Consider the following 72,089-nt stretch of genomic DNA (forward strand, 5'->3'; position numbering starts at 1 on the left):
CCTTAATTTCCGAGTCATCCTTTTGTGCTTCTCTAATCTTATCTAGCAGTGTGGGTTGCACTTCCATGGTGGCTAGATATAATTCCGGTACTATTTCCAGTCTGAGGTCTTTGAACTGTTCGCACAACTCTGGTGGTAACTCTCCAGCTGTTAGTCCATTAATATAGCCCTTGCGGCTCAAAGCGTCGGCTACCACGTTAGCCTTGCCTGGATGGTATTGCAAATTCAGATCATAATCCTTTATCAGCTCTAACCATATTCTCTGCCTCAAGTTCAGCTCCTTCTGGGTGAATATATACTTCAGGCTCTTGTGATCAGTGAACAATTCACAATGCTTTCCCATGAGGTAGTGTCTCCAGGTCTTCAAAGCGTGCACTACTGATGCTAACTCCAAGTCATGAGTGGGATAGTTGCCTTCGTGGCTCTTTAGTTGCCGCGAAGCGTACGCTACAACCCTTCCATTCTGCATTAAGACTCCTCCCAATCCTTGACGTGAGGCATCACAGTATACTTGAAAATCCTCTTGCAGGTCAGGCAAAACAAGGATGGGTGCAGACACTAGTCTCTTCTTCAATTCTTGGAAGCTCTCTTCACAATTCTCGTTCTAGGTAAACTTGTTCTGTTTCTTCAAAAGCTCAGTCATGGGTTTGGCTATCTTGGAGAAGTTCTCAATGAATCTCCGATAATATCCAATAAGTCCAAAGAAACTGCGGAGTTCTCCGACATTCTTCGGGGCCTCCCATTCTGTAACTGCTGCAACCTTAGCTGGGTCAACAGCTACTCCGGCTCCTGACACTATGTGTCCAAGAAAGCTGACTTCTGATGACCAAAATTCACACTTGCTGAATTTGGCGTACAGCTGGTGCGTTCTCAACTTCTCTAAAATCATGCGCAGATGCTCCTCATGTTCCTCTTTGCTCTTGGAATAAATCAAGATGTCATCTATGAAAACCATGACAAACTTGTCCAAGAATTTCATGAACACCTTGTTCATCATGTTCATGAAGTATGCTGGGGCATTGGTCAAACCAAAACGCATCACGGTGTACTCATACAGTCCATACCTAGTGGTGAAAGCTGTTTTGGGAATGTCCATCTCTCGGATCTTCAACTGAAAATATCCTGATCGCAGATCGATCTTTGAGAACACACAGGCTCCTTTTAGTTGATCAAATAGATCATTGATAATGGGCAAGGGATATTTATTCTTTATCGTCACCTCGTTTAGTGAACGATAGTCAATGCACATCCGTTGACTCTTGTCCTTCTTTTGTACAAAAAGGACAGGTGCTCCCCATGGTGATGAACTGGGGCGGATGAAACCTTTCGCTAACTGTTCAGCTAGCTGCTTCTTCAATTCCTTTAATTCATCCACAGCCATCTTATACGGTCTCTTGGCTATGGGTCCACTTCCTGGCATCAACTCAATGAGAAATACGCCCGGGTATTCCTTCACTATTGGTACATCGTCCATGCTAACCCCCTTAAGAGCATTAACCTTAGGTTTCTTAAGCTCATGGGTTGACTTGTACCGGATGCGTCTCTTGTCTGGGGTTGAGAGTGTGACAGTCCTCTCGGCACAGTCTACTAATCCTTCATACTGTGTCAGCCAGTCCATTCCCAGGATTAGGTCCAGTCATCGGGAATCTATAACTATAAGGTTAGAGGGAAAAGTGTGTCTCCCAATACTTAGGGGTAGTTGGGGGCAGTGTCGGGTTGCTAGTATTGTTTCACCCGGTGAGTTCACTTTCATAGGCCTACTCATGGTTTCAGAGGGTAATTTGCCTCTTTCTACCATTATTCTTGAAATGAATGAATGCGATGCACCAGTGTCAAATAGAACTAGTACTTCAAAAGCATTAATGTAGAAGGTGCCAAGTATGATACCTGGTGCCTCGGTGATCTCTTCCACATCCACGTGATTCACGTGGCCCTTCTGGAATGGATTGGGCTTGTTCCCAGTGCCATCCTGGTTCTCCGGGCAGGTGGTGGCATAGTGTCCCATCTTGTGACACTTGTAGCACTCCACCTTGCTCATGTCCTTGTTGGCATTGTGATTCTGACCGCTGCCGTTCTGGCCATTGCCGTTATTCCTGCCATTTCCATTGCCATTGATGGGCCTTGGGTGAGCAAACTGATGCTGTTGCTGGTGCTGCTGATGGTGCCGGTTCACATTGCCACCACTGCGGTGTCCATGGTTTCCCTGGTGGTGGTGGTGACCATTACCTCCACTGCGGTGGCTGTTCTGGTTCCCGTTCCTGCTCAAAGAGGAACTGCCACTTCCATCATAGGAGGTGCGTTGTTTCTGGTGCGGGCTAGGGTGAGAACTACCTTGGTGAAGTCTTTTCTTGCGGCTCTCCATTTGAGTGAGCTTACTTTCCAAAATAATGGCCTTGTCGATCAAAGACTGGTAAGTGGGGGTGTAAGCAATAGCAAGTTGAACCGACAGCTCATCGTTCAAACCGTCCAAGAACTTCTCCCTGCGCTTGGCATCGGTGTTCACATCATCCGGTGCATAGCGGGACAGTTGGTTGAAAACCTCTATATATTCTGACACAGAGCGGCTTTCCTGTCGTAGCCTGTGAAACTCTTTCTTCTTCAGGCTGAGCACTCCCGCAGAGATGTGGGCGGTGCGGAAGGCTTTCTGGAACATGTCCCAAGTCACATTCTCGATGGGGGTGGTGATCTGAAAATTTTCCCACCAAGATGCTGCGGGTCCTTCTAACATATGTGCTGCAAACCGCACTTTCTCTTCCTCAGTGCAGTTGATGGTGACCAAATTCTTGTTGACTGAATGAAGCCAATCGTCAGCCATAATGGGCTCAGTGGAGCTGGAAAAGGTAGGCGGGCGTAACCGCAGAAATCTGGTCAGCATATCCACTTGAGGTGGGTGGTGCTGCTGGTTGTTGTGGTTCTGTTGGTTGTTGTTGTTGTTGTTGTTGGCCAGCTATTGTGTGATCATCTGGAAAAATTGGGTCTGAGCGGCCAATAACTGTTGCATGGTGGACACATTCGCTTCTGCGTCGGCATTGTTAGCCTCGGCGTTGTTGGTGGGGTTCCGGCGTCTCGGAGGCATCTGTTTAGGGTAGCATAGATGAGGAGACAGATAGAATAGAGCTAAGGATAACTAAACCCCCAAAACAAGATATTGACTCAAGCATATAGCAATCATACACTCAATCATTCATAAAAGGGCTTTAAAAAGGATAGCAAATCGCACTTGTTCATGATGGGGTACTGCCCATAAGAAAAGAGTACGAGGAAAAGCAATCGTCCTACATTGCCATATACATAGATTGTATGGTCAATGACTAACTCGCAAGACTAAATACGATAATGTGATAAAGTCTGGGAGGCAACACTAATCTAAGGAAGTGGGGCTGATGGTGCGGTCCCGTTTGCCTTCCTCTTGGAGCGGGTGTTGGTAGCAGGGGTGTCCATCTCGTGGACCTCCTGGGGCTCCTCCTCCTCAGTCGGTTCCTCCTCCTGAGGCTCCATGTCCTGATCCTGTGGTGGAGGCGGGACCTGGACAGGCGCCGGTGCTGCAACTGGTGCGGTTGCGGCTGCGATGAACGCCTGGAACTGCTCGCAGTAGTAGCGAGCCTGGTCCCTCTCATACTGCAGCTGCTCGATGGCGTCTCCCATGTTGAGGACAGTGTTCTCCAACATGGCCTTGTCCTCAAGCCACTGGGTCTTCTCTCCCATCAGATTACCAACCTGCTCCTCGGCTAGGTCGGCCCTGGTCATCTCGTGCTCGAGGCAAGACTCCAAGTCCACGGTGTTTATCTCCATGTTCCTCGAAGTGGGTCGTCACTGGGGTTGCATTCTCGTCGTTGGTCGTAGCCACTGCCGAGCATGCATGGTTCCGCCTTCCAAAGAGGAGGAAGGGGGAGTCCTCGGGGAACTCGTGCCGATAGTCCCGGCACACCTGTGCGAAAGCGCACTGCATGGCAAACTGAAGGTCCTGCTCGAAGGTGGGGTAGCTGCTGATGAAGGTGATGTCCGGCGTAGCTGGCGCAATCTCACGCCCGCGGATCTTCGCCTCGATCTCCCACCGTGGCTGCCATCCCTCGGGTGCGGCAGTCTCGACTCGGCCTCTGAACCTGGGTGGTGGCAGGTCGAGGAAAGCACACAGTGCCGCCAAAGGGGCATTGAACAGCTGGTCGTCGTCCGTGGAGGGGTAGTAGACGCGGGTGAACGACGTTACATTGCCGAAAGGTGTTGGGCTTCCCATCTATAGAAAACAAAGAAGGTAGATAAGGGAGTATCAGCGATATGATCAAATGGTCGAAATGTATGAAGAAAAGATAGTAAAGGTGGTAGAGTGGAAATCAAGTGATGAACATTAATATTAAGGGTGGAAATGTAAATATAAAATTGGATGCATACTAATATGTGAATAACATAGCAACATGATTATAGTGGTGGATGGTATAATAATAAAAGAAATAAATATGCATCTGTGGTATACTATAATAAACATGCATGTGGTATAAAACATGGTATTTGGTGTATATGTGGAATAAAACAATAAACATGTCATGCATATGTAGATATATGTCGCACCAGTGGCACCCGGGGTACCACCGCTGCGCGACGCGTGGGCCCCTCCCCAGGTTCCCGGGAAGGTCTCATCCCGGGGAGCGCCGGCGAGCTCCCCGGCAAGCTACCAGCCCGAAAGGGGCTAGCGGGTTTTCTGGGAATATTCCCGCTAAGGCACCTCCCGGGAAGCTGCTTCCCGGGAGGAGGTTCCTGGGTGCGCTGGTCCCGGGTGCTTCCCGGGCCGATTTTGCGGGGACTGGGGGTTCCCGGGCGCGTGCCCCCGCCTCGGGTCGTGGGGCCCACTGGACAGCGCCACACGGGCGCGTGACGGGCGCGGAACGCGCGGTCCTACCAAGGCAAGGGGTAAGGCACGCGGCTCAGTAAACGAGCCGACCGACGGGTAGTTACCCGTCCGATCCAAGGAACAGTGGTTGTCCAATCCTACCCTAGGGCCCTAGGCCCCTAGCAGCGGAGGTGGCACCCATGCATGCCACCAGCTCACCAGGGAGAGTTGCGTGCCTCCCCGTTGGACACTTGTAGCCCATGCACCGTGGCACGTGTGGCATCCCCTTGTGTATAAAAGGAGGACCCATGCCAACGGTCAAGGGGGTTAGAGGGTTGACGGGTCAGACAGTTGGAGAGGTTAGTCGGTTGGTGAGTTAGTTGGTTCGGACGAAGCTCACTCGATGGATGTTTACTGGCTCCAGTAGGCAGCCGGCGGAGAGTAGTGAGCAGTGCCTAGCCACTGAGAGAAAGCCCGGGAGTTTGCCTGGCAACCTGTAAACATTTGATCCGTAATCAATATCAGCTCAGACAGGCAGGACGTAGGGTTTTACACCTCCGGGTGGCCCGAACCTGGGTAAAAAACGTGCGTGCGTCTGTTCTTGGACCAGGGCGTACCCCTAGCACTTTGCCTCGCCAGCCCCGTAGGGCCTCATCGACAGTGCCGGCGATCATCTGGTCTCCACCCCAGACGCCCCTACCGAACCTAAAAGGGGGACGTGGCTGCACGCCCCTGGTGTCGGAGCACCGAGCGATGACAATATAAATGCCAAGATTTAGATGAATAGGGATAAGGAATAAAATGTCTATATATAGATCAGATAGAGTTAAGAAGTAGTCCTAAGGTCTGGTCTTTCGTTTGTCTTATCCTAATCCAAACTAGGGTCACGTTCCTACAGGCAACACATTGGTCTGATACCATCTGAAGCGATCCTCCCCCTTACTAGGGGTCGATCTCTGTGCTTACTGTGCTAGTCCCTGGATCGACTCACTAGCACACACAGTTTCATGATGAAATATACAGAAACAAAGGTCAAAAGTACTTTATTACATCGCATCATCCAGAATTTAGATAGTACTTACAACCTCGCATGACCTCTTGTCAGCATAAAACAAAAACTGTTTCAACATCATAAAACAATGTTTCAAATCTAGTGCAGCGGAAAAGGGTAGAACATAAGGGCCACACTACTCCAAGGTGAGAGCATGTTGGAATGTAAGCACATGACCCACGACAAAACGACGAACCTCACTCATCGTCGGATCCACCTGCATTGTTAATTGCAGCCACTACGTGGTCAATACATTTGAATGTATTGGCAAGTTCACCAGAGTTATAAAGGACCTACTAAGTACATGCATAATTTGGCTAGGAGGGGTTTGGCTATTTGCATAAAGCATCATTATTCAATCCAATCATTTTTAAACAAATAGTTTTGAATTCTATTGGACACGGGGTAGAAACACCCATGCTCCTATTAACCTATGCACATTGAGTAGAAACATCAATGCTCCTACCCAGTTCAAACCATTCATTTTATTAGGAAATTGGAATGAGTGAGACCTTCCTTACAGCCCCAATATCTAGTTGCTCATAATTGTCCGTAACCGGGGACACAGCTAACTACTTAGTTTGACACTCTCGAGAGATGGTACACTTTACCCACAAGAAATCGACGTGTTAATCCCTTGGTGTCCTCTAGATGGAGTAGCAACGGCATCGATTACAGGAATTTTCAGAACATATTCCCCCAAACCACCTGAGGGACGCGTTCCAACCTACACTGCTACATACCGATGTCACCTCGGATCCGGCTTCATATTTCTTACATCCATCCTGGCAGAGCCCATAATACCATGGGGTGTACTAGAAGCTACTAAACAGGAAACTAGTCCAGTCTCTGGTTACCCCGGGTGGCATCCCACATTGTGACGCAGGCGCTCCCCGAATCGCACGGGGAGACAACCATGGACGCTCCCGAATCACATGGAGAGACGACTCAGCGGGCCCCATAGAAATGGACCTAACGTCACGACATCCGAAAACTCAAAGCAGCCCACCCAGGACAATTCATTGAATTACTTGTTTTGCCATACACTAGGAAAATCGTATTGGTGGTGAAGTCATGACAAGGGTATCTTATACTACCAAGACAGATCTTAGCTAGCATAGATACAGTAATAATCCTAATAATGCAACTAATACAAACTAGTGCATAATAAAATAATGAGTAAATGATCAAAGTGAATTTGCCTTAATAGTAGTTGGTATTCAAACACTCTTCGCAATCACACAGTTCGCACTCCGAGAAAACTAAACAATAGAACAATGCATACATAAACACACCATACAAACAAAAAAATACGTATGCCATGATGCAATGCAAAACATGTGACAAGAGCTTAGTTTATTTTATTTGGGTGTTCTACTGAAGCGACCGCCCCTGTAAAAGGGTTCGATCTCTGTGCTTTAGTGCTAGTCCCTGGATCGACTCACTAGCACACACAGTTTCAAGATGTAATATCATAGAACAATGGTCTCAATATTACAACGTATCATCCAGAATATAAATGGGTACTTACAACTCGCATAACCTCACGGGTTAGCTGGAAATAAAGCAATTGTTTAGCAGCGGAAAACGGAAGATACAAGGGCGCATCAACACCACGGTGAGAGCGTGTTGGAATGTAAGCCCGTAACCCAAACATGCAGAACGTACGTCTTACTCGTCGTCGGAGCTTCCTGCATCATCAAACGATGCAGCCACTAGGGTCAATACATTGATTGTATTGGCAAGATTCACTAGGAGTTATACCAGAGCCTATCAAATATATGCATAATGTGGTAAAGTGGGGTTCAAGCTATTTGCATAAAAGCTTAGTTATTGAATCCTATCTTTTAATCAAATAGAATTTTATCACTATTGGACACGGGGTAGACACACCCATGCTCCTATTATCCTAGAGCACATTGATGTGGATTCACCAAGTGCCCCTACCCTGTTCAACCATCATTTTATTTAAGAAGTTAGAATGAGTGAGACTTTCCTTACAGCTCCACATCTAGTCGCTCAAATTGTCCGTTGCCGGGGACACGGCTAAGTACTTAGTTTTGACGCTCTCGAATGTACACATTCCCCACAAGAAACCGACGTGTTAATCCCTTGCTGTCCTCAGGGTAGAGTAGCAACGGCATCGATTACGAGATTTTCAGAGGTAATTCCCTAAACCACGAGAGAATCACGCTCCCCCTATACGGCTACCTCAGTACAATTCCTCAGGTCTAGGTTCATACAACTTACTCTCTGGTCCTAATGGATAGAGAACAAGTTTAAATAATTTTATAGCAAGCCAACATGCTCAAAACTATTTTGAAACACTTCATTTGAAATTTAAACCATATTCAACCATTCTGTAAATAGCTACTGTATAAGTTATTCAAAACTGAAATTAAACAGTGCCAAAATATTCTACACGTTGTGACGATTCCAGAATGGTGCGGAACACAATTTTTGGACAAACGGTTTGAAAGATATAAAGGTTTGAAGTTACAGGGGCTTTTCTGCAAAAGTGCCTTATCCAAAACGGCCGAATTAAAATAAAAAAAAAATAAAACCGAATCTCGCCACGTGGCGAAACCTGACTGGCCCGGTTCTAGGGTTCCGGCGGCGGCGGCGCACGGGCGCGCGGGCACGGCGCGGGCGCATGGGCAGGCGGGCGCGCGGGCGGCGCGGAGGCGGCGCAGGGCGGCGACCGGAGGTGGCGCGACGAGCGGGCGGCGGCCGGCGCTGAGGAAGACGGCGGCGCGGCGGGCGCGCGGAGCGCCAAATCGGAAACGGCTCGCGTCAATGCGTTCGGAACGGGGAGAGGAGAGAGGCTAGGGGAGTGGCGCGGGGAGAACCTCACCGGAACGGCGGCGAAACGCGAAGAACGGCGATGGCAGCAACGAACTCCGGCGAGCAATTACTTTCTAACCGGTGCGAAATTGGACGTGGGGTTTGGAGGAAGTGGAGGAGAAAAGCGAGGCCTTCGGGGTGACGCGCAAGGATTTGGAGAAAACGGCCCGAGCGCGGAGAAATCGGAGGTGGAGTCGTGGGCAGTTCGCGGGCGTGCGTGGCCGGATTTTTCGGACGGAGGTTGAAGATGACGCATGGGTGCCACCGGTCAGTGAGGGTGGCCGACCGGTTCGGGCCGGGCCGGTTCGGTTCGATCCGGTCCGGTCCGGTTTGACCGGTTCGGTCCGGTTTGACCGGTTTTTCCTTTTCTTTTATCTATTTTCTGTTTTTGAACCTCAAAATTGATTCGGAGCTCCAAATCACTCCAAATAAAATGCAACAAAATTTGTAAAATCATATTTTCATATGATCTAACTTTTCGAGCAAAAACTTTCTCAAAATAAAATATTTAAAAATACATTTGCCTATAAAATGGCTTTTAGGGCCCTTAGGTTATCAAAACAAATTATTTTTCAAAATACTTTCAAAAGCCAATTATGGGATAGCTCTATATATGCATTAAATCCCTTTTTACCACGATACCCTATTGGGTTAAAAATGCAAATACTCAAGAGCAAGATCAAAGCCCAAAATCAAATAAAAGCATTTTTGCAAAAAGGGTTTTCTGGGCAAACTTTAGGGTTTTGAAGTGATCAAATGCAAGGGTGACATGATGCTTATGATATGCAATGCATATGGAAAATTTTGAAAATTGGGATGTTACATCTACTGATCCTAAGCACAAATAATTTAAGCACATGCAATTAGGGTTTTAAACTAGTAACAAAGGTTAGGGTTTAAACCCTAAAATGAGGTTTTATTTGCATCTGCAAAATAGTTGAATTCAAAATATTTATTTCTCTATCCCATTGGACAGAGGACAATAAAACAAAATTTTGGGCACTGGTTTCATTCAAAAAGGACTCCTAAATAATTAGTTATGATTTAAAAGGCATTAAACCCTATTCTGTAATTTGAATGTGATTCAAAAATCCAAAAAGGTGTGGTTCATTAAATTTGGCCAACAGATTTAAAGTTATGATCATTTGAAGTTACAGGGGCTTTTCTGCAAAAGTGCCTTTTAATTATTCCGGGGAATTAAAAATTACATTATCTTTTTATTTACGCAGTGACACGTGATGGCTCCTCATTGGTGCGTACCGGTTCGTTTAAGTGAATAAGAACGATCTAATCTACACTGTTGATCAAAGATCGGACGGACGAGGGGCTAGGGTTTTACCGGGCGGCGGCGGCGGTCACCGGAGACGGAGGGGATGGCGGCGTGGGCACAGGCGTGGGGCGGTCGGACGCCTCGCCTAGGACGAAACGAGCTCGGCGGCGCGGGCGGCGGACTCCGGCGAGGTTCGGCGTCGACGTGGGCGGCGCTGCAGTGCATGAAAATGACGATGGAGCGCGTCACGGGGTGTGCAAGAGAGAGAGGAAAAGAATGGGGAAAGCGGCTTTGAGGTTTACTCACGGAGCTCGTCGGCGTGACGTGAAGACGGCGACGGTGCGGGCGCGGCTCCGGCGAAGAATCGGGGCGGCCTGGCGGCGCGATTGGCTGGGGAAGCAAGGGGGAAGAAGAGAGGAGGGCATGGGCTATTGATGGACGCGCTCGGGCTCGAGGATTAAGGGACGGAGCGAGGGGAATCCGGCGGTGAGCGCGCGGCGGCGAAGAAGGAAGGCGCGCGGCGGACGCGGGGCTTTCCTTCCGGGGAAGAAGCCCCTGACAGGTGGGCCCCACCTGTCAGCGGGTGCGGGCGCGGCACGGGGCGCTGCTGGGTGGGGCGGCGCGCGCCCGTGCGTGACGAATGGGCCGGTTCGGCCCAAAGTGGCCGGGCCGGTCCGTTTCTCCCTTTTTTTTCTTTTAGCCTTTTCTTTTTCTGCTTTCCTCATTTCTTTGGTATCTTTTGAGTTTGAACTCCAAATTGGTCCAAATAAAATCTAGAAAATTTGTAAAATCATGTCCTACCGTGATACAACTTTTGGAAGTAGTTTCTCTTCAAAATAAAATATATAAAAATAGATTTGCCCTATAAATGCCTTTAGGACCATATATCTATTTAATTAAAATACTTTTTTTCAACTCCAAATAATTATCCAAAAATTATGGGATAGCTTATATATGCATTAAACCCCTTTTATGCATAAACCCTATTGGTTTTGAAAATTCCAAAGCTCAAATGGGTGTAAACCAAATCTTTTAAAGCCTTTTGAGATTCAAAATTTGAATTCAAGTATGCAATTGTGGCATGATGTTCATGGATGCAATGCCCATGTAAAAGTTTGAAATTTTGGGATGTTACACTTGCATTGCTGTCGGCCAGTAGAAGCCGGCTCGAAAAGCCTTTGCCGCGGTAGCACGGCTTCTCGCATGGTGACCGCATGTGCCCTGATGTATGTCGATCAAAATCTCCCGTCCTTCCTCGGGTGGAATGCACCGTTGCAGGACGCCGGAGACGCTTCGTTTGTAGAGCTCTCCTTCCATGACGGTAAAAGGTTTAGACCGTCTAGCAATTCGACGTGCTTCTGCGATGTCTGCAGGTAGTTCTTGTCATATCATGTATGCAAGAAAAGGTTGCATCCATGCCGGCTCGACCATGAGCACCTCATCGGGTTCTTCTTCACCGGTTGCGACTGCAGGGTCGTCCGATGAGTTAGGGTCGAGAGGTTTTTGCTCACCGTCGATTAGTGTTGACTTCTTGGGACTCAAAGTATTCTTTTCTTTGATGGATCTCTGATGGATGATCTCTAGGAATACTCCGGACAGGATTGGGGAACGAGTCGAGCTGATGTTGGCCAGACTGTCCGCTTCGTCATTGTTGTTTCGGCCAATGTGACGCAGCTCGCATCCGTCAAGCTGGCTTTCCAGTACATTGTAGAGATTGCGATAAGCAATCATGGAATCGGAGATGGCGTCACATGACTTCATCGTTTGCTGAACGACGAGGTATGAGTCACCGTATATTATGAGCCTCGTGGCCCTGTAGGCTTTGGCCATGCGCATGACATGCAAGAGGGCCTCGTACTCTACTTCATTGATTGAAAGGTTTTGAAAATGCATCTGAAGCACATAGCGAAGTCTATCACCTTTGGGTGAGATAACCACGACACCCGCGCCCGCACCTTCATGTCGCTTCGAACCATCGAAATACATCGTCCATAAGGTTGACATGTCGGGCGAGCCAGAGTTTGAGCCTCTGTCCACTCGAATTGAAGTGAGATCGAGATAGGCAATCAGAGGGGGGGTGAATGATTGCGCGGAAGCAATTTAAAACTTTTCCCGAAAGTTCAAACCCTAAATCACCTTTCTGTCCGTGATAGTAAAACAGCCGTAACTTTTGATTGGATGAACCAAATGTTGGGAATATGCCCTAGAGGCAATCATGTATGATGTAATTCCCAATGTATTCATAAATATTATTAAGTTGTCCTTGTTTGAACATCTGATATGTATCATTGAATATGTGATTTGATTGTGGAACTATGTATTCATGTTGTTCATACTAAATTGTCCTTAGTCATTGAGGTTGTGCTGGACACATAACCTAGACTAATGTGAAAGTTGGCTGATGACTCGGTTCCACTTGTCATGGGCATGGTGATGTCATTCCAGCTTACACGGACTCGGCTAAAGAGTTTAGCGAGTCGGACTGACCCATATTGAGATGCAACGAGTAGGTCGTCATTTGCATGTCTCAATCAATGTAATCCTTAGACCTGAGGTTATCGCACAATCCGAGTTGTGGATCACCAACTTAGGTTCTGTCAAACGTTGTTCCGTAACAGGGCAGTTATAAAGGCAGAGTTCGGGTTGGCTGAGAATCAAGCTGTGTGATGTGGATAACCAAGATGGGATTTTGCCCCTCCGACTGGAAAGATATTCTCTGGGCCCTCTCGAGTGATATGATTTGGGAAGCATGGCCATGCGCGACTTGGTTAACTGTTAACCGGGTCGATCGACTAAGAGTTAGTCGGATGAATCGTATATCACAGATCGAGAAGAGAGTTGAACTATTAAAGGGATGACGATTAATCGCCTATAGTTCGACAAGGTATATCGTGAGGCAAAAGGGACTAAGACGTATGTCACATTGGAAGGTACGTCGTCATGACTCGATGGTACTTGGGAGTCGGCACGTTCTGCTAGGAGCCGCTACCGATTGATCGATTGTGAGTCGGACTCCAATCGTGTCCAAGTTGCCATGAGCCTGCGGGGTCACACACTTAAGAGCGGGAGCAAGTATTTAGTCGGGTTGGACCCGAACTGGAATTGGGCTGACAATGCGAGTTGGACTCGCAGGGTGGATGGGCCACAAGGCTTGGAGCCCACTTCCACTCGGTATATAAGCAGGGGCGTGGGATGCCTAAGGTACACGGTTTTTCCACTCTCATGCGTTGAGAACCCTAGCCCGATTCAGTTCAACCGTCGCACCGGACCTAGCAGTCCGCCGCCGGAGCTCCTCCTCGCACGTGTGGATACCGGCAGAGGTGCTGTACGTTCAGCACTTCGACGATCGCGGGATTGGATCGGCTGGATCGGATCGAGGGACTGCACTGCATCAAGGCGCCGCATCGATAATCCGCAACTGCGCGTCTAGTGGTAATCCTCGTGGCCTTCTACCTCGGCTAGATCTTGGGAGTTCGCGTAGGAAAAGTTTTTTGTTTATCTCTACGCGTCCCTTCACCAAAAAATACGTATGAGTATGCAAAAGAAAGGTATTGAAATTATCTAACCAGCTCAAGAAGAATCAGCTCAATCGGACGTACCAATCAAAAGATATGATCAAATCAGTAACAGCTAACAGAAAGTTACGAGAATTAATCTATAATCGATTTCGAGGAATAACAAGAAAGATGAAGTAATCGCAATCTTCACTTGATCTCGTGATAAACCTGCAGCAAAGTATTATGAACTCGTGATGAACCTGCACCAAAGTGTTAGAAAGATCTAGCACGAAGAATCCACGAAGATCCGAGAAGAACAGAGATGACACCGTCAACGAATCTCTTTATTGCAACGATGTCGATCGATTACAAAAGATGCAACCATGCATCCAAGAACGCTCCCAAGAATTGATCTAGATCCAAAGCTCTGAGTTCCCTCACGTCCTTGCTAAAACCCTAGCTAGGATGCTCTCTATTTATAAGGGAAAATTCGCAACCCTAAACCGAGTCCGAATCCAACACGAACTCCTCTGTCCCGGTCGGTATTTTTCCCGTGGGGCCCGCATACGACCTTGGATTGAGATGACTCCAAAAGCAAAGTTATTCGTCTCGACGACGCGCACAACTTTCATGTGGCCACTTTTCCATCCGACGCCATCTTGATGATGCTACTGTTTAATTTTTAAACAGCTCTCATCCAGCCACGACTGGACCTACATATTTTCACGTCGATGCCACTCCATGCCATCAACTCTTCTTGTGATGTCTTCAAAACTCGACCATCACATATCGAATATCTCCAATACCGTACATACCCGGTATAAACAACGTACGGCAAACCAGTGCCTTCCCGGATCATCGTAGCCTTCAGTTCCGTTGTTCCTTCGCACAAACGTTCCGCATGACCTTGATCCTCGACCTCAGCTTCCTCCAAGCTTCGTCCCTCCATCCCGTCATCGACCACGTTCCTCTAGCTCCGACAACACCTGAAAGCGAACACACAAATAACCAGTACGAGCACAAGTCCACGACTTGACTCAGGGTAAGTTTCACACAACTCACGCCATGTTTTCACATAAGAAACTAATGGCTCAGCACACCACTAGCAAAGCACTAAGTCCAAACAAGATACATGTCATCACATAAATATCCATATTATCCAAAGTATCCACATCAATGTTTCATCTAAAACACTTGGCAATGTTACACATCACCTATGATTGAACATTGGCAACATCTCGTTAATAACATTAGACATTGAACATTGATTGGCATACACATTCACTTAACTCTCAGATTTTCAAAGTTTTGAAAAGAAAATGAAAAACATCAAAAAGTTGGAGAAAAACAATAAAGGTAAAATATTGTATGTATATGTGTTGAAATCTCTCCCCCTTTGACAATGAATTTCATCAAAATCACACAAAAATATTTCCCCCGCTTCAAAAAAAAAATTCTTTAAACCAAAAGCAATTTTTTTTCATATTTCATTTTTCTTTGTTGTAATGAGCATTATGAAACATCATGAACATGATAATTGTGCATCCAAGTCATGTAAAAAGTAGTTGTACTCGACATGTATATAAGTATGATGTAATCTACACATGACTAACAATCAAGTATTGTTACGATTTATTGCAAGACATGGTCTCCCCTTGTCAACTATATCAATACTTGAATACAAAATAGCTTGCAGCACATTACATTAAACATAGCACTTTATAAAAGCATAATATTTATTTTCATTGAATTTATATGCCAAGTCAATTCAACCTTGCCAAGCCTATATTTAAAACACCATGCCAAGCCTATGTCCAGAGTGCAATGATTAACAATCAGAAGCTTAAGGCAATGGTAAGCAATCAGAAGCTTAAGACAAAGGTTTCAATAAACACAGCAACCTCCAAGTTCATACCAAAGTGCAATGGTAAGCAATCTCGTGAAGATGTAGTGCGACATTGGCATATTTATTTAGTAAAAATTGCTTGACACCACGTGTCTTTGTATATTGTAACCTTGATACCATTATATTTTCATCATTGCTCGTAATTAAGTATCCAAGACCAGAATAGCTAACAAAGTTTAACCATGACAAGATTTAGTTCAAGTTATCATTCGTATTAGAATTCATGTGATAGACTACTTCATACGAGCATACATATAAAATGACAATGTCCTCAAAACATAAACGTGGTTGCAAAAATGTCATTTCAGGATGGAATACAATGCTCATTACTTTTTCAATTTTTTTATTTATTAAAGATAAAAGAATGAAAAAGAAGCAACTGAAAAGATATTTTACATATCGTGCACGAAGAACAAACTCCCCCTCAAACCATCCCGTATGGTTTGATTACTCCAAGTTCACCTCGAAGAAAAGCAAACCAAGAAGAATCCAATGGTTTAGTAAAAATGTCTGCCAATTGACGTTTGGTATCTATAAAGTTGAGCACAACATTTTTTTTTCCAACATGATCTCTAAGAAAATGATATCTTATATCTATGTGCTTAGTTCTAGAATGTTGCATCGGGTTTTTAGCAATACATATAGCACTAGTGTTATCACAATAAAGTGGTACACTTTCTAAAATAACCCCATAATCTTTCATTGTAGCTATTATCCATAAAATCTGTAAGCAACAGCAAGCAGCGGCTACATATTCACTTTCAGCAATAGACTGTGCAACAAAACTTTGTTTCTTAGAAGACCAAAGTACTAAAGAATCACCCAAAAATAAGCATGTACCAGATGTACTCTTTCTATCAATTCTACAACCTCCAAAATCAGCATCCGAAAATGCACGCAATATAATACTAGAGGAAGCAGAAAGCCAAATGCCAAAAGATTGGGTGCCATGTAGATACCTGAAAATCCTCTTGACAGCTTGTAAATGTGATGTTCGTGGGGAAGCTTGAAACCGTGCACACAAGCATACAGAAAATTGTATATCCGGTCTAGAGGCAGCAAGATAAAGAAGTGAACCAATCATACTCCTGTACATCTTTTGGTCAACAGGTTCACCATCCTCATCAAGATCAAGCGACGTCGTAGATCCCATTGGTGTCATAATATGCTTGCAGTTTTCCATCCCAAAACGTCGTAGCAGATCCTTCGTATACTTACTTTGATGTACAAAGGTGCCCTCCTTTGTTTGCTTGATTTGCAGCCCCAAAAAGTAAGTAAGTTCGCCCATCATGCTCATCTCAAATTCCCTGCTCATAGTTTCTGAAAATTCTGACACCAAAGCATGAGAGGCACACCCAAAGATAATATCATCAACATAAACTTGTACGAAGAGTTGATCATTGCCATGCTTGAGTAAAAATAAGGTTTTATCAACATTTCCCATGGTAAACCCCTTTTCAAGTAAAAAAAAATTTAACCTATCATACCATGCACGTGGGGCTTGTCTTAAACCATACAAAGCCTTTGAGAGTTTATAAACATGGTTTGGGAAATTTGGATTCTCAAAACCCGGTGGTTGCTTAACATAAACCTCCTCATCAATGAAGCCATTGAGAAAAGCACTTTTAACATCCATTTGATAAAGCTTGAAACCTTTAGATGCACCAAATGCCAATAAAATTCTTATAGCTTCTAATCTAGCAACAGGGGCAAAAGTTTCATCAAAATCAAGACTCTCAATTTGAGTAAAACCTTGAGCAACCAACCTAGCCTTGTTGCGAACAATAACACCATCCTCACTTTGTTTGTTTTTAAAAACCCAAGTGTACCAATAAGGGTATGACCTGTGTGACTCTCTCAGTCATGCTTCCAATAATCTGTTCAGGAGGGTGCCTCTTTTGAATGTGTCGGGGTGCTGAAATATTTGACTTAGCAGCTTGCTCAACCCGAGCTTGAGTAGTCGAGGTAGTCTCCTGAGGGTGATCAACTATAGCAGCAGTAGTAGTAGGTGTAGGAACAGCTACAGATGGTGCATGGACAGCAGGGGGCACGCCATCCTCCTCATCATCTTCATCATCTAAAAATATTCCCTCCCCCTGGACATATGTTCCTGCATTAGAAACAAGAGGACTAGAGCCAGAACTAGCCTCATCAAAAGTCACTTCACTGGTTTCCATTAGTCGGTTAGTCTCGTAAACATAAACACGGTAACCACGTGAATGAGCAGGATATCCAAGAAACATGCCATCATATGATCTAGACTCAAACTTATCTAGATTGCCAGATTTAAGAACAAAACATTTGCATCCAAAAACTCTTAGGTGAGATATAACAGGTTTACGTCCAAATCGTAGTTCATATGGTGTTTTACCAATTTTGGATCTCAAGAACACACGATTTGAAACATAACAAGCAGTAGATATAGCTTCAGCCCAAAACTTACTAGGAGTAGAAAGTTCATCAAGCATAGTACGGGCCATCTCAACTAGAGTTCGATTCTTACGCTCCACTACACCATTTTGTTGTGGTACATAAGGTGCAGAAAATTGATGTTCAATGACAAGTTCATCGCAAAACTGATTAAAATATGAATTCTTAAATTCAGTTCCATTATCACTCCTGATAGTTTTCAAAGATCCTGGGTGCTCAACACTTAATCTATTCACAAGACTCTTAAAATGACTAAAACCCTCATCCTTAGATGCCATAAAATAAACCCAAGAATATCTTGAATAATCATCAACAATCACCAGAACATACCACTTACCACCAAAAGATTGTACTATTGATGGACCAACTGTATCAAGGTGTAGAAGCTGTCCTGGAGCATCAGTCATGACACCAGTAATGCGTGCATGAGAACCTGCAACCATCTTACCATGTCTACAAGGAGAGCATACGACATGTTTTTCTCCCTTAAGTTTAGGCAAACCATTTAAGACATTCATACCACTAATGCGAGTAAGATGATCAAAACCAATATGCCCAAGTCTACGATGCCAAAATAATAAATCTGTAGATGTGTTGGTAACTAGACACCTAAATTTTGCATTTGAAGCAGCATGAAAATCAGCCTTAAAAACTTTCCCAAAGCGTGATATATCAAAAACAAGATCACCCGAAGCATCTAAAACTTTGCAAGCACTCTTCTTGAAAGATACTTCAAGATCCTCATCAATCATTTGTGAAACCGACAATAAGTTGTATTTTAGATTTTCAACCAAAGCAACATCTTTGAACACAAAATTGTCGGTTACCTTTACTGTACCTTTCCCAACAACAGTAGAGGTAGAAGCATCTCCATAGGTTACACTTTCAGCCCGAGATGCACGTTTGAGGAAGGAGAACCAATTTTTATCACCGGTCATGTGACAAGAACAACCGGAGTCCACTAGCCATATGTTCTCCTTCCACACGCGAAGTGCCTACAAACAAACACATGCCGAGATCTCAGTACTGGGTTAGATAAAAAGCTTTTAGGTATCCAGTACTGAGATACACGACGAGTAGGCAGAGCACGAGTTTCTTTATACATTGGGACAGATTGTACATGCCTCGTGCAAGTGGAAACGGAAGGTAAAACATTCACCCTAGGCACATAGCGGGGAGTAGTAGTTTTATCATGAGCATAATGTGCCTTGAAGGAATTAGATCTAACTTGTTTTCTTTCCTTTTTCATTACTCTAGCTAGTCTAAAACAAGAACCTACAGCATGTCCAGGTTTATTACAATAAGTGCAAGTGTACCTACTTCCAGGTTTAGCATCTGATGTATGACCTACATTTGCACTTGTTGAAGTATCATTAGACATGATGCCAGCTGATCTAAAAATCACATTGGTTGGCTTGTCAGTTGTTTCAAAAATTCCATTGCCTATTGACTTAACTATAGTGGGTGGATTAGCAATAAAATGAGCATATGCATTAAAACCAAGTCCGGTCTTGTTCTTACTCACTTTAGACTTATCTAAGATCATATTCAGATTTTTGTGCTCACTAGAAAATTTCTGCAAAGATGCTTGTAAATAATTAACTTGGTGAGACAGGGCAATACAATTATCACAAGCACTATCCATGATTTGTTTTTCACTTTTACAATTAGCGCAAAAAGAAACCTCATGGATGTGTAAAGCATTTTCAACATGAGAAACCGTAGCATTTGCATCTTTCAACTTCAATTCAAGAATATGACATTTATTACAAGAAATTGAATCTGTCAAATCAGAAGTATCCATGCTAGCATCATTAATTTGTTTACGTTTACGCACAATAGGTTTCTCATTGTTTTCTAATGCAACTCTAAGCTTATTGAAGCTATCCCCCTTCACCAAGGGTTCGATCTCTGCGCTTACTGTGCTAGTCCCTGGATCGACTCACTAGCACACACAGTTTCATGATGAAATATATAGAAACAAAGGTCAAAGTACTTTATTACATCGCATCATCCAGAATTTAATAGTACTTACAACCTTGCATGACCTCTAGGGCCAGCATAAAACAAATACTCTTTCAACATCATAAAACAATATTTCAAAATACTGCAGCGGAAAAGGGTAGAACATAAGGGCCACACTACTCCAAGGTGAGAGCATGTTGGAATGTAAGCACATGACCCATGACAAAACGACGAACCTCACTCATCGTCGGATCCACCTGCATTATTAATTGCAGCCACTACGTGGTCAATACATTTGAATGTATTGGCAAGCTCACTAGAGTTATAAAGGACCTACCAAGTACATGCATAGTTTGGCTAAGTGGGGTTTGGTTATTTTGCATAAAGGCATCATTATTCAAATCCTATCATTTTTAGATAAATAGCTTTGAATTCTATTGGACACGGGGTAGAAACACCCATGCTCCTATTAACCTAGGCACATTGAGTAGAAACATCAATGCTCCTACCCAGTTCAAACCATTCATTTTATTACGAAATTGGAATGAGTGAGACCTTCCTTACAGCTCCAATATCTAGTTGCTCATAATTGTCCGTAACCGGGGACACGGCTAAGTACTTAGTTTGACACTCTCGAGAGGTGGTACACTTTACCCACAAGAAATCGACGTGTTAATCCCTTGCTGTCCTCAGGGTAGAGTAGCAACGGCATCGACTACAGGAATTTTCAGAACATAATCCCCCAGACCATCTGAGGGACGCGCCCCCACCTACACTGCTACATACCGATGTCACCTCGGATCCGGGTTCATATTTCTTACATCCATCCTGGCAGAGCCCATAATACCATGTGGTTGTACTGGAAGCTACTAAACAGGAAACTAGTCCAGTCTCTGGTTACCCCGGGTGGCATTCCTCGGTTGCAACGCAGGCGCTCCCATAGAAATGGCGAGACGACTCATAGAAATGGACCCATAGAAATGGACCTGACGCCGCATACATCTCCACTTCCTCAAAGCAGCCCACCCAGGACGGTTCATTGAATTACTTGTTTTGCCATACACTAGGAAAACTATATTTGTAATTCAATAGTATCACATTGTAATAATACCGCCTTCGTATATTATCATAGCATAGCGCATCACTACTACGATGGCAATTGGTGGTGAGGAAATGGCAAAGATGTCGTATACTACTAGGAAAGATCATAGCTAGCATAGGTACAATAATAATCCTAACAATGCAACTAATAAAATCTAGTGCATAATAAAGTAATAGGTGAATGATCAAAGTGAACTTGCCTTGATAGTAGTTGGTATTCAAACACTCTTCGCAATCACACTGTTCGCTCTCCGAGAAAACTATACAATCAAGCAAACATACACATACATAAACACACCATACAAACAAAGAATATGTATGCCATGATGCAATACAAATCATGTGACATGAGTTTTGGTTTATTTTAAACACACCAAAGCATTGATAATTAAGCACATGCGATTAGGGTTTTTAAACAAAAGCAAAAGCTAGGTTTTAAATCCTAAAATGAGGTTTTATTTGCATCTGCAAAACAATTTAATTCAAAATATTTATTTCTCTGTCCCATTGGACAGAGGACATTAAAACAAAATTTTGGGCATTGAAAGGACTTCTAAATAATTAGTTATGATTTAAATGACCTAAGACCCTAATCTGTAATTTGAATGTGATTCAAATATTCAATTTTGAAATTGGACAGTGCCAAAAGATTCTACACTTCCTAAGGATTCCAAAAAGGTGTGGATCACTAAATTTGGCCAAACAGATTTAAAGTTATGATCATTTGAAGTTACAGGGGCCTATCTGCAAAAAGACCATTTAATTATTCCGGGGGATTAAAATTACTTTCTCATTTTATAAACCAGGGGCCACGTGGCGCGTTATCATTGGACGGTACCGGTTCGGTTTATAAATATATCCGAGCCGTTAGATCTAACTTATAAAGATCGGACGCTCCACAGTGCGTACCGGTTCGTTTTATAAGTGATCTAATCCTAGCCATCGATCTAGATCGGACGGACGAGGGGCCAGGGTTTCTTACCGGGCGGCGTGGGCTGCCGGAGCTGGAGGAGACGGCGGCGCGGGCACGGGCGCGGCGGCGCGGGGGCGCTCTGGCGACGTGGGCGCGACGGGGAAGACACGGGGAGGCGCGGCGCGGCACGGCGGAGGCGGGGGTGCGGTCGGCAGCGCTCGGGGACGGCACGGTCGGCGCCTAGGACGAAGACGGGCGGCGGCGCAGGCGCGGCTCCGGCGAAGGATTCCGGCGGCCTGGCGGCGTGCGAGCGAGGGAAAACGGGGGGGAAAAGAAGAGGGGGTCGCGGGGGTTATATAGACGTGCTCGAGCGTGAAAATGGAAGGCCGGAGGAGGTGATTGTGGCGGCGGGCGCGCAGGGACGGCGGCCAGAAATCGCGCGCGTGATCGGCGGCGCTTTCCTTCGGGGAAGACGCAGCTGACAGGTGGACCCCACCTGTCAGCGACTGCGGGCGCGCGCGCGGACCGGGCGGTCTGGGCCGGTCAGGTGCGGTCGGACGGGGCCGGTTCGGCCCATTTTGGCCGGGCCGCTCCGGTTTACCCTTTTTTTTTTCTTTTAGGCCTTTTCTTTTTCTGTTTTTCTCATTTCTTTGATATCTTTCGTGTTTGAACTCCAAATTGGTCCAAATAAATTCCAGAAAATTTGTAAAATCATATTCTACCATGATACAACTTTTGGGAGTAGTTTCTCCTCAAAATAAAATATATAAAAATACACTTGTCCTATAAATGCCTTTAGGGCTATATATCTATTTGGATATAATACTTTTTCAACTCCAAATAATTATCCAAAAAATATGGGATAGCTCATATATGCACTAAACCCTTTTTATACATAAAACCTATTGGTTTGAAAATCCAAACTCAAATGGGTGTAAACCCTAGGGTTTAAAATGAAATAAAGAATCTTTCCAAAGCCTTTTGAGATTCAAAATTTGAATTCCAATATGAAATTGTGGCATGATGCTCATGGATGCAATGCACATGTAAAAGCTTGAAATTTTGGGATGTTACACTTATCAAGAGTATCATCATGAATAGAACGCAAAGAGGTAAGCTCAGAATATATAGAATCACAAGACTTGCAGGAATCATCATTAGGAATCATAGACTTAAGTTTAGTAATTTCAGAATTCAAGGATGCAATTTTCAAGTCATATTTCTTAATTCGTTTAGTAGCATGATCAAGTAAGGAACTCAATTTACTAGCACTTTTAAGTAATTCATCGTAAGAGAGTTCTACCTCATTGTTGCTGTCACTGTCGTAGTCGTCGCAGGAGGTAACACTCTTGTTGCTAGCCATAAGACACATCTCATTAATGTCGCGCTTACCTTTGGATGCATCATCTTCATCAGACTCGATATCCACATCACTCAAGCATGGTTCACCATATTCATTGATTACAGAGAAAATACTGTGAGCCACCGCTCGAGCAAAGTCGCCCCTCTTTTTATTCTTGATGTTGAAGGGGCGCTTCTTCTTCTTGTCCTCCCCATTTTCTTCTTTCGCCATCTTGAATAAGAATTTAGGACAATTTTGGCGAAAGTGATTTGGATCACCACATTCAAAGCACCTTGGAGCATTATTCCCACCTCTCTTCCTTGAACGAACATTTTGCAGGGCACGTGTAAAACGAGAGGTGAGGAGTGCCAATTCTTCCTTTGGGTATTGCTCTAGCTGTTCATCAGTTAGTTGAGACAAAGAAAACAGAGCATAGCAATATGTAGAAGTACCATCGTTAGAGCTGCCAGGGTTAGTAACAAGTGCAATTGATTTGGAACCGGTTCTCCTAGCAAGAATATCTAATTCATGAGTTTTCAATTTTGAGTACAGAATATCAAGTGTAAGTGTGCTCATGACAGTAGATTATCTAATAGATGTAACTTTCATCTCCCATATGGACATATCTAATGCACTCAAAAGTTGCCTAGAAGCCTCAGCATCAGTATAAGTAACACCTAATGCACGTAACTTGCTGAGAATCTTATTAAAGCGTGCAAAGAATTCATCCAAAGATTCACCTGTATTCATCTCAAATCTCATGTACTCCATTTTGTACATGTCCTGACGCTCCTCCTTGACAGAGTTTGATCCTTCATGATAACTACAAAGTGCGTTCCACACCTCATGAGCGGATGCAAGGTGAGCGACGCGGTCGAAGTCACTTCGTTGTAGACCTTGGATGATGTAGTTCCTCGCCTTGTAGTTGTTCTCCACGTGGACCAAGTTTGTTGGTGTGATCGCATTTCCGCGGGAAGCTCATAGGGCTTGGCGACCTTCTCCCATATGGCGTAGCTTTGTGCCATGATGTATGCCTTCATCTTCGCCTTCCAAAACTGAAAATCAACACCATCGAACACACAGGGTTTGGTAGAATACCTATCCATATCTAGCAAGTCTAATCAACCGGTCAAGATAGATTATAGAGACCTTGCTCTGATACCAATTGTGAGATCGAGATAGGCAATCAGAGGGGGGGGTGAATGATTGCGCGGAAGCAATTTAAAACTTTTCCCGAAAGTTCAGACCCTAAATCACCTTTCTGTCCGTGATAGTAAAACAGCCGTAACTTTTGATTGGATGAACCAAAAAATACGTATGAGTATGAAAAAGAAAGGTATTGAAATTATCTAACCAGCTCAAGAAGAATCAGCTCAATCGGACGTACCAATCAAAAGATATGATCAAATCAGTAACAGCTAACAGAAAGTTACGAGAATTAATCTATAATCGATTTCGAAGAATAACAAGAAAGATGAAGTAATCGCAATCTTCACTTGATCTCGTGATAAACCTGCAGCAAAGTATTATGAACTCGTGATGAACCTGCACCAAAGTGTTAGAAAGATCTAGCACGAAGAATCCACGAAGATCCGAGAAGAACAGAGATGACACCGCCAACGAATCTCTTTATTGCAACGATGTCGATCGATTACAAAAGATGCAACCATGCATCCAAGAACTCTCCCAAGAATTGATCTAGATCCAAAGCTCTGAGTTCCCTCACGTCCTTGCTAAAACCCTAGCTAGGATGCTCTCTATTTATAAGGGAAAATTTGCAACCCTAAACCGAGTCCGAATCCAACACGAACTCCTCTGTCCCGGTTGGTATTTTGCCCGTGGGGCCCGCATACGACCTTGGATTGAGATGACTCCAAAAGCAAAGTTATTCGTCTCGACGACGCGCACAACTTTCATGTGGCCACTTTTCCATCCGACGCCATCTTGATGACGCTACTGTTTAATCTTTAAACAGCTCTCATCCAGCCACGACTGGACCTACATATTTTCACGTCGATGCCACTCCATGCCATCAACTCTTCTTGTGTTGTCTTCAAAACTCGACCATCACATATCGAATATCTCCAATACCGTACATATCCGGTATAAACAACGTACGGCAAACCGGTGCCTTCCCGGATCATCGTAGCCTTCACTTCCGTTGTTCCTTCGCACAAACGTCCCGCATGACCTTGATCCTCGACCTTAGCTTCTCCCAAGCTTCGTCCCTCAATCCCGTCATCGACCACGTTCCTCTAGCTCCGACAACACCTGAAAGCGAACACACAAATAACCAGTACGAGCACAAGTCCACGACTTGACTCAGGGTAAGTTTCACACAACTCACGCCATGTTTTCACATAAGAAACTAATGGCTCAGCACACCAGTAGCAAAGCACTAAGTCCAAACAAGATACATGTCATCACATAAATATCCATATTATCCAAAGTATCCACATCAATGTTTCATCTAAAACCCTAGTAAGGGGGAGGATCGCTTCAAGCCTGTAGTACGTGGGCCGATGAGGCTCCAATGACCGGAGTCACCGGTGTCGTCATGACGGCCCTATTGCCGGGGTAATGGGGATGACTCATTTGTGAGTTTTTTTCTTCTGCTCTGGTGAGCTCGAGGTGTAACTTCTTGAATCGCCTGCACTCCCTCAAGGGATGTCTAGGCTTGATGTTGCCCTGTTCGTCTTTGTAAACATGGAACGGGCAAGAAGTCATCAACTGCTGAGAGAGCGTAGGTTGACCTTCCTTGCGTCGCCACTGAAGTTTAGGCTTGCGGATTTTGCCGCTGCGGTCACCCTCCACGTGGGAAGTGGCTGCGATGAGATCAGGCGAGCCTAGTTCTTCGTGCGTGCGACCCTTTCTTTTCCTTCGTCTCTCGAAAGCGCGATCGGCGCTGCTAGTTGGGGATCGACCTCGTTCATTGCGAACTGAGTCTTCTCCATTTGCCCATCGATTGGCAATTTCCATCAGATATCCGATGGTGGAGGGTCGAACGCGACCCAATTCTTCTTTGAACTCGACTCAACAAAGGCCTCTTTTGAATGCGTCTATGGCGCTTTCATCAGAGATTTCTTCGGAGGCGTGCTTCGAGTTGGTCCATTGCTGGATATAGGAGTGGATAGACTCTCCCTCGTACTGAATGCACGACCGGAGTTGTTCGAGAGACACTAGTCGTTTATAAGTGACTTTGAAATTGCGTGTGAAAGCTTGTACCAGCTCATCCCACGAAGTGAGCTTGCCGTCGCGCAAGTTGTTTAACCAAGTGCGAGCCGGATCTCTGAGCTGGAGTTGAAGATACTGCATAGCGGTGGTTCGAGTTCCACCTTGGCATCGAACCCCGGTGAGGTCGTCCTCCAACCAGGTTCTGGGCTCCTGCGTTCCGTCATATTTGACTAGGTCAGAAGGTGGCTTGAAATTTCTTGGCATCCTGGTTCGGCGAATCCGAAGACTGAAGCATGGCGCTCCACACGCTTCGTGATCTGAATCAGGAGAGTCCTCTCTGCAGCCGGCCAGGCGGCTATTGGCTCGACGAGGAGATTGACTCCTTCTATGAGGGTTTTGCCTGTGCTCGTTTTGACCCGAGTCAGGCAATCGGCGATCATGCTCAGGCTCGCCATCCTTATGAGGCAGGGCGGTTAGGTTTTGCTTGATACACGAAGCTCCCGCTTTAGCTAATCCCTTAAGGATTTGCTTGCGGACGCGCCAACGCAGATCATTGTTGGGCAGTGGAATTGACTGTAGATAGGTACTCGCAGCTCGGAGTGCCTCTTCAGTAATCCCAAGTGTCGCCTTATTGCGATCATCTGCTGACAGGAAGCTTGAGGAGAGATCATGAACCGCGTGTGTTCTGTCTTCCTTGGGTAATTTATGGAAACGGGACCCGCGATGGGCGTTTCGAAGAAGGGGAGCGCTTCTGCCCAAAGTGTCAGATGACTCCGGCTGAGCCTTTATGGATGCTTGAAGTTCCTCCTCTATCTTCTTAAGTTTGTCAGCTTCGAGCTTCTGTTGCTTAACAAACTCTTCTTTTTCTTTGACCAAGTTGAAGCGGTTCCTGGCCAAGGAGTTCGCATATAATTCCAACTCTTCAAGAGTTGGATCATCCATGAGAACTCCCGAGTCAAGGGCTGCTTGAACTCGCGACTTCTTCGCTGCTAGATGACCACCTTGCAGATTTACAATCATATCCGCAGTCGAAGGAGCTGAGGTGACAGGATTTTTCATGAAGACTTGGGCGATGGCGCACTTGCGCGCAGGATTGCTACTGCCATGGCAGCCTTCTTGTTCCAGGCAGTCGCCAGCGTCGCTTGGGACGGGGCTTTCTGCGCAACAAGGCTAATTGGCTTCGACCCCGGAGGGAGTCTCGAAGGAGTCCTGCCCTCCGAGTGGTTCCGCCAGATCCGTCAGCGGGATCTTACCTGAAGGTGAAGGAAGAAGCGCTTTCTCCCGAGTTGGAGCAGTTAGATCTAGTAGTCGAAGGATGCCAGTTCGGTCGGCGAGATCCACGCCAGTCAAGCACGTTGAATACCGTGCGGCTGGTGGGAGGGTGAGCGGTAAAGTGAAAGGACCCGAAGGTCATCGACTCCGCCTGAGTCGACGACGGGTTTGAAGAGTTTGAAACCGCCGAGGTCGTGTTTCCAACACACTTCTTTCCCACAGACGGCGCCAATGATGAAGATGTAACTTCGACAATGTCCATATTGATGGACTTGTATCAAGAAAAGATTTCGAGTGTGTGTTGGCGAACTCGTCGGCTAACAAGGACACAGGGAACACGATTTACCCAGGTTCAGGCCCTCGATGAGGTAATACCCCTACGTCCTGCTTGTCGGATCTGTATTGATGAGTCGATTACAATGGGGTGCCGCAGAGTCTAGATGCACCGAGTCGTCGAGTGCGTCTAGGCGACTTGTATCTAAGTTGGAGGTATCCTCCTGGCTCCCCCTCCTAGTCCTTTATATATACAGGAAGTCAGGTCTTAGGTAGAGTCCAAGTCGGTTACAATGAGGAGATATACTCTAATTAACCTTCCTTGTCTTGAGTCGTAAGATTTGGCATGTAGACTCCTGGAGTTGAAGTAGGCTTCCTTGCGGGCCCCCAACTGGGTTGTACTAGGTATACTTGAGTCGAGTACGTGGTTAGTCATAACCACGTCAGGGCCATGCGGCTTAGTTGCGAACATCTGACAGGCCACGCATCGGGTGACGATGTCAGCAGCGTCTTGCATCACTGTCAGCCAGTAGAACCCGGCTCGAAATGCTTTTGCCGCGATAGTATGACTGCTTGTGTGGTGACCGCATGTACCTTGATGTATGTCGATCAGAATCTCCCATCCTTCCTCGGGTGGGATGCACCGCTGCAAACGCCGGAAACGCTTCGTTTGTAGAGCTCGCCTTCAATGATGGTGAAAGCTTTAGACCGTCGGGCGATTCGTCGTGCTTCTGCAATGTTCGCAGGTAGTTCTTGGCGCAACATGTACGCAAGGAAAGGTTGCATCCATGTTGGCTCAATCATCAGCACCTCATCGGGCTCTTCTTCACCGGTTGCGACTGTTGGATCACCCGGTGAGTTGTGGTCGAGAGGTTTTGGCTCACTGTCGGTCGGAGTCGACTTTTGGGTGATGATGTACTCCTTTCCTTGATGGATCTCTGGTGTATGACCTCTAATAACACTCCGGACGGAATTGGAGAACGAGTCGAACCAATGTTGGCCACACTATCAGCCTCGTCATTGCTGTTTCGGCCAATGTGACGCAACTCACATCCTTCGAACTGGCCTTCCAATATATTGGAGAGATCATGATAAGCAATCATAGTGTCGGAGACGGCGTCACATGATTTCATCGTCTGCTGAACGACGAGGTAGGAGTCGCCGTATATCATGAGCCTAGTGGCCCCGCAAGCTTTGGCCATGCGCATGCCATGCAGGAGGGCCTCGTATTCGGCTTCATTGTCAAAAGGGTTGTGAAAATGCATTTGAAGCACGTAGCGAAGCCTGTCACCTTTGGGTGAGATAAGCACGACACCTGCGCCGGTGAAGCGACCTCCCCCGTACAGGGTTCGATCTCTATGCTTTTAGTGCTAGTCCCTGGATCGACTCACTAGCACACACAGTTCAAGATGTAATATCGAGAAACAAAGGTCGAATAATTTTATTACATCATCATCATCCAGAACTTTAGAGTACTTACAACTTTGCATAACCTCTCGGGTTAGCATTTAAAAATAACATAGTTTATTCAACAACGGAAAATGGGGGAAACATTGAGCCAAAACAACGCCACAAAGAGTGCATGTTGGAATGCAGGCTCATGACCCAAACACAACATAACCTCACTCATCGTCGGAAATTCTTGCAACAGTTTAAACGTTGCAGCCACTAGGGTCAATACATTGAATGTATTGGCAAGTTCACCGGAGTTTATAACAGATTCTATCAAATATATGCAATATTGGCTATGTGGAGATCAGGATTTTTGGCGTGGAAGCAATTAACATAAATTTTATCCTACTACAATTGAATTTTACTGTAAGATAAATCTATTGGACAACGGGTACACACACCGAGGCTCCTATTAAAACTAAGGACATTGAGTAGACACATCAATGCTCCTAACCCAAGTTCAAACCATTCATTTTATTTTCGAAATTTGAATGAGTGAGACCTTACTTAGTTTCCATATCTAACTGCTCATAATTTGTCCATAACCGGGGACACGGCTAAGTACTTAGTTTTGACACTCTCGAGAGGTTGTACACATTCCCCACAAGAAACCGATGGGTTAATCCGTTGCTGTCCTCAGGGTAGAGTAGCAACGGCGTCGATTACGAGATTTTCAGAAATAATTCCCTAGACCACGAGAGAATCACGCTCCCACCTACACGGCTACATCAATGCAATTCTTCGGGTCTAGGTTCATACAACATACTCTATTCTCGCCAGAGCCCATATAGCATGTGGTTGTACTGGAAGCATTTAAACAGGAACCCAATTCAGCCTCTGGTTACCTCGGGTGGCATTCCACATCTGCGATGTAGGCGCTCGCTGAATCCATGGGAGAGACTACCATGGACGCTCCCAAATCCACGGAGAGACGACTCAGCGGGCGCCATAGAAATGGACCTGACGTCGCGTACAACCATAATACTCAAAGCCGCCCGCCCAGCATGGTTCTTTAGGGGTTGATTTTAACCATACTTCCAAAATAACAATTTTATTCTAACCAATATTGCTAGAGTGAAAGTGGTTCCCTCCCACGTATAATTACATAGCACGGCTAAGCGTAAACTAATACGATGGTTATTGGTGGGGATTTGACAGTGGGGAAAATCTACTCTACTAGGACAGTATAGCTAGAATAAATATAATAATATAATCCTAATGCAGTTCAACAAGCAACTCTAATGCATATAGGAATAAAATAAGTGCGATGATAGGTGATTCATGATCAAGATGAACTTGCCTTGTCCAAAATTGTTGTTGTTCTCACACTCGTCGATGAGACTGGGTTCGCACTCCGTAAAATCTAACCACAAAAACGTATAACCAAAATAAACAAACATCCAATACACACGAGCAAACAATTGGAAAAATGCCATGATGCTATGCACATGATGCGATCCTAATTTTGTTCATGTCACAAAAAGTTTGCTTCGTGAATTTGATCTACGTGATGCCATGTTAATATCAAGTTCTCGAGGTGCAAGGTTATATCAACAAAAATTACATCGGTTTAATCCATTTTAATCCAGTTTACTCGTTTGTTGAAGATGCAACCAATATTTTACTAAACAAATTTTTCTTTCTGTTCTACTGGTTAGAGTGAGTCACTAAGAAATTTTAGGAGTGGATAAATCGTCCAAACTAATTATAAATTAATTTTTAAGTGATTACGTTCAAAGTCAAGCATTCTGTTACTTGGTCCTGTTTCAGTTGTCCAAAACTGAAAACAAACTATGCCAAAAGTTTCTACATGTCATGAGGATTCCAGAAAGATGCAAATCATCAAATTTGGCCAAACCGTTCAAAAGTTACAAGCGTTTGATGTTCCAGGGGTTTTTCTGCAATTTTACCATTTAATTCAATCCGGGAATAAAATTTACATTTTATTTTTTTCTATTACATCGCCACGTGTCACCACATGATTCGTCGGTACCAGTTCGATTAAAAAGATTAAAACGTTTTAATCTCGGCCGTTGGCCAAGATCCAACGGCCACGGGGAGTCGGGCTCACCTCCGGTGACCCTAGGGTTCCGGCAGTGGGGCTCCGACGGCGGCGCGGTGCGGGCGGGCAGCAGACGGCGTTGCGGGGGGTCGCCGGTCGTCGGGGGAAGCTCTGGCAGGGGCAGCGCGACAGCGCGGATCCGGTGACGCGGTTGGCGCGGCGAGGCGAGGTCCGTGTCGACGCCTAGGACGACCAAGACCTCCGGCGGCGTGGTCCGAACTCCGGCGAGGACGGCGGGTGATGTTCCGGGTGCTACAGGGCATCAAAAGCGAAACCGCGTGCGTCAAAACATGCGCGAGGACGAGGAGGTCATGAAATTGGAGGGCTCGGGCAACAAGGCTCACCGGGGTGATGGCCGTGTCTCCAAAACGGCGGCGGCGGCGGAAAACTCCGGCGAGCAATTAGACGGCGTGGGCGTGGGGTTGAGCAAGGGGGTGCGGGGGAAATGAGAGAGGGTGAGGCCCTCTTTATAGTGACGCGAGAGGTGTGGTTAATGGGGTGCTCTAAATCCCGGATTGAAGACAAGCAATCAAGTCGGTCTTAGCTAGATTCAGTCGGGTCGGCCTGGTTTCTCTTTTTTTTTATCTTTTCTTTTCTCTTTTTCTTTTTCTGTTTTTCCCTCCTAACTTTTGATTTATAACTCCAAATGACTCCAAATAAAATCCAGAAAATTTGTAAAATCCTATCCTTCAATGCTAAAGCATCTGGGGCTGGATTCTTTCCAAAAGCAAAAAAATTTTAAAATAGTTTTGCTTAAAATAGTTGCCTCTAATGCAATAATATTTAGGAATAAATAGTTTTTCAACTCCAAATCAATTTCCAAAAATTATGGGGTAGCTTATCTTGATGCAATAAACCCTTTTATAATGGCTAAGCCCTCATGGGTTGAGAAACTCCAAATGAACCAAAGATGATTAGAAAGTAAAGGCTAAATAAAAAGGATTTTTAACTTTTGTTAAATGGTCTATATTGCTCAAAGTGCATAAATGGCATGATGCTTATGAGTGCAAATGCATCATGCAAAATTTGTAAAAGTTGGGATGTTACAGACGGCCCCTTCATGTCGCTTCGACTCATCAAAGTACATCGTCCATGAGCTGGACATGTCGGGTGGGCCCGGAGTCTGAGCCTCGAACCACTCGGCGATGAAGTCGGGGAGCACTTGTGATTTGATCGACTTCCATCGTTCGTAGGTTATGTTGCGAGCCGAGATCTTGAGTCCCCATTCAGCGACTCGCCCAGTCGCTTCTGAGTTGTTTAGAATGTTGGCGTGAGGAGCCTCGCTGACCACCACAACTGTGTGTTGCTGGAAATAATGTCTCAGCTTGCGTGCTGTTAGGAAGACTCCTAGTTTTGAAAACCGGACCGGACCGGCGGTCCGACCGGAAAAAACCGGAACCGCAGCCCTCCGCGGTTTGTTTAGCGCACTGGACCGGATGGCCAAACGGACCGGGAAAAACGGGTGAACCGGCCGGTTTTGGTGAAAACCGGTGACCCGGGCGGTTTGTCTCGAACCGCCCGGTTCACTTGCCGTTCCAAAAAAATACCGTTTTCCAGGGTTTTCTCCTCTCGGCCTCTCCTCAATTCCTCGTTCAGTCTGCCCCCGTCTCCCTCCCTCGTCCCGCCGCCAGGCCGCCCGCCGCCACCGAGCCGCCGCCCGCCAGGAAGCCCCTGCGCCGGCCGCCCTCCAGGCTCCAGATCCCGCGCCCGCGCCTCTCCGGCTCTCCGCCACCCGCGTCGCCCGGCTCTCCTCTCCGCCACCAGCGCCGCCCGGCTCTCCTCTCCGCCACCAGCGCCGCCCGCCTCTCCTCTCCGCCAGCAGCAGGGAGCCAGAGACGCCCGACGGCCCGAGGCTCGACTCCGGCCAGTCTATCAAGGTATGGAGTTCTCAGTTTCTCCCTCCTTCTTGGTTCTCCCTCGGTCCCTCCTCCTTCTCTGTTTCGGTTCTCCCTCGGTCCCTCCTTCTTCTCTGTTCTTCAAGACTTCAAGTTCTCTGTTCTTGTACTGCAATGGTTCATGGATTCGTCCGAGACGCCCGTGACTGATGGCACCTCGGCAGCGGTAGAGACACAAGCATCTCAAAGACTGCGAGCGAAAACTGATCCAGCATGGGGGCACGCCCAGGAAGTTGAAGTTGTTGTTGAGGGAACAAAGAAGAAGTGGATTGGCTGCATGTACAGCAATGAGTTGTTCAAAGGTGGTGGTATTCATCGATTGAAGCTTCATTTGGCTGGAGAAAAGGGTAATGTGAAGCAATGCAAGAAAGTTAGTGCCGAGGTTAGATATGAAATGCAACAAAGTATGGAGGATTTTGCAGGGAGGAAGAGGAAGGCTGATGAAGATGCAGCCCGTGTTAGAGCCAGTATTGAAGGGGCTGAAGATTCAACTCAAGTAGTTGCTGCTGCTCAACGATCCACTCGAGCGAAAAAAGGCAAAGCTGTTGCTGCCTCAAGCATGTCAACAACAAACCGTGCAGCAGACCGATTCTTTTTATCTAGAGGCCAACCAGGTGATCAACAAACAATGAAGAGTGTGCTGCAATCTCAAGAAGCATTAGACAGAGTTGATCTCATTATCAGCAAATGGTTTATTGATGCATCTATTCCTTTCAATGCAACTACTTCTAGATACTATCAACCTATGATCAATGCAATTGCTGGTGTTGGTATTGGTTATAAAGGGCCAAGTATGTGGAGAATGCGCGGCCCTTTGCTAGCAAAGAATGTTGAAGAAACAAAGAAGTTTGCGGAGAGCTACCGCAAAGCATGGAAGGAGAGTGGCTGCAGTATTATGGCTGATGGTTGGACTGATAGAAAGAGAAGAACTCTCATCAACTTCTTGGTGTATTGTCCCAAAGGTACCATTTTTCTGAAATCTGTTGATGCCACTGCTAGTTCCAAAACTGGAGATTTCTTGTTCAAATTATTCAGCGATGTTGTGCGCTTTGTTGGAGTAGAGAATGTAGTCCATTTTGTGACTGATAATGCCTCAAACATGGTTCTAGCTGGAAAGAAATTAGAGGAGGAGTTTCCTTAAATTTATTGGTCCCCTTGTGCTGCTCATTGTTTGAATTTGATCTTGTCTGATTTGGGAAAACTTGAAATAGTGCAATCAGCAGTAGCACATGCATCAAAAATCACTAGATACTTGTACAACCATTGCAACCCACTTTTTCTTATGAGGAAATTCACTAATGGAGAAGAGATACTTCGTCCAGCACCAACTCGCTTTGCTACTAATTTTGTTGCATTGCAAAGTATACTCAAGCAAAGAGATGCTCTTCGTACCATGGTTATATCAAAAGAGTGGATATCTGCCCCATGTGCAAAAGAATTAAAAGGAAGAAAGTTTGTTGACCTTGTATTGGATCAACAATTTTGGAAAGATTGTGCTTCCATTTGTAACTTCTCTGAACCTTTAGTTCGTGTGCTAAGAATTGTTGATAGTGATGAAAGGCCAGCCATGGGATACATATTTGGAGCATTACATTGTGCAGTAGAAGAGATTGAAAGGAGGTTTAAGAAAAATAAGAGAGCAATCCAGCAACCTGTTCTTAAGGCTATAGAGGAGAGGTAGGATAAGCACCTAAATAAAAATCTGCATGCAGCTGGCTTTTGGTTTAATCCAATAAACCAATATGATGAAGAACTTATGGAAAAATATAATACCACTACTTCTGGTGTTATAGATGTTATTGAGAGATATGCAGCAAATGATCCAGCTTTGCGCAAGGCTTTGACAGCAGAGATGAAGCTTTTCAGAACTGCGGCTGGGGATTTTGGTCGAGTGACAAATCAATGCTTCCTGGTATGTCCCTTTATTTCCTTTGTTCTTCGATATTACTTTCTGTAATTCCAGGTTATTGGTTTATTAATATGCATCCTTTCTTTCATCTAGATGAATGGTGGTTGACTTATGGTTGTGGTGCTAAAAATTTGCAAAAGCTTGCTATTCGAGTCTTAAGCCAAACTTGTAGTGCTTCGGGCTGTGAAAGAAATTGGAGTTTGTTTGAGCATATACATTCCAAAAAGAGAAATAGACTTGAGCATCAAAGGATGAATGATATTGCTTATGTTCAATGCAACTTGAGGCTTCAACAAAAGTAATTTACTAGTACTTTCTGTTTATTTGTTCTCGTTTATTTGCTGTTTTTAATGGCTGCAACCTTCCCTCTCCCTCCATGCCCTGTGTAGGACCCAAATCTCTACAAGAAACTATGACCCTATTTTTTTGGAGGACATTGGCAAGTTTGCCGAAGATTGGATTTTTGAAGATGATCCCCAAGTGCTAAATGGGGAAGAAATTGGTGTATACCGGAAAAATTTGGAATCAGATGACACAGAGATACGCAATTCCATGGCCATGAATGGTAATGTTTCTCTTCTAGCTAGACGTCTCATTTCTGATTTTTTTTCTCTATTGGTTCTGATTTTTAGCACATACAAATGTGTAGATGAGGCTCAATGGATTGATGAAGACTATGACATTGATGCTTCTCAAGAAACTGATGAAGCAAACATGCCAGCAGCTGACGAAGGCCAAATTGGTGGAGTCCAAGAGCAAGATATTGGAGATGGACGTGATGAGGATGAAGATCGTGTTGGGAATGTGACAGATTGGACCTACCAATTCCAATATCGCTGAGTTTGTTGCTTTGTTTCATGAAGTCTCAGTTTGTTGCTTTGTTTAATGAAGTCTCAGTTTAATTATTTAGCTATTGGCCTATGTGCCTGATTGTTTGTTGCTTGCTGTCATTGTGTGAGACATTGAGTGCTTGCTGTTGCTGAGACATTGAGACATTGCTTGCTTGCTTGCTGTCATTGTTTGAGAGTTGAGACTTGAGAGTTTGAGACTATGTGGTTGGCTATGTGCCTGTTTTCTTTTACTGGAATTTATTGTCAGCACTGTTATTCATATTGTCATGAGAGAGACTGCTGTTTTTCTATTTTTTTTTGCAGTATTTAATTAAATATATATTATTTTATATCTTAAAAAACCGGACCGGTCCAACCGGTGAACCGGCGGTTTGACCGGAAAAACCGAAACCGACAACCTCACCGGTTCGTGGTTCGGTCCGGTTTTCAAAACTAGGGGAAGACTCCATAAGCAAGCTTTTGGTAGTGGGGATAGCGTTGCTTCGTAGGCGAAAGGACCTCACTGATGTAGTATACTGGGCGTTGAACGCCATGGGTCTTGCCTTCTTTGGCTCGCTCAACTACGATCGCTATGCTAACCACTTGGGTGGTGGCTGCGATGTACAGTTGGAGCTGCTCATCTTCTTGTGGGGCGACGAGAATCGGCGAGGTTGAAAGTAGGAACTTCAAGTCTGCGAAAGCAGCACTGGCCTCTGGGGTCCACGCGAAATATTCTTTCTTCTTTTTCAGAAGATGGTAAAAGGGCAAAGCCTTTTCGCCTAGCCTACCGATGAATCGACTCAAAGCCGCAAGTCGACGTGTGAGCTGTTGGAGCTCATGAGTTTTAGTCGGCTCCTTCATAGCTAGGATAGCTCTGATTTTTGTCGGGTTGGCTTCAATGCCTCGAGCCGACAGGAAATATCCAAGGAGTTGCCCGGCGGGTACCCCGAAGGTGCACTTGGTGGGGTTCAACTTGATTTTGTACTTGTCAAGGTTGTTGAATGTCTCTCGTATGTCGTCGAGAAATATTGCTTCTTTCTTTGTTTTAATGACCATATCATCGATATAAACTTGGACATTGTTTCCCAGTTGAGGCTCTAGGCATGCCTGCATGCAACGCTGATAGGTAGCACCTGCATTTTTTAGCCCGAAAGGCATTGGTGTGTAACAGAAAACTCCGTATGGAGTGACAAATGCTGTTTTCTCCTCGTCTTCGACCTTGAGTCGAATCTGGTTGTAACCTGAGTAGGCGTCCAAAAAGGACAATCGTTCACAGCCGGCGGTGGAGTCGACGATCTGGTCAACTCGCGGCAATGGGAAGTGATCCTTTGGGCAGTGCTTATTAAGCAACGTGAAGTCGACGCACATACGCAGGACTGTGGTATTCTTCTTGGGGACAAGGATGGGGTTTGCTACCCAGGTCGCTTGTTTTATCTCCCTGATGAATTTAGCTTCAAGGAGTCGTTTAACTTCTTCCCTGATGGCTTTGCGCTTTGGTTCTGAGAAACGTCGCATGGGTTGTCGCACCGGCTTTGCGTTCTCATCCACTTTAAGTGCGTGCTCGGCAAGTTCCCTGGGAATTCCTGGCATGTCAGCTGGCACCCAGGCAAAGATTTCCCAATGCTCACGGAGGAACTCGATGAGCGCGCTTTCCTATGCAGGAGGAAGGCTTGTTGATATGATAGCGGTCTTGCTGGGGTCAGTCGGATGGACCTGAACCTCCTGGGTGTCCGCTTTCTTGTTTAACTCGGGTTGATGAGCCGATTTTTTGGCGATGGGTGATTGCTCTAGACTAGTTGAAGCTTTTAGCTGCTTGAACTCTTCATGCATGCCGAAGGACTTGGAGATTTTATGAAACTCCTGGTCGCAGCTATCTGAGCGTGTGAAGTTTCCTGAAACGGTGATCACGCCGTCGGGCCCTAGCATTTTGAGCTTGAGGTAAGCATAATGCGGGACCGCCATGAAGCGAACCAGCGCGACTCGACTCAGCACTACGTGATATTGTGAAGGCCAGTCGACCACTTCGAAGTCGAGCCTTTCACGCCGAAAATTGTCAGGTGAGCCGAATACCACGTCAAGGTTGATTCTTCCCAGCGGCGTGGCTGCTTTGCCCGGGATGATGCCGTGGAAGGTTGTGTCCATTGGAGGAAGCTCTGTCATGGGACGATTCATCCCTCAGAGGGTGTCAACGTAAATAAGGTTGAGACCGCTTCCGCTGTCGACAAATACTTTTTTCATCATGTATCCGCCGATCTGGGCTTCGAGCACTAGAGCTGCGTGTCCAGGCTGTGGGACTCTGGGAGGGTGATCCTCTCGAGAGAAAATAATTTCTGTTTCAGACCAATCAAGGTATTGTGGCACGGCTGGTGGTGTGGCCACGGTCATATGCACTTGTCGGGTCTGCCCTTCTGAATCATGCACACGGGACCTGCTGGGGCTGGATACGACTCGACAGCAGCAGGTGTTGGTTCCGAAGAGTGGTTCACTACCTCGGCACAGTTGGTTTGGAGCTGGCGAGCCGATGAAGCTCCGATGTTCAGAGTCGCCGGAAGCTGAGACGGTGGTAACATGGTGACTCCATTGCCACCATGTTATCCGCGGCCGGAGGATTCGGGGCGACGGGGTTTGTCATGAAGACTTGGGCGCATTGAGGCGCAAGATCGCTGTTGCAATGGCAACTTACTTGTTTAGGGCAGTCGACAGCGTCGCTTGGGATGGGGCTTTCTGCAAAATAAGGTGGGTCTGCTTCGACTTTAGAGGGAGTCCCGAGGGGGACTTGCTCTGCTTCGTCGAGTGGTCCCACCGAATCTGTCGGCGAGACTTTTCTTGAGGGTGAAGGAAGAGGCGACTTCTCCAGAGTTAGAGCAGTCAGACTCGGCAGTTGAAGGATACCGGATCGGTCAGCTCGGAGATGGAATTCCCCGAACACGAGGTCCACGCCAGCGTGAAGCGCATTGAAAACCGCGATTGGCTGGGGGGTGAGCGGTAAAATGGAAGGACCCGAAGGTCATCGACTCCGCCTGAGTCGACAACGGGTTATACGAATCTGAAACCGCCAAGGTCGTGCCTCCAACACACGTCTTTCTCACAGACGGAGCCAATGACGAAGGGGTGACTTCGACATTGTCCATATTGATGGACTTGTATCTAGGAAAGATTTCGAGTGTGTGTGTTGGCAAACTCGTCGGCTAACAAGGACACATGGAACACGATTTACCCAGGTTCAGGGCCCTCGATGAGGTAATACCCGTACGTCCTGCTTGTCTGATCTGTATAGATGAGTCGATTACAATGGGGTGCCGCTGAGACTAGATGCACAGATTCGATCTGGCGAGTGCGTCTAGGCGACTTCTATCTGAGTTGAGGTGTCTCCTTGGCTCCCCCTCCTGGTCCTTTATATATGCAGGAACCCAGGTCTAAGGTAGAGTCCAAGTCGGTTACAATGAAGAGATATACTATAATTAATCTTTCCTATCTTGAATCGCAAGATTTGGCATGGAGACTCTTGAAGTCGTAGTAGGCTTTCTTGTGGGCCCCCAGCTGGACCGTAACGGGCATACTCGACTCAAGTACGTGGTTAGTCATACCCACGTCACCGGCGAACTCATAAATTTTCGTGTAGCTCGAGATTGGCAAGAAAGCCTCAGTCCGAGTTAGAAATTCCTCGCCGACTCGTGAGTGTCGGCAGTTGCAAACTCTGGTTAAGAGAGAGATCGAAGCTTTACCGGCATAAGGCAAAGGGTTTGAGAAACTGTCGTGGCCCGACATCAATTCCTGCCACACCGCAACAGCTTCGGGGACTTGTGTCGGGGGAGTGACCCCGGATAGGGTCATGACGACACACAACTGCCGAGTTGGCAGAGGCTGGGCCGGCATATGAAAATAGGCCCGCACTCGTAAGCCGACTTCTGACTGGCCGGCATACCAAAAGTATGTTGACATCATTACTTTGTCTTATGTGTTTGCAGGGCAAACGGGAGTTGTCCTATCTCGGCTGGAGCCGGATATGCCAACGGTCATATCCCGGTCCTCCGGCCAAAAGTAAAGTCGTGCCCCTTTAATGACGGAAAAGCAGTCGGCGCTCACGTCGCCATGCCGGACGGCTGCACAGTGACGTGCCGTAGAAGGACGATGACGAAGCCGGAGCATGGCTACAGTGCGCGCCGCGTCACTGTAATTAAAGTACAAAGCTGCATTGTCCCCTCCCGGACAATCCAAAGAGGACCATGGGCAGTACCCGGCGGGCCTGAAAGCATGGCTACAGAGGTGAGCTTCCTCACCTGGCAGGGAGAGGGGTTCCAAGATTCTACACCTAGCTAGTTCCTCTTCTTCTTCCTCCTCTCGAGAAAGCTCAAGGAGCACCATTGTAGCTCTTGTGTACTTCGAGTAATACAAAACCAAGGCAGGAGTAGGAGCTTTACCTCGACTAGAGGGCTCCGAACCTGGATAAACACCGTGTGTTCTTTACTTTTGTGCATGGTTTCACTGCGCCATCCCTCCTCCGGATCCTCCATCGTCCATCGACCTCATCTCAAACCATCCCATGGCATCTGCCGTGACACCACCACGGCATGTTTAAACTTGGAATCTTATCTGCATACAGACCAGGACTCTGGAATTAGCGGTATAAGAGGTCCCACCTCTTATCCTGAAGATACATTGTGAGCAGCACCACCGCTAAGGCGAAGGAATAGGGGTAGGCCACAAATCTAAATCTCCCACAAGTCACGCATAATCCCAGAGGATAGGAATTAAGCAAGATAGAGGACGGGATGTGAGGAGGCACACCTATCGTGCAAGAAGAGATTGGAAGGGCACTGGGGCTATACAACCATTGTTAAGAATGGAAAGGCAAAGGTAGAGGGGAGGGGGAGGAGAGGAAAAGAGAACACGGGAAGTGGAGGGGATGGAGGCGACGACGCATCTGGAGGTGGAAGACGATCCTGATAGGCAGGCCCCGCCCGTCAGAGGGAGAGAGGGAAAAGAGAAAATGATAGTTCTCAACCATTGGATTGTAAAATTCAGACTAGAAGATACCCTTTCGGTGTGTATACATATTGTATAAACACATAAATTACCGTATATTAATCACTTATAGTATGTTAGTTCCGAAACATGCACCAATCATGAGTTCGAGGACCAATACGCACATGTTTCTTGAGTTTAAGGACTGTGCCTACACTTTACTCCTCCCCGTTCCTCTCTGGTGGCTTCTACAGGCCTATTCGTTTCACAGGAAAAATATAGGAATAGGATTTTTTTCCTTTGGTGGTATTGTTCATGCATTTGATTCATAGGAATGCACCATCGAAAAATTAGAGGAAAATTTCCTTTGTTGTCTTTTCAAACACATGAATCTTAACATCCACTTAGACCGTATTTTTGGATTTTTCTGTTTTTCAATTCTCTGTTTGGCATATGCTTTCCTATCCTATTTCTATGATTTTTCCATTCTTATGCTTTGCCTACCAACCGAATAAGCCCTACACATATCATGAAACAGGACTATGGGCTTGGGCTTGGCCTCTGTTACCATCTGATTTATGCACTGAAAGAGAAACCATGGTAATCATATTGTACGAATTTCATCGTAGGTGGAGTATTTCCGCCCCGAAAATTTGAAAATTCACACCCGGGAGGGAGGCTGAACGGCACAGAGACCAGACCTCAAAACTTCCCAGTTCCCACACGACGCTGAATCCCCCGAAAGCCCCCAAAATCCGACCCCCATTCCTACTCTGCCGTCCACGCCCCGAGATGCCGCCAACCGAGGACGCCTCCACCGCCGGCCCCCCGCCGGCACCGACCCCTCCACCCGCTCGTGGGATGGCGGCCGGTTCGCGGTTGCTGCTGCAGTCGCCACCGCCCGCTTTCCCGCTCGGCTCCAACGACGACCAGCTCGAGCGCGCCCGCGCACGCGCCGCGGCCCGGGCGGCCTCCGTCCGCCGACGCTCTCTCGCCGCCTCGCTCGCGCCCAAGACCCCGCACCCTAACCTCCTCAACCGGGACGAGGTTATGGACCTATTCCATAACTGCATCAAGCTCGCATCGGAGAACGTACACGCCTCAGCTTGTATTCCCCACCGTAAAAACCCTAGACCGCTCTGTGACTCTTACTAAGTTCGTCTTTTTTTTTCCTCTTCCCGGAAATTTGATCAGAAAATCAACCAGAAGAATACGTGGGAGCTGGGCCTCATCGACCACCTCAGCGAGATCATCCAGGCTGGGGAGGAGATGGACGACGAGACCAACTTCCAGAAAGTGAGCCCGTGCTAAGATTTTCCATTTCGAGCCTTTGGTCAATTCGGAAGAAATTTGTGGATCTTTCTTTCTTATAAATTTGACTGGGGGGCAATTATGGTCTGGGGACCAGGCTAGCTGCACGCTGGAGGCCGGCGTGAAGATATACTCCCTGCGTGTGGATTCTGTGCACTCTGAGGCTTACAAGGTGCTCGGTGGGATCAACCGCGCTGTAAGGGGGGAAGAGGCTGGTAAGTATGCACCACTACTGTTGCTAATATCCCAATGTTGTGCTGATTTTTTAGTGTAATTTGTCTTTTTAAGAGAGTCGGTATTAAGTGAAGATATTCTTGTTATGCTGGAAACCTCCAAACTTAAGCTGAACTCAAAAGTAAGTTGTTATACATAAGAGACTTTGCGCTCTACTGAAAAGGTCATGGTCTAAATTGTAAATTGGTATAAAGGATTTTTTTTTACAATTTTTTAATTAAAAAACTGCACCATGCCAGGTTGACTTCAGCTCGTTTTTTTTCTTAAGTAAATTACTCAGTGTTGCGTTACGATTTCTCTGGGAGCTTGCTCTGTGTTCCATTATCATATTACACAGCTTAAACGGAATGTGCACCTCGCTTGAGGTATCTACCTTCTGAGAAGGGCATTAAATTTGATACGTCTGCTTGTATCTTTTATTTTGTATGACAAATTTTGGGATTTACTTATCTGTTTTTTGCTTTTGTTATATAGTTACTGCTGTGTTCACAATTTCACCTTAGCACATAAAAGATATGTTACAATGTCTTGTCATTGAAGGTCTGGGGGAAGGTGGTGATTCAGAGCCTGCACAAGAAGAAGGCATCAACAAAAAGGACGTCGATAGGAGGGTACATTTCTTTGAGCTGATTTCCGACTTCTTGAATTTAACTTATTTCGTCATTTTTCTAATGCTGTGTCGTTTTTGCAGATTTCACCTGCTTCGACATTGGAGTCCTCGTTTGAGACTCTTAATGTGAAGAAGTTTGATGGTATGTTCCAAGCTTTTCTTCTTTGTGCTGCTATGAGATTTATTTATTCTATCATGGGTCCAAAAGTATAAGACTATTTAATTTGAAATTCCAGTTGCCTTCACGGTCGATCCTCTATATCATCAAACCACTGCTCAGTTTGATGAAGGTGGAGCGAAGGGTCTCTTATTGTATAACCTTGGAGTATATGGCAGTTGCTGTGTGCTTTTTGATTCATTCGAAGCTCCAGATAAACTCGTCTTATCTGATATGCAAGCTGAAAAGGCTGATGCGATTGATCTTTCATTTGCTAAAGGTAATGCCAGTTTGTTGCTTTCTTCTGTGTACGCTCTTTGCATGTTGCTTCCAGTGGGTTTTCAGTAAGTTATTTCTCTTGGACAGAACAAATTGAGCAAATGACACTTCACATGCCTCTATGCAACGATATCTCTCCTACATTGAGGGATATTGTAGCTCAGTTTGATGAAGAGAATCAAAGGCCATCACATGATGCATCTTTGGGGCAAATGCCAGTGATGGAAGATCAGGTTGTTGACAGTAATAACACTGATAATGATGACATACCTGATTCTGGAACTTGGGATTTTGGTGGTTGTGATGATCATGAGAGTGCATGTGATGAAAAGTGCGACCCACTGAATTTCAACTCAACAAGCTACAAAGAGGTACACATACCTCTTGCAATTTAACTAGACAAATTTAGACATGGCTCTTCAAAAAATTGCTACCTTCATGAGGGGATAATATGTTGTGTATTATGTAGTTTATCCATGTATTTCAAGATATGTGAGAGAGCGATTAATCATAGATTATAATATTTTATTTTGTAGCTTGTACTCCAAGCATTTTCTGTGTTGCTATTTGTCTTGACTGTCTATCCGTATGCAGGGAAACGATGAGTACACTTTCCAGGGTCCTGATGGTCCTTGTCTAGATGAAAGGCTCGAGAAATTTACAGATTTGTTGTCACTTGGCATTGGCTTTTCTTCAAAGACAAATGCTTGGGCAGGACCCGAGCATTGGAAGTATCAAAAAGCTAAAGGTACAAGTCAGGTAGTTAGTCCTATCTTTGTTCTATTCCAGGTTTTCTAATTTAACATTTGAGCTTACCTTCATCTAGATTTGCAGCCTGCCCAAACTCCATCTGGTGATTTGGATGTAGCAAAAAAGACAAAGAAAAAAAGAGGCAAAGACGAGCCTGATATTGATTTCACCAAAGCATTGGAACTTGAGATGGCATCTGTGTTTGCACCTCCCAAGAACCCAAAGTCATTGCTGCTGCCTGCAAATAAGGGTAGCTGCAGCAATAAACTTCCAGAGGATTGTCATTACCAACCTGAAAGCCTTGTTAAATTACTTCTTCTTCCAGATATTTTGGTAAGGCTAACTTTTCATGGAATTTTTTTCTTGATATGGACCTACGCTTGGTTGTAATAACTCTTGACTGTTTTGTAGTGTCTGGCTCGGAGAAGAAGAAAACCACTTGGTAAGTTTTGCTACATTCTGGCTACGTATTTTAATCAAAGTTTGCTTCTTCAGTATTTTCTAGAAGTCCTTGATAAATATTGAAGTTCTAAAACCAGTTGTACTTTCCTCTAGTTCCTTTTGGTCTATGAGATCTTTACAAGTCGAACCTGTTGTTCCTTTCATGAAACATTGCTGTCAACCATATTACTCCCTCCGTTTGGGTTTATAAGGCCCACTCAGAATTTTATGCCAAACTTTGACCAAAAAATGCACTGCTAATACGAGATTATTGCGGCACAAAAGATATACTGTTAAATTCGTATTGCAAAACTCTTTCTAATGGTATAACGTTTATATACATATACTAAATATAATTTGAATAATTGTTGGTCAAAGTGTGGCACAAATTTCAATAAGAGCCTTATAAACCCAAACGGAGGGAGTATATTATTGTACTACTTTGTACTGTCTGAAACTGCTGGCTTTGACCTTATACATTTCTTGCCCTATGTCCAAAATCCTAGCAAGAACAATTTAGTATGGGCATTGGCTGGATGTTAGGTAGGCTCCTATTAGCAGTACTTCTCATCCTACATTATGAGCTTCACGAGTACCAATTGACTATAATATTCCTGTTGATGTGATTTTTGTTACTTTTCTCTTACAATTTCTGGTACAATGGTACTCATGGTATCTCTCACCCTCTCCTTGTAGACATTTCAAGGGGCAACGATGATGACTTTATCCCATCTGGACCTTGGGATGATGATAACTTGTGCAGTGACCATGCAGATGAAGGGAATGCCGATAGTGATATTGAAGAGCCAGTAAATCTTATCACTAAACCAAGACAGGTGCATCATTTGGCCCCCCCTCCCCCCCTACTTTCAGGACATTTATTTTGTGTACTTATATCGGCACGTGCTTCTGTCTGTTTATCTTTCTATAACGCATCTGAAGAAAGTTTCAGTTGATATAAGTGTACATCCCTACCCCCTTCCCTGATTATCCATAAACAATGCAATGAACGGACTTATCATTCTCACAGTTTCTGCTATCTAAGAAACCAATCTTATCCTGAAATCATCAATTGGATAGCCGATGCTATTGTAGGCTTAAATGATAGATAGTACCATTTTGCAGTACTCCCTCTGTTTTTTTTATGTAGGGTGTATATTTTTACGAATGAATATTAGCGCACCCAGCAACAGTTTTGACTCGTTGCCATCCATTAGCACATGAGCTTTTAACAGCGAGCAACTGTCTGCTTTCCTCCTGCGCATGCATGCACCATCAAGGCATTAACTGCCCCATCCATTAACGAAGAAGAAAACCGCTAACGCATGCAGCTGCAACGGCGGGCTCCTGATCTTTCTCTTCCCAGGAAACTGTTGTGTGCCTTACATTTCGGAAAAAGATAGAAAAATTCATACGCCCTATAAAGAAAAACGGAGGGAGTATCTGGTACTCGATTTCCACCAAACAATTACAATCGTCAAGCGTCAGCTGTCTGACTTGGTGCTTGGTGTATTATCTATATTTTTAAAAATAGAGGTCAATATATCAAGAGCAATAAAAACATGAAAAGTCAGTTGGAAGTTTAGTTCAGGGCTTCAGGATCTGAAATGGCTTGAAAAGATCTAAAATAATTTGGGAATGTAAGAGCAAAGTTCTGATACCAATTGTGGCTAGCTAGGGGGAGACTCAACTTCTAAGGGCCTCTTTGGATCATAGGATTGCAAAAACATAGGAATAGGAAAAACAAAGGATTGGAATGCCATGCCATTTTGAATACTAGGGATTCAAAACATAGGAATTGTTATAAAAGAGTATTTGGATGTTCCATATGAAAAATATAGGATTTTTTAGATTAGATGGAGTAAGAGAGGAGAGAGATAGAGAGGAGATGCATTGGAACTTTCAAAGGAAAGTTTCAAAGCGGTTAGACCTCAGACCTCATGCTTGGATTCCTCCACAATTTGGAGGAAAATTTCCTATCCCATGAAATTTCTTTGGTGCAAATCCTATGGTCCAAATAGCATCTATAGGAATTATTCCTTAGGATTGGAATCCTCTATTTTTCCTTCAAAAATCCCATGATCCAAAGAGGCCCTAAAAGATGTGCTTCACACTCACCTTCCTCTCTCTCTTTGGTATGTTAGTGTCTCACACACAAACACACAAGATATGAAGCTACATATATTCTTCTCAATGCAGCACAAGCTTCGCTTTCTTACAAGGGGGATACATCCTTATATAGGCTTTCTAGGTCGGTTACTGTTCTTCTAGAAACTACTACAACCTGCTCCTTGACCTATTCCAAAATTGACTTGAACACCACTACTCTTACTTCTAGTAAGACTCCTACATACCCTGGATACTTCTTGACTAAACTAGCTCCATCTACTAACAGCCAACTAGATTCTTCTAGATATCACTACTTAATTTATGACAAGATTAGTACTGACAGGGAATGCGCAAACACGGCAAGCATCTACCATAGTATGAAATTTCAGGCTAAAGTTCAATCCAATCATAAAAGTGTCAAAATCAGTTGTAGATAGTACCTAATCAAAATGAATTGCTTTGTGCTCTTTTTTTTTGACAGAAAGCAGAAGCTTTGCGTCTTGTTAGATTGATAGAAGAGATTTATGTACAAACCCAAGACAGGACCAACACCCCAAGATTTACAATGCCACACGGCTAACTGCTTCACAATGCCAGGAGCAGCGACCTGAGACCCGCGACCTGCCGCTCCTGTAGTCGCCTATGACTGGGCCTTCGCCTGGATCTCAAGTAGGCTCGCGATGTTGGGCTGAAAATTGTCGAAGATGGCAGCGTTTCGCTACTTCGAGATCCAGCATGTCATGTCAACGACGAGGTGCCCTTCAGTGACGCGGTAGGGTGGAGGGGGTGGCTAGCTGCCACCGGTCCACGATCTCCTCTCGAACAACAAGTGACAGGCTAGTCAATCGGTTCCAGGATAGCTAGCACCTCGTGCCACAGGTGCAAGAGAAAGGGCAATAAGCTAGGAGGTGGTTCACCGTCCGCATTGGCTGGTCGCACAATAGGCACAGGGGGGCATGCTGCAGCCCGAGCCTTGCCAACCTTTCCGCTGTCCAACCATGGTCTTGGCAAGCTAGCCAAATGAAGACCTGGAGATGAGTGCGTCCTGGAAGAGGGTCTTATAGCAAGATCAGGACAAGTACTGGCTGCCAGCTGTCCAATGCCACACCAATGTATCTGGCTCCTCCAAGAGCCGAGAGCCTCCTCGATCTTTGAGAATTGAGATGCAGTGGCTATTGGCGAGTGCCTCTTGCATGATGCGCTTCTTCCTAGCCCGTGGAGGGATGAGCTTGAACAGCTCTGTTCAGATCTTGGATGGCCCTGTTCTCAAGCCATCTGTCCTTAGAACAGGAGGGAGGTCATCAAGCATCATCATGGTGATTCGAGGAACACGGTCTGCTCAACCTCGGGAACTACATGATCAGGCCATGCCAGGGACACGCAGGGTCAGTATGCATCCTCCAGATCAAGGGGACACGCATGCTGGTCGTGGTACGAACAAGGCCCGAGATCGCAAGCCCCCTGAGGCACTTCTGAGTGCAGACTCTGGTTCAGTTGACATGCCAATGGCCACTTTGTGTGTCCGCCCTGCTCGTCCATAGGAAGTCTCGAACATACCAACCTGTTTCTGGATCTTGTAAACGGCCTAGCACCATGGCTGCCATGGCGGATACCTGCCATGTCGTCACCAAGCACCATACTGGTGGATGCGAAGAACACGCTCAGCTCAACCTCAAAGAACTGCATGTCCATTGTGTGCTAGGGGCATGTAGGGTCAGTATGCATACTCCAAATCCAGCGGACGGGCAGGCTGGTTGTGCTCTGAGCAAGATCCGGTAACCCAAGCCCTCCGAGCCTCACCGGACAACAAACTCTGATCCAGTTGACATGTCTGTCTGCCCTGCCCATCCAGAGGATGCCCCAAAGAATCTTACCAACCTGTTATGGACATTCATCATGTTGACTAGGGGTGGGCGTTCGGTAGAAACCGAAATTTCGGCTAGTAAATTTGGTGTTTTCGTAATTTCGGTTAGTGACAAGTGGTAACCGAAAATAGCAACAAAAAAGTGAAAACCAAAAATTCGAGTCGGTATTCAGTAAATACTGAATTTGCGGGGCCACGGGAGAGTGTGGAACACATGGAAGCGTGGACGCATGGAACAAGGCGAGAACAACTGAACAACCGTCCAGATAAAAAACATGCCATGAAGATCACGACTGTGCGCACCTGCAGTTTCTGTTACGTGACTGGATGCGATTAAAATCAACGAGCTCACCTCAGCCACGAGGATTACGCGTACGCAGGACCTCAGCCACGAGGCCCACAAGCATCGGCAACATGCTGCGGAATGTCCAAGCGATTGATCGAGTGGGCGGGCGTAAAATAAACAAGGCCAACTCCCTCACACGTATATCTCGGTTTCTCGGTTAACCGAGACAAAAAACAGAACTGATCAAACTTAGTTCGGTTAGTAAAATCAGAAACCGAATTATCCTATATCAACAGAAAAAGCCGAAAATTCGGTTTGTTCGGTTTCTGTTTGGTGTTCAGTTCATCGGTTTTTATGCCCACCCCTAATGTTGAGAAGGGATTTGAAGGCCTCATGGTTGTCCAGGGGTATTCCCAAGTATTCGCTCGTGAAGGGTGCCAACTGATGACACGTATTGTCGAAGCTGCCTCCAGGGCCTCCTCTAAGCAATCGATGGGGGATACCAAGAATTTGACAAAATTGTTTGCAACCCTGACGTGCTTGAAGAAAGCAAGAAAGCTGCGGAATGTGAGAAACTCTGTCCTATCTGGGTGCCGGGATGACGGCATCTTGTGTAGTAAAGCGAGACACTAGTCGCCTGGGCGTGCAGTGCCAAACGCCAAAGCAAAGTGTAGTCTTGGCAAGGAGCTCATTCGGGGTGTTGATGACTAGCAAAAACATTGGTGGACATGAGACCTACTCGACGCAGTCCCTTATGGTGCCAAACCGGAGGTCCCGACTTGCCATTGATCATCACCATCGTATTGGCCACAGAGGAGAATTACCATCCACTCGTGGAACCTTGGCCCAAACCCCACTCAATCGTAGCACCTTCAAGGTAAGTGCCCAACTGACAGAGTTGAACGCATGCCCGATGTCCAGCTTTAGCATTGCATGCGGAGGTATCTACCGTCTGCTGAACTGACATGAAGTTATCATGTATCCCGTGCTTTTTGATGAAGGCACAAAAGGTTCACATTAACCTGTACGTAAACTTTAGTTTGTGGTATTTAATACCCCTAGACAAGAAAACCACATGTCTATTTCCTTTGTCGTTGTTGTATATGTTTTACTCTTGTTTTTTTTTTGACAAGATGTTTTACTCTTGTTTGCTGTTCCAGAGTTTTTTTTACTGCAGACCTATTTCTGTTTGCTTTTGAGCTTATTCTTTTGGCACATCTGAGCTGATGCCTATTTCCTTTCTGAATCAAAGGTCAACAAGATTGATATACAGTATGACAAGATATCAAAACAAATTGATGTTCATGCCTTGAAGGAAGTGCTCTGGAATCACATTCACATGTCTGCTGAGACCGATCATCTGGTAAGACATGACTAAAAACTGCCATCTAATACTAGGTCTATTGTTCTCATTTTTTAAATAGATTAGTTGTGTCATCCCCTTTTAGAAGTATTTGTGCAGTACTAGGATTTTTATAATTTGGTCAATTTTACTGATAACGAGTGCTTGCCATGATTACAACCTTTTTTCCTGTATGACTACATTTTCCACTGGAACATTTGATATTTGAAATACTCCCTCTGTTTCTAAATACTTCTGCATATGACAAATTGCAGATGAAATAAGTATGAATAGAGCCATCTACTCCCACTACTCATTGCTTAAATCGCGCACTTCGTACTATTAAATGGCCAATTAGCTTTACATGCATGCATCTCTGTTTAGTTTTAATCAACTCGTACTACTCGATGGCCAATTAGCTTTGCTGTGTGCGTGAATGGAGGAGATTAATTACGCATTGGGACTCCAAAAGTACAAGTATTTTTAGTAAACCTGCAAATGCTAACATGTACAAGTAAAAAGGAACAGAGGAGTATCATCACATTTTCTACTGGCTTCTGTCTTTCCTTAACAAGTACTCCCTCCGATCCTAAATTCTATAGGATCGGAGGGACTAATACTAAGCCACAAGTGGGTGGTTGCAAATTATATGGGGTCCAATGTTTTAAGTGTCAGAACTTCGGTGAAAACGAGTTTACTGTGATTTGACTTTCAAGCGCCATGTATACTTCATTTCCCATGGTCAGTTTTCTTTAAGAAAAAAAAATACTACGAATACATTGGAGATTCAACGAACCATGAGAGATTCCAAAGAAGCAACTCCCCTGTATTTTCTTTTGATATTATGGAATCGCAATCACAGGGCTTAACCTTTCTTTTCCCGAACATGCATCTAAATGTGTCTCATTTTGTATCAGTAGAAGAAAACCGTGAAGGTGCAAAAGCTTACAAGTCACAAATGGTCACTGCAAGTCCGCAACTGAAAACTAATTAACCAAAACTGCTGTAAACTACCTTCAAAAAGAAAGTCAAGGCATCATAGGTGCGGGGCATAATACTACTGGAGTAAATATTCATGTACATCATAGACAAATGGATTATGAATCTGATACTTAGACCATACACTTATGCATCAAAAATAAAATAAAAATTCACAGTTATATCGCACACTCAGTTATATACTTATATTACATGTTATAATACGTGTGCATATAGAAGAAAACCTTTGCAAAATTATGATCTTATATGCACATTATACAATTTTCATCACTAATATTTTCTCCTCTCTTCTGGTTTGAGTACAAATTATTTTAACAATATTGCACTTGATTGCAATTGTTCCGGCAGGAAAGAGAGGACACAGAAGGAACCCTGTGCCTGACGAAGGTACTACACGATCTTCCAAGCAGTAACCCAGATGCTCTAAGGACGGATATATCGCCGCACCTTTATTTCATTTGCCTCTTGCATTTGGCAAATGAACACAGCTTGACGTTGCGTGATCGTCCAACGTTGGATGAAATCGACATATACGTTCCGAGTTCAGCGCCTGTGAAGTAACCCTGTGGCTTTGTCGTTCATTGTGTTGTTGTACGTGCTATCTTAATGTCTTATAACGATGCCTTGTCGTATCATTATAACTAACTTATGATGGTTGTATTTGATGTCATCCCTGGACTCTGATCGATAGAGATTTGTCAGAACGTACTTTGTTGGAGGCCTGTGTAGCATTATGATGGGATGTTAATCGACGATTTTTTGTAGCCAGTTTGCTGGCAATCTGTACTCAACCTTTTTTTTAGGAAATCTGTACTCACCTTGGGTGTGCCTGCCTTATCAAATGTAGCAATTGTTCAACATATTGGGAAAGCTGTTTCACATAGATGTTCATCCGGCCGGCGTACATTGTTTCTCACCGACCGGACGAGAGCTCAAAGAACAAGCAAAGTTAGTACCGGACAGAACAAGGGCATCTGAGAGAAATGGTTTGTGTGACAACTCTTAGTTTTACTCATGATTTGGTCTGAGGATATTAATCACCAATGTTTTGTGGAATTTCAAAGATTTTCCTTTTCTTTATCAGTCGTCAAGTGAAGTCTCGTGGCGTGTCCCTGCTATGCTAGTGCCAGGATCGGATGAAAAATGGCGTCGCTGCTGTTCTGCTTGGAATAGATGGAAAAATAAGGTCTCAGGCATCACGCTCCAACGTGGCCTCGTGCGGGGACCCAAGCGCGAACAGCTCGTCTGCTGGACAGTGCGAACAGCGTCGCGTGCTGGAGCTACGGCGCGTTCGTCGCGCGGTCCCGTCAACAAATCTGTTGTGAAACGAAAATGAGAATGAATCTATGTCTATTCCATTGAAATTGATATATATACAGGTTGAAGGGGTACCAAAACATGCATAGGTGTCCCAAACTTTTGCCTTCGCGTCCCAACTTTTCTAAAACTTGGGACACGAACGGTTACAGTAACTGCCTACTAATAATTAAACTAATTGATCATATATTATTCTCAACACTCCCCCTTGATCAATTTGCTTCCTTGACTTGTATATTCTTGAATCATCATGAAATCTGTAATTTCCTTCAAAAACCCTGTGGAAAAATATTGAAGAAATAATAATAATATCGATATGTTATGAAAACTCCTTTAAAAACCCAATGGAAAAAATTAAGGAGAAAATGATATAACATATTTTGAATATTGTCTTTTGATAATTCATATTGAATTATGTGGACAATAAATATGCCTTGTATATTATCTACAAAAATCCCGGTGGGGAAAATAGAGAATATGACATATAATCTTATGTTAATATTGTCTCATTAAAAATCTTTTATGAGAAACTAGTGAGTAAAACTCATAATAGGAAAAGAGTGCAATATGATGTTATGAACAGGTTAAACTCAGGTGAACATTTCCCCTGATGCTTGCAAATTTTTAAGTTGTCGCATGCCAATCCCATATACACATTTCTGAAATGTGGAGTTGGGTAATGACTTAGTAAACAAATCTGCGAGATTATCACATGATTTGGTTTGCAAGATATTTATCTCCCCATTTTGTTGTAATTCATGAGGATAGAATAGTTTAGGTGCATTATGTTTAGTTATATTGCTCTTTATATAACCTGATTGCATCTGAGTAACACAAGCTGAATTATCCTCATAGATAATCGTTGGTGATTCAATTGAACCAATACCACATGATTGTTGTATGTGGTAAATCATTCTTCGCAGCCATACACTCTCACGAGATGCTTCATATAAGGCTATTATTTCCGAATGATTTGTGGATGTAGCCACTAGAGTCTGTTTAGAAGACTTCCACGATATGGCCGTCCCACCATGTAGGAACACGAAACCGGTCTGGGATCTGGCATTGTGGGGATCAGATAAATAGCCAGCATCAGTGTATCCGATTAATTCAGAGTCTTGGTTTTCCTTTTGAAAATATAGACCTAGATCTTTAATGCCTTGTAGGTAGCGAAAAACTTGCTTGACTCCTGCCCAATGGCGTTTTTGTTGGAGCTGCGCTGTGTTTAGCTAGTAAATTTACTGCAAATGCAATATCTGGCCGGGTGCAATTTGCTAAGTACATTAATGCTCCAATGGCACTAAGATATGGGAATTCAGATCCCAAAATTTCCTCTCCATCACTTTTTGGTTTGAATGGATCTTTCTCTACGTCTAGAGATCGAACTACCATAGGTGTTTTGCATGGATAAGATTTATCCATGTTAAATTTCTCCAAGATTTTCTGGATATATGTAGCTTGGTGAACCAATATTCCCGAAGGAAGGTGCTCAAGTTGTAAACCTAAGCAGAACTTGGTTTTACCCAAATCTTTCATTTCAAATTCCGTCATTAGATGATTACGAGCCTCATCAATATCCTGTTTGTTGCCAATGATGTTTAAATCATCAACATATACAGAGATAATGCAAAATCCTGTTTTGGATTTCTTAATAAATACACATGGGCAGTCATCATTGTTAGAGTAACCCCTTTTAATGAGAAACTCACTTAGTCAGTTGTACCACATTCTACCCGACTGTTTTAGACCGTATAAAGGTTTATTCAACTTTACACAGTACATGTTGCGTCTTGCATTAATATTTGGAATTTGGATTCCATCGGAAACCTTCATGTAAATATCTGAATCTAATGACCCATAAAGATATGCAGTCACGACGTCCATCAACTGCATAGGTAGACAATTTTGAACGGACAATGAGATTAAATATCGAAAAGTAATTCCACTCATAACCGGAGAGTATGTTTCATTGAAATCAATGCCGGGTCTCTGCGTAAACCCTTGTGCTACTAGCCTTGTTTTGTATCTGACCACCTCATTGTTTTCGTTCCTTTTCTGGACAAAAACCCATTTGAATCCCACTGGGAAAACATTTGGAGGTGTAGGTATTACTTCTGTAAATACCTTTCTTTTATTGAGCGAGGCTATTTCTGTTTGAATTGCATCCTTCCATTTAGGCCAGTCGGAGCGTTTTTCACACTCAGATATGGTCTTTGGATCATGATCATTTAGAAGGTTGTCTGCAATCTTAGTTGAGAAATATGTGTCGACGAATGTAGTCTTTCTATTATATGTTTCTCCAGTATCTAAATAATTTGTGGAAATTTCATTTACCTTTGGTGACTGTTCGCGATTTCCCGTTGCGGTTAAGTCTAGGTTTTCCGATGTACCAGCATCAGTAATTGAGTGCACTATTGAGCTGGGTTGTGGATGTTGGTTATCCATAAGGTGTATATTACCCAATTGATCTCGGTCAATCAAATGTTGACTCACATTTGTTGTTGTTGTTCAAGGAGGTTCAGAAGGTTTATTCTTCTATTTTCTTTGCCGCGGCTCCTTTGTTTGTTCCTTTTGTTGCTTGCTGGAAGTTAGGTCCTTTTTAGTTGTCGTACTTCTCTCCCTCTTCCTTTGAACGGTAGGTGCAGGAGGTTGAGTGGTTTTTTATAGGTACCTCCACTCTTTCTGGTATGTTCTGTGCAGGATTATAGGATTTAGTTACACCTTTGTAATCAACAAATGCGTCTGGTAAATTGTTTGCAATATGTTGCAAATTTATAATTTTCTGAACTTACTGTTCAGTTTCTTGAGTACGTGGATCAGAGGCGGAAATGCCTTGGACATTCCAATTGATTTCCTGGCATTCTTGTTTTTGGTACTTTAAATCTCCCCCTAATGCCGGGAAATGGTCCTCATTGAAAATACAATCAGCGTACCGGGCAATGAATAGTTCCCCTGTGAGAGGTTCTAGGTACTTGATAATTGACGATGATTTTTACCCCACATAGATCCCCAATTATGTATGTGGTCCCATTGATGTACGTTGTGGTGGTGAGATTGGTACGTATGTAGCGCAACCGAATTTTCGCAGATGGGAAATACTTGGTGGATTAACATGTACTAATTGAAGGGGAGAAGTAGTGTGATATGCAGTTGGTCGCAATTGTATTAAATCAACGGTATGTATAACCGCATGACCCCAACAGGTTGTTGGTAGATTACAATTCTGTAATAAAAGTCTTGCAATAAACTTAATTCTCTTAATAAAAGATTTAGCCAAATCATTTTCTGTGTGGACGTATGGGACTGAGTGCTGAACTTCGATCCCTAATGCCATGCAATAATCATTGAAGGCGCGTGAGGAAAATTCAGCGGCATTGTCCATTCGAATTGTTTTAATTCGATGCTCTGGATAATGAGCTTTTATTTTAATTATTTGGCTCATTATCTTTGCGAATGCATGGTTACATGTGGAAAGTAGACACATATTAGACCATCTCGTAGATGCGTCAATTAATACCATGAAATATCTAAATGGTCCATAAAATGGTTGGATAGGACCACAAATATCTCCTTGAATTTGTTCAAGGAACTGTAGTGGTTCCGTTTGTATTTTAAGATAGGAAGGTCTTAAAATGAGCTTGCCTTGTGCACATGCTGTGCATACAAAATCCTGAGATTCTGGAATTTTGCTTTATTAAGATTATGACCAACAGAATTATTAATAATTTTTCGTATCATCCCGATACCGGGGTGACCAAGGCGATCATGCCAAGTCTGGAATTATATCATTTTACCGTTATTGAAAGGCTGTAGCACCTTGTGTTATTTAATATTGGAAGAGCACGGTGAAGGTAGTCATTGTGCGTTTTTACACAATGTAGACCTCTCAGTACCACGCGAAATTATTTGCTGCTTTCAATAAGGTGTATGTTCCCACGGAACATTCAACGCAATTATATCGTTTTACCGTTATTGAAAGTCTATAGTACCTTGTGATTCGCATATATTAAATTGAGGTAGTCACATGGTGATAATTTTGTTTATCACAAATGGAGATTTTTCTTGAATCAAGTAAATTTTAGGCATTTTTGGTGCCTTTTTGGGACTTAATTGTTGAAGCAAAACTCTCAAAAATGCAAAAGATAAAGATCTCGATTGCAAAGTGTAAATATCACATGTAATAGGGGATGTATATTATACAAACACATTGAACACGACAATATTTACATTGACATTTACATAGGAATATGTCTTTAGTAGGAATATATCCTAAAAACCACTGGAATCTAAATAAACATAAGTGCAGGGACCTATAGGTATGTAAAATACAACTAATTAGATAGATACATGGACCAAATCGCAAATAGCCGAAACTTCTGGACTTTTCTACAAAATGGCCTTAGCCAGTGGGGAGGGCGCGTGCGCAGTGGGGAAACGGGCATGGGCTTGGGCCGCGGCGGCCTTTCGCGGCCAAAGTTGGGCCGAGAGGGGCGCGTTTACAAAGGGGGGTGGGGCGGGCGGTTAGGGTTAGGGTTATCCCGCCCCAGCGCCGCCGCCGCCATTGTCTCCCCAAAATCCTGCCGCCGCCGCCGTGATCTCCATAGTCGTCCGCGTCCGGGGCGTCCGCACGCCCGCCTGCCACTCGCCGGCAGTTAGAAGGAAGAGGGCTCCCCCTCGTTGAGGGAGGAGAAGCCCAAGGCCGTCGGGGACCATCCACCGGAGGCCGGGCTGCCGCGGTTCTTGGCCATGGCGGCCGCGAATTTATGGAGGAGGCGTCGGTCCTTCGGGTGAACTTCGTCGAGCACTTCCCCGGAGTCTTCGTTGGCCGGCGCCGGAGCCTCCACGGGCGATGGCGTGCCGGGGGCGGCCGGGGCCGCGTCTTCGGCGACCGGCGGGAGGGCGTCCATGGCCGGTTGCGCGGGCGGCATCGGCGATGGCAGGGATGGCGCCATGCCGTCCCGTGCCGGACAGGGACCATACCCATGGACAGGGCAGAATAGCGGCCGTGGCGGAGGTGCGAGGGCGATGACGAAGTCATCATCTTCACCGATCATCGGCGGTGCCGGTCCGGCGAGCAACCATTCCATTGAAGGAATGTACTCCGTCGAGGCCGGCATTGCAACGGACGGGGCTGGCGCAAGTGGTTCGGTGTGGGTCTCCGCGGCGGTAGTCCGGCGGTCACCGTGGCGTGGCGGGCCACCCGTGCGGGGCCGGCGGCGAGATGCCCGCCGGCGGCGGTAAGTTCCCCTGCGTGCACCGTGGTGGCCCAAGAACTCTAGAATGGCAAGAAAAACTAGAGGCAGATCATTGATTGCCATGTTTCTAACCTTTGATTGTAGAGCAAACGTGGCTGATAACGTGTTGTGAAATGAAAATGAGAATGAATCTTTGTGTCTATTCCATTGATTGATGATGAACGGTTACAGTAACTGCCTACTAATAATTACACTAATTGATCATATATTATTCTCAACAAAATCAACCACGGGGAGGCTTCTATTTTGTTGTATGACCCTCTGGCTTCATCGTTCATTTGTTAGACACTTTTTTTTTTGACTGGAAACTGTAGGGGAAACCCCTACAGTGATTTTATTAAAGCCAATAAAGATACAAAGGAGCTGTACAAGGAAAAGAAAAAAGAAAAAACTTACCTACTGTACAAGGTAGAGTCTAACCAAGAGAGAAGACTATTAACATGGACAGATCGAATCCTATAAACAAGAAGCGACATATCACGAGTGAAAGCAGCGCTCCACACACCAAAGGTAGGCCTAACATGGTTAAAAATCAGCCCATTCTGCAACTTCGAAATGTGCCAACAAGCCACCAGCACCACTTCCAGAAAGAAAGGATTGCCAAAAGAGGAAGCAGCCCGACACACAATCACATCCACCGATGGACCATCATCCCAATCAACTTGCAGGAACTTCCAGATACGAGCAATGAAATTACAACCGAAAAAAAAGAAGTGCTTCCAATCCTCCAGCTGGTGAGTAGGGCAAAGAACGCAATGCTCCTCACCATCACCTACGTGCCAGTGCCGCCGTTTCATCATATCACGGGTGTTAAGACGATCCACAAGAAGAAGCCACCCAAACACCTTCACACGCGGCGTGCAGCAACAAGACCATAACCAATAATATATCGCCCCAGGGTGCAAGTGCTGAAAACCAAGGGCATAGAACTTCACAGAAGAATACTGGGCACCCCACGTAAGACCCCATTGATCATCCTCCGTGGAAAGATGGGACTGCGAGAGGAGAATTTGAAGCTTCCCAAATTCCTCAAAAGCAGCCGGTGACAAAGGGAGGTGGAAAAGATTTTGTAGACCAGGAGACTCAAACACCTCCGCCACCGAAATCCAACAGTCCTTAGCAAAGGAGAACAGGTGAGGCCATTCATCTTTCAGCACCAGAGGGCGCCAATTATCTGACCAGAAAAGGGACGTAGAACTATTCCTAACCGTGATCATCGAGAGGGGGAGCAATTCATCAGCGAGCTTCATCAGATCCTTCCACCAAAAAGACCCACAAAGCTGAGTGGCATGTGGCACAACACCATGGTAATAGGAGGACCAAATAAGCTGAACCCAAGGCACCGGACTCTTGTTATAGAACTTATTAACTATTTCAACAATGGTCCAGTGTTTTGCCTTTGTAAATTGATCACACCCAAACCACCTTGGCATTTAGGTCGGCAAACAAGATCCCAGACAGCCAAAGACTGCCAAGACGAATCCTTTTCCCTTCCCCGCCACAAGCACTAGCGTCGGATATGGTCTAGTTTCTTAATGATGCCCGACGGGATGACAAGAGAGCACATGAAGTAGGTGGGCAATGAGGACAGAACAGAGTTCACTAACTGGAGGTGCCCACCATAAGAGAGAAAAACCGAGCTAGCAGTGAGCCGGCGCTCCAAGCGATCAACAAGAGGCGAGAAATCTTGTGGTCGCGGACGAGTAGTGCCCAGTGGGAGCCCAAGATACGTGAAAGGAAGAGTACCCACCACATAGCCAAGAGCCGCCGCCAGTCCAGGAACTTGATCTTTAAGGACATTGAGGAGAATCAGCATAGACATGGCAAAATTCACCCGAAGACCAGTGGAGGCCGCAAAATCATCCAAAGCCATTTTGAGTACCGATAATTGCTGACAATCAGCTTGCAAGATAAGCAGAGTATCATCCGCATATTGGACAATGGGAAAGTCAGGGTCACCGCAATCAATGGGAAGAAAAAGCAAACCATGACGTAACAGGTCATTAACCACCAACTGAAGGAGATCTGCACCAAGAACAAACAAAACACGGGAGAGTGGGTTGCCTTGCCTCACCCCATGTCTACAAGGGAAAGGTTTGCCCGGCACACCATTGAGGAAAACAGACGAAGTACCGGAGATGAGAAGCTCTTTGACCCAGAGGGTCCTGCGATCAGGAAAACCCTTATGCCGCAAAATCTCAAGAATGACCTCATGCCCCACAGTATCAAAAGCCTTAGAAAAATCGAGCTTGAGGATGACCGAGGGCCGGCGAGAAGCCTTACACTGGTGAATGTACTCAAAGGTCCAAGCAAGGCAATCTTGAATGGTGCGAGAACGGAAAAAACCATATTGATTCTTGTGGATACAGCCAAGGATCACCTCCTGAAGACGGTCCGCCATCATCTCAATAATGAACTTAAGGCAGTATTAGTTAAAGAGATGGGCCGATCATCAGAAACAGTCTCAGGAGAGTTTTTTCGGGACGAGAGTGATATATGACCCATTAATACTCTGAAGGTGAATATTGCCCCTAGAAAAATCATCAGCCAGCTGGAAGAAATCCTCTGCAATAACAGACCCACATTTCTTTGCAAACATACCATTGAAACCATCCGAACCGGGAGCGTGGTCAGCCGGCATTTTACTAACCACTCGATCAGCCTCCTCACGAGAAAAAGGACGAGCCAAGTCCTCCAGATTGGGCACGTGGTGAAGCAAGCTAGCCAGATCAAACCTCATGGAGATGACCAAGGAAGTACCCATACGCTGTTTAAAATCCAGGAGGAAAGCAGTAGCCATCTCTGCATGATCGGAGATAGTGTGGCCATCCACCAGTTAAACACGTGAGATGGTATTGCGCCAATATCTCTCAGTAGCTTTGGCATGAAAGTACCGAGTGTTCTCATCTTCAAGTTTGACCCAACGAATAGTACAACGCTTACGCGAGTAAGAGCATTGGGCACGAAGCAAACCAACGTGGTGCAGCTTAACAATTTTCGGAAAGTTAAACTCATGCAAGAACAGAGGTCTGGACTCTTCCAACTGATCAAAAAATAGGATCACCATGTTGCACCTGTCAATGAGCTGTTTAATTCTGGATAACCCAAGGTGCCAGCGTTTCAAGCCCTGCCGGGCAGCTTTGAATTTGGCAGCCAACCGCTTCGCAGAAGAAGGACTAAAAGGAACAGACGAAGCGGACCAGGCGAGGGCCACACACTTAAGAAAACCAGGCTGATCAACCCAAAATGTTTCAAACCGAAAGATCTTTGCTTTAGGGATGCAAGTGTCAATACGAACTACACAAGGGACATTGTGAGAGGCAGTGCGAGCCAAAGGGTGGACCGAGGAGTTGGGAAACACAGAAATCCAGTCACTCGAAGTAAAGAACCAGTCCAACTATTCCAGTAAAGGATTATCTTGAATATTCGACCAAGTAAAAGCCCTGCCCTTGAGGGGAAGTTCCAGCAAACCCAGGTGCCCAATGATTTCATTAAAAATAAACATATCATTAAGATCCCCACCCGGGTGGTTACGATTGTCAGAGGAGCGGATGAAATTGGAATCGCCAAGGACTAACCATAGCTCCTCAGGAAGAATTGGTAAATGGAAAAGCCATGTGACAAAATCATCCCAAATTTCTCCCTGGAAAGGCCCATAGACCGAAACTAAGGTCCAACAAAGCTGGGAGTGGACCGAAGAGAATTTCACAACAAGCCCAAAATGGTGAGACTCAACAAGCACACCCGAGAAGACTGACGAGCACCAGACAATGAGAACACCACCCGAGGCACCAACCGAGGGTAAGAAGGCAAAGTTATCAAAGCGCTTTGGACAGAACGTTCTAAGGAAATTATGATCAATTTGCTCACATTTTGTTTCCTGCAAACAAATCACCGAGCATTGACTTTCTTCAATTTTTTCCCGGACAGCACGATGTCTGTCATCAGATTTCAGACCCCTCACATTCCAGGATAACACATTCCACTGACGAGAACGTAAAGTATTATATTCCATAAACCATCACACAGAGAGTAGAGAAAGTCTTGGCATAACCAAAACCAAAATAAAGAGACACACCCCACACAACGTGACCAAAACGGACACTAACAGAGCTAAACAGACGCCAGCAAAGGGTGACTAACTGAATCCAAGCATTATCAGCAGAAGAGGACCTCCACACCCCCCATCTACACACGCAAAACAAAGAACAACTATATATCATTGGAACCACTGGAGTTGCAGTCTTCAGTAGGAGCCGCCATAAGCTTCTCCGATGTCGTCAAAGAAGGATCAATGCCTAACAGTTCCCCCATGAGCTGCAGGGAAGCAATGGGGATGGGCGCCAATGCCTTTGACGGATGATCTGTTGCAGGGGGGCAGCAGCTTCAGAGGGAGCACCACGGGCACGCTTGCGAGGAGTAGGTTTGATATCCTGAACGACCGGCACATGAAACCCTTGAAGCGACCGCCCCCGTACACGGGTTCGATCTCTGTGCTTTAGTGCTAGTCCCTGGATCGACTCACTAGCACACACAGTTTCAAGATGTAATATCAGAGAACAAAGGTCTTAATATTACAACGAATCATCCAGAATTTAAAATTACTTACAACTCGCATAACCTCACGGGTTAGCTAGAAATAAAACAACTGTTTAGCAGCGGAAAGCGGAAGATACAAGGGCACATCAATACCACGGTGAGAGCGTGTTGGAATGTAGGCCCGTAACCCAAACAAGCAGAACGTACATCTTACTCGTCGTCGAAGCTTCCTGCATCATTAAACGATGCAACCACTAGGGTCAATACATTGAATGTATTGGCAAGATTCACCAAGGGTTATAACAGACCTAACAAGTATATGCAATATTTGGCAAGGTGGAGTTCAGGCTATTTGTGTGGAAGCAGAACATAAACTACCCTACTACAAAGGAATGTTATAATAATGTCAACTAATGGACACCGGGTAGAAACACCGATGCTCCTATTAACCTAGAGCACATTGAGTGGATTCATCAAGTGCCCCTACCCTGTTCAAACCATTCATTTTATTTAAGAAATTGGAATGAGTGAGACTTTTCTTACAGCTCCACATCTAGTTGCTCAAAATTGTCCGTTGCCGGGGACACGGCTAAGTACTTAGTTTTGACGCTCTTGAGAGTTTGTACACATTCCCCACAAGAAATCGACGTGTTATCCCTTGCTGTCCTTAGGGTAGAGTAGCAACGGCATCGATTACGGGATTTTCAGAGGTAATTTTCTAAACCACGAGAGAATCACGCTCCCCCTACACATTCTACCTCAATACAATTCCTCGAGTCTAGGTTCATACAACTTACTCTTGTCTCGCCAGAGCCCATATCGCATTGTGGTTGTACTGGAAGCTACTAAATAGGAAACTAGTCCAGTTTCGGTTACTCCAGGTGGCATTCCACATTTGCAACGTAGGCGCTCCCCGAATCCACGGGAGAGACGTCCATGGACGATCCATTCCTGAATCCACAGGAACTCGACTCAGAGGAACCCATAGAAATGGACCTGACGCCACTAATACTCAAAATCCTCAAAGCAGCCCACCCAGGGTGGTTCATTGAATGAGTTGTTTTGCCTTACATCTAACAAAAACATTTCATATAGCCAACGGCATAACAATATCATAATATAGTTATTTCCCCCACGATACTACCATAACTTAGCATTCAACTACAATCGATGGCAATTTGGTGGCAAGGTAATGGCAAGAGTAAACTATACTACCTGGGATTTATAGCTAGCATAGAGGTACGAGTAATAGTCCTATCAATGCATCTCTACCAACAACACTAATGCATAAGTATTTTAAAACAACAATAATAACGGGATATGATCAAAGTGAACTTGCCTTGTCTAAGGTTGTGATAGTTCTCGCACTCTTCGCAACAACAAGGAATACACTCCACACAATCTAAAATAAAAGAAACATGCACCCAATAAACACAACATTCAATGCAAAAATCATGCCATGATGCATATGCTATGTTAATGCACACTTGGTTACTTTTAATGTAACAAGCTTTGTTTCTGTTTTGAAAAGTTTTTCAAATGATTTGGACAGATTATACAATACCAAAGAGGTAATTAATATGCATGAAACAAGGATAGGGTTTAAATTAAAAGATTGTGTGGTTTTTGCAACATAGAACAAGATTTAAACTTGTATGCCATTATTATCTAGAAAGGTGTGGATCATAATTTTTGGACAAGTGGTTTAAAAGATATGACGGTTTGAAACACTTGGGGCTTTTCTGCAAATGTGCAATATCTATTTCGGCCGAAAATAAAAATATTTTTTTTTATTTTAGCCGGCGGCGCGAGTTTGCCGGACGGCGGCGCAGGCTGCGGTGGCGGACGACAGCGCGGGCTCGCGGGGCGGCGGATAGCGGCGGCGCAGGCTAAGGCGCGGGCAGCGGCAGAGGGCAGCGCGCGGGTGGCGGCTTGGGGCGAGGCAGAGGACAGCGCGTGGGGGCGGTGCCGGCGGACGGCGGCGCGGGGCGCAGAAGAAAAACGAGGTGAACCGCAGGGGAGATGTTATCCTGAACATGCATGCGATCATGGAGGAGATTATGTACGAGAAGGATCTCCTGCAACTTCAGTATGATCAGCTCCAAGCCCAGATCGACAACGCCAACCCTGCACCAGCACAAGCTCCACCACCCCCTCGGGACGAGGAGATGGAGCCACAGGAGGAGAAACCTCAGGAGGCGCAGGAGATGGACACACCTGCCACCCGCACCCGTTCCAGCGCGAAGAACTCCGGGAACACCAACTTCCTCTCACTTCCTTAGTTTTAGCTTAGAGCCCGCCAGACTATTTATTATATTATATTCGTTATCGTGTTAGTCATTGACCATGCCGTCGTTGTGGTATGGCAATGTAGAATCATGTGTTTACTTGCAACTCTTTACTTGTGTTTTAGGCTGGTATGCCTGGTGAACTATTTGTTTTGGATGTTAAAATCTTAGTGAATGCTTTTGCTTGCTTTATACTCGACTTGTTTCATGATTGAATTGTCATGCTTGTGTTATAATTGTGTTTGAACTGTTGTATTGCCTGTGTTGTGGGGCTTGGTTTCCCTTAGACCCTGTCTATCTATTTTCTCATCTATACTGTCCCAAAACAGATGCCGCCGAGACGCGATACTCGCCGCGACGCTGACAACAACGAGGAGGGTCAGGCCAACAACAAGGCCACCATGCAGCAACTACTGGCTGCACAGACTCAGATTCTGCAGGCTTTGACCCAGCAGATGAACAACAACAACAATCACAACAACCAGAACCCCAACCCACCACCTCAAATGGACGTGCTAACTAGGTTTCTGAGGCTACGTCCACCAACATTCACCAGCCCCCCGGAACCGATTGTAGCTGATGATTGGCTCCGTTCTGTGAGCAAATGCCTAGTGACAGTTGGCTGCAATGAAGCTAACAAGGTGAGGTTTGCCGCTCACCTGCTTGAAGGACCTGCCGCAGCTTGGTGGGAGACTTATCAGATTACCACACCCATGGAGGAGGTCACATGGGAAATGTTCCAAGATGCCTTCCGCACCGCCCACATCTCTGCGGGCGTGCTGAGCTTAAAGAAAAGAGAATTCCACAAGCTAAGGCAAGGGAACAGGACCGTGTCAGAGTACATCAAAGCTTTCAACAAGTTGTCACGCTATGCCCTGGATGACGTCAACACTGATGCAAAACGCCGGGAAAGGTTTTTGGATGGCTTGAACGACGAACTCGCCGTTCAACTAGCAGTTGTTTACATCCCTACATACCAGTCCCTCATGGACAAAGCCATCATTCTGGAGAACAAGCAAAATCAGATGGAAAACATGAGGAAGAGGCCTCACCATGGCAACAACCACGCTGGTCCACGCTAGAAGCCACGCACCTCATACGAGGGTAGTGACAACTCTTCGATGGTTAAGCATGGTGGAAAATATCAGAATCACCATGGAGGGAGTGGACACCATCACCGCCATGGAAATCAAGAACACCACCACCACCAGGGAGGTAATGGCAGCCAGAACCACCAACACCAACACCAGCACCAGCATCCAAGGTTCAACAGCAACAAGGGCAGTGGCCATAACAGTGGAGGTAACCTAGGACAGAACCGCACCACTTGCAGGGATATGAGCCAAGTGCAATGCTTTAAGTGTCACAAGATGGGGCACTACTCCAATGATTGTCCGGAGAAGTTCAATGAGGCTGGAGCAAAGCCTAACCCATTTCAGAAGGGCAATGCGAACCACGTCAACGTGGAGGAAATCACGGAGGAGCAAGGTATCGTAATCGGCACCTTCCGTCTAAATTCTTTTGAAGAACTCGTACTGTTTGATACCGGTGCATCGCATTCTTTTATGTCAAGGAGTTTTGTGCATGAGAATGGATTAAACACTAATACCTTAGTGAACCCTATGAAGGTGAAATCACCTGGGGGAGAGATGATAACGGCTCATGAATGCCGAATGCTGATACTAGAAATTGGAAAACACAACTTCCCCACAGACCTGATAGTGTTAGGATCAAAACGCTTGGATGTGATCCTAGGAATGGATTGGTTAGCCAAGTATGAAGGACTTATAGATTGTGTCAAGAGGACAATCACACTCACAACCCCGGAGAAGAAGCGAATCCGCTTCAAGTCAACCTATGAGCTTAAATTACCCAAGATAAATTCTCTTAAGGGGGTTAGCCTAGAGGATGTACCGATAGTGAAGGAATATCCGGATGTATTTCCAGAGGAATTACCAGGCATGCCACCGGATCGGGATGTGGAATTTCTTATTGAGTTATTGCCCGGAAGTGGACTTATAGCCAAGAGACCGTATAAGATGGCTGTAGATGAATTGAAAGAGCTGAAGAAGCAACTTGCAGAACAGTTGGCCAAAGGATTTATTCACCCTAGCTCATCACCATGGGGAGCACCTGTTCTATTTGTGGAAAAGAAAGACAAGAGACAAAGGATGTGCATAGACTATCGTTCACTAAATGAGGTGACGATAAATGAAGCGATCCCCCTTCACCAAGGGTTAGATCTCCGTGCTTACTGTGCTAGTCCCTGGATCGACTCGCTAGCACACACAGTTTCACGATGTAATATCAAGATACAAAGGTCAAAAGTATATTACATCGTATTGATCCAGAATTTAGTAGTAACTTACATATTGCATAACCTCATGGGTTATCTCAAAAGAAAATAAAATCTTGCAGCGGAAGGCAGAAGATACAGGAGTCCCATAACAACTCCACAGTCGAAACATGTTGGAATGTAAACTCGCAACCCTAACAATTTGTACCTCACTCTTCACCTGGTTCACCTGCAACATTTAAACGTTGCAGCCACTAGGGGGTCAATACATTGAATGTATTGGCAAGTTCACCAAAGGGTTATAACAGAACCTATCAAGTACATGCAATATTTGGCAAGGTGGGGTTTTGGCTATTTGCATAAAAGCATCATTGTTCAATCATATCATTTTTAAACAAATAGTTTTAATTCTATTGGACACGGGGTAGAAACACCCATGCTCCTATTAACCTAGGCACATTGAGTAGAAACATCAATGCTCCTACCCAGTTCAAACCATTCATTTTATTAGGAAATTGAAATGAGTGAGACTTTTCTTACAGCTTGTGCTCTCTAAGCTTTTCCATGATCAGACGCAAATGTTCTTCATGTTCTTCTTTGCTCTTCGAGTAGATCAAAATGTCGTCGATGAATACTACGACAAACTTATCCAAATAATCCATGAATACCTTATTCATCATATTCATGAAGTATGCCGGGGCATTGGTTAATCCAAAAGGTATCACTGTGTACTCATACAGGCCATACTTAGTGGTAAATGCTGTCTTGGGTATATCCACTTCTCGGATCTTTAACTTAAAATAACCTGATCGAAGATTGATCTTTGAGAAAACACAGGCTCCTTTCAATTGATCAAATAGATCATTGATTATGGGTAGTGGGTACTTGTTCTTTATCGTCACCTCATTTAGTGAGCGATAGTCTATGCACATTCTTTGGCTCTTGTCCTTCTTTTCCACGAATAGGACAGGTGCTCCCCATGGGGATGAGCTAGGGCGAATAAATCCTTTGGCCAACTGTTCTGCAAGTTGCTTCTTCAGTTCTTTCAATTCATCTATAGCCATCTTATACGGCCTTTTGGCTATAGGTCCACTTCCAGGCAATAACTCAATAAGAAACTCTACATCTTGGTCCGGTGGCATGCCTGGTAATTCCTCTGGAAATACATCTGAATATTCTTTCACTATCGGTACATCCTCTATACTAACCCTCTTAAGAGAATTTACCTTGGGTAACTCAAGCTCATAGGTTGACTCGAAGCGGATTTGCTTCTTCTCCGGGGTTGTGAGTGTAATTCTTCTCTTGGCACAGTCTACAAGTCCTTCATATAAGGTCATCCAGTCCATTCCCAGAATCATGTCCAGGCCTCGGGAATCCAACACAATAAGGTCCGTGGGGAAGTTGTGTTTTCCAATTTCTAATGTCAGCATTCGGCATTCATGAGCCGTTATCATCTCTCCCCCAGGTGACTTCACCTTCATAGGGTTCAGTAAGGTATAAGTGGTTAATCCATTCTTATGCACAAAACTCCTTGAGATGAAAGAATGCGATGCACCGGTATCAAACAGTACGAGTACTTCAAAAGAATTTGGACGGAAGGTGTCGATTATGATAGCTTGCTCCTCCGTGACTTCCTCCATGTTGACGTGGTTCACTTGCCCTTCTGGAATGGGTTAGGCTTTGCTCCAGCCTCATTGAACTTCTCGGGACAATTATTGGAGTAGTGTCCCATCTTGTGACACTTAAAGCATTGCACTCGGCTCAGATCCCTGCCAGTGGTGCGGTTCTGCCCTGGGTTGCCTCCATTGTTCTGGCCACTACCCTTGTTGTTGTTGATCCTTGGATGCTGGTGCTGATGTTGGTGCTGGTTATTCCGATTGATGTTCTGGTTGTTGGTTATCTGCTAGGTTACCATTTGGAAAAATTGAGTCCGAGCTGCCAACAGAGTCTGCATGGTCACTGCATTGTCGTTCTCTCCCTCATGGTTGTCACTGTTGTTGGTGATATGGCTATTGTTGTTGGGGACACGTCTTGGAGGCATTTTTTTAGGATAGCATATATGAGAAATAGATAGACAGGGTCTAAGAGAAAACGAAGCCCCACAACATAGGCAAAACAACAGTTCAAACACAATTATAACACAAGCATGACAATTCAATCATGAACAAGTCAACTATAAAGCAAGCAAAAACATTCACTAGGACTTTAACATCCAAAACAAATAGTTCACAAGGCATAACAGCCTAAGACACAAGTAAAGAGTTGCAAGTAAACACACGAATCTACATTGCCATACCACAACGACGGTATGGTCAATGACTAACACGATAACGATATAATAAGATAAATAGTTTGGCGGGCTCTAAGCTGAAACTAAGGAAGTGAGAGGGAGTTGGCGTTCCCGGAGTTCCTTGCCTTGGAACGGGTGCGGGTGGCAGGTGTGTCCATCTCGTGGACCTCCTGGGGCTCCTCCTCCTCGGTTGGCACTCCCTCCTGAGGTACCACCTCCTGATCCTGCGGTGGAGGTGGGGTCTGAACAGGTGCCAGTGCGGCAGTTGGTGCGGCTGCGGCGGCGGCGGCTTCGATGAAAGCCTTAAACTGCTCGCAGTAGTAACGGGCTTGGTCCCTCTCATACATCAGCTTCTCTATGGCTCCTCCCATGTTGAGGACGGCGTTCTCCAACCCGGTCTTGTCCTCCTGTAGCTGGGCATTCTCCCCCAGTAGATTACCGGCCTGCTCCTCGGCTAGGTCGGCCTTGGTCATTTCCTCACCGAGGCAGGTCTCCAGATTCTCGGTGTTCTTCTCCATGCTCTCAAATTGGGCGGCCACCTCGGACACCTCCTGGTCATCGGCTGCTGGCACGGCCTGGCACGTGTGGTTCCGCCTTCCAAAGAGACGGAAGGGGGAGTCCTTGGGAAACTCATGCCGATAGTCCCGGCACACCTGCGCGAAGGCGCGCTGCATGGCGAACTGAAGGCCCTGCTCGAAGGTGGGGTAGCGGGCGATGAAGGTGATATCCGGAGTCGCTGGCTAGATCTCACGCCCATGGATCTTCGCCTCAATCTCCCACCGTGGCTGCCATCCTTCTGGCACGGCGGGCTCGACTCGGCCTCTAAACCTGGGAGGTGGCAGGTCGAGGAACGCACACAGTGCCGCCAAAGGGGCACTGAACAATTGCTCGTCGTCGGTGGAGGGGTAGTAGACGCGGGTAAACGGTGGTACGTTGCCAAAGGGTGGTGGTGGGCTTCCCATCTATAGAAAACAAGGAAGGAAAGGTAGGAAAGTATTAGTGACATGATCAAAAGGTCGGGTGTAAGTAGAATAAAAGGATAAAGGTAGAAGGGTGGATAAAATGACAAGAATTATAATTAAAAGTGGAATTGCAAAGACAAAATTGGATGCATGATGATATGTGCATAACATGACAACATGATTATAGTGGTAGTTGGTATAATAAAAGAAATATGCATCTGTGGTATAATAAAATAAACATGCATATGTGGTATAGCATAGTATTTGGTGTATATGTAAAATAAATCAACAAACATGTCATGCATATGTAAGATATAAATGCAATGATTTAGAAGAATAGGGATAAGGAGTAAAATATTTATAAAGATCAGATAGGGATAAGAATTTATCCTAAGGTTTGGTCTCATGGTTTAGTCTTATCCTAATCCAAGCTAGGGTCACGTTTCTACAGGCAACACACAGTTTCAAGATGTATTGGCAAGTTCACCAAAGGGTTATAACAGATCCTATCAACTATATGCAGTATTTGGCTAGGTGGGGTTTGGCTATTTGCATAAAAGCATCAAAGTTTCATCTTATCATTTTTAAATAAATAGTTTTATCACTATTGGACACGGGGTAGAAACACCCATGCTCCTATTAACCTAGGCACATTGAGTAGAAACATCAATGCTCCTACCCAGTTCAATCCATTCGTTTTATTATGAAATTGGAATGAGTGAGACCTTCCTTACAGCCCCAATATCTAGTTGCTCATAATTGTCCGTAACCGGGGACACGGCTAAGTACTTAGTTTGACACTCTCGAGAGGTGGTACACTTTACCCACAAGAAATCGACGTGTTAATCCCTTCCTGTCCCCCAGATGGAGTAGCAACGGCATCGATTACAGGAATTTTCAGAACATATTCCCCCAAACCACCTGAGGGACGCGTTCCAACCTACACTGCTACATACCGATGTCACCTCGGATCTAGGTTCATATTTCTTACATCCATCCTGGCAGAGCCCATAATACCATGTGATTGTATTGGAAGCTACTAAACAGGAAAGTAGTCCAGTCTCTTGTTACCCCGGGTGGCATCCCACATTGTGACGCAGGCGCTCCCCGAATCGCACGGGGAGACGACCATGGACGCTCCCAAATCACACGGAGAGACGACTCAGCGGGCCCCATAGAAATGGACCTAACGTCACTACATCCGAATACTCAAAGCAGCCCACCCAGGACGGTTCATTGAATTACTTGTTTTGCCATATAGTAGGAAAATCATATTGTAATTCAATAGTATCACATTGTAATAATACCACCCTCGTATATTAGCATAGCATAGCATTTTACTACGACGATAGCAATTGGTAGTGAAGTCATGACAAAGGGTATCCTATACTATTAGGACAGATCATAGCTAGCATAGATACAGTAATAATCCTAACAATGCAACTAATAAAAATCTAGTGCATAATAAAATAATGGATAAATGATCAAAGTGAACTTGCCTGATTAGTGTCTTTGTATTTTTCTTCTTTTCGATACTCACAGTTACCGCACTCCGTATAATCTATCGCGAAGAACGAAAAGCAATAATAAATAACCATTCGACAACTCCAAATCATAACTCCAAATAAAGAACCAAAGCAAATACAAAGTTTAAATTAAATAGTACCTAACTACTGTTAGGCTATCCTAGGCATAGATCTAAGAGATAGGAACAAGGTTGGGACAAAAGCGGTGTTGGAACGGAATTAATTTGGTAACCTACGGGCTGTTACAATTTTCTAGAG

At 45.1% G+C, this 72,089-nt stretch overlaps 2 protein-coding genes across 3 annotated transcripts; both read left to right on the forward strand.

Moving 5' to 3' along the window:
• Window positions 1–32,959: 32,959 nt before the first annotated feature.
• Window positions 32,960–36,293, forward strand: LOC100838282. Its single transcript, XM_010233585.3, has 4 exons — window positions 32,960–35,184; window positions 35,275–35,479; window positions 35,571–35,746; window positions 35,831–36,293. Exon 1 carries the CDS (start codon window positions 33,394–33,396, stop codon window positions 34,411–34,413), a length of 1,020 nt encoding a protein of 339 aa, XP_010231887.2. The 5' UTR covers window positions 32,960–33,393; the 3' UTR covers window positions 34,414–35,184; window positions 35,275–35,479; window positions 35,571–35,746; window positions 35,831–36,293.
• A 5,376-nt stretch (window positions 36,294–41,669) lies between these two features.
• LOC100845188 (condensin complex subunit 2) lies at window positions 41,670–52,200 on the forward strand. 2 transcript variants are annotated; one of them, XM_024460091.1, is made up of 13 exons: window positions 41,670–42,068; window positions 42,171–42,272; window positions 42,385–42,502; window positions 43,062–43,132; window positions 43,213–43,273; window positions 43,368–43,568; window positions 43,655–43,938; window positions 44,162–44,326; window positions 44,402–44,650; window positions 44,729–44,759; window positions 45,455–45,594; window positions 50,270–50,380; window positions 51,707–52,200. In XM_024460091.1, the coding sequence occupies exons 1-13, from the start codon at window positions 41,769–41,771 to the stop codon at window positions 51,917–51,919; spliced, it is 2,046 nt and encodes a 681-aa protein (XP_024315859.1). In that variant the 5' UTR covers window positions 41,670–41,768; the 3' UTR covers window positions 51,920–52,200. The 2 variants fall into 2 exon arrangements, with proteins under 2 accessions (XP_024315859.1, XP_003569162.1); XM_003569114.4 differs by having other exon boundaries at window positions 41,673–42,068; window positions 44,162–44,315; window positions 44,394–44,650.
• The last annotated feature ends 19,889 nt before the right edge of the window (window positions 52,201–72,089 follow it).

Source organism: Brachypodium distachyon, chromosome 2, assembly GCF_000005505.3.
Source record: "Brachypodium distachyon strain Bd21 chromosome 2, Brachypodium_distachyon_v3.0, whole genome shotgun sequence".
Lineage (NCBI taxonomy): Eukaryota > Viridiplantae > Streptophyta > Magnoliopsida > Poales > Poaceae > Brachypodium > Brachypodium distachyon.

Coding starts and splice junctions, on each gene's coding strand:
- LOC100838282 (XM_010233585.3), top strand. CDS start 33,394: ATGGATTCGTCCGAGACGCCCGTGACTGATGGCACCTCGGCAGCGGTA.
- LOC100845188 (XM_024460091.1), top strand. CDS start 41,769: ATGCCGCCAACCGAGGACGCCTCCACCGCCGGCCCCCCGCCGGCACCG. Junction 45,595..50,269: donor TTATCACTAAACCAAGACAG/GTGCATCATTTG, acceptor TCTGAATCAAAG/GTCAACAAGATTGATATACA. Junction 50,381..51,706: donor CTGCTGAGACCGATCATCTG/GTAAGACATGAC, acceptor TTGTTCCGGCAG/GAAAGAGAGGACACAGAAGG.